Consider the following 72,089-nt stretch of genomic DNA (forward strand, 5'->3'; position numbering starts at 1 on the left):
ACTAAATAACTGAATAGGTAAAAGGTTTAAACACAGGCCATCTTTAGAGTAAGTTCGCCAAAGTTTAATTCTTTCTTCATCCTCCTTCCCTGCTTCCAGGACTAGGAACCCAACGGTTCTTATTTCACCCTCACCTCGTGTACAACTTCAATGACCTGGATGATTTTTATCTTTTTTGTACTTTAACACTTTGAAAACATTTCATGGCTGTACTAATCAAAATTGAGAAAATTATACCTTGAGGGGCAGGCATCCTCCTGAGGTGTCTGAGTCAAAACAGGACGATATAAGAACGAAGGATATTGAGGAGGAATTGGCTTGGGCCCCCCGGGCAGCAGCAAGTAGGGAAACAGAAGCAGAGGGACGAAGTTTCCACCCAGTCCCCACCGTGACACACCTGTCCCTCTTTGTACTGAACTAGCCTGATTTTGATTACCTGGAGGTGGACGTGTCTCCTGGCAGACGGTGTGGCCTTAAGGGACAGCCTTAGAGTTCGCTAGACTTTAGTTCGAAGCCCTCTGCCTGACCTAGGACAAGTCTTCGGTGCCTTGGATCCCCTGTTTGTAATCTTAAGGAATGTGATAGCGAGGCTGCGTACATGAGCGTCCAGAGGTGGTGGAGGCCGGGTGCCTGGCGTTGGTCACTGAGGGATGCTGCTGCCCTGTTAGTGCTGCCCCTGGAATCCCAGCCTGCAAGACGGCTGCGTGTGTGGAATATCCAGATGGAGCCATAAAGGCATCAGAGAGACACTGTCAGTCGATGTCAGGGCAGCATTGAATTACAGAAGACTGGGCTTTCCTCCAGTCACTTCCAGCTGCTCAGGCCCTGTTGCCACTGGCCACATACCCTGAGTGAAAACAATCTCCTGGGAAGTCAGATCACAGCCTGGTGGCCTGGCCACCAGATGGCTGAGGGTGTGTCGGGAGCAGTTTGCCCACAGGAGGCTGGGGTCACAAGGCTCTGACATGGGCTGGGGAGTGGAGCTGACATGGCAAGGCTGCACAGCATGGGGTATTGGGTGCCTGGTCTGGGCTGCCATCATCCAGGTCCGCATCACTGTGAAGTCACCTGCCAGCTTCTGAACTCAGAAGCTGAGCAGGGTTGAGCCTGGTTAGTACTTGATGGTGAGACCGACTGGGATACCCGATGCTGTAGGCTTTGCCACTTGTCTCTCCTTTCATCCTTGTCTCCCTTTGCTACTGCTGCCGCCCTCCCTTTGCACGGATGGTCACCTCTTTGGCCACTGGGTGGTGGCACAAATTGGTGGAGTCTTGGAAAGGGTGGGTGGTGTGGAGAGTTCTGAGAAAGGGCAGCACGGCTGGGCTGGTGTTCTCTGTGCTTGCTGGCAGCTCTGGGTTGGTGGGGCAATTTGGGGCCCTGGAACTGTCTGCAGAAAATGGTCATAATAGAAATTTTGGTACTCTATTTTCCACATTAAAAACAATAGTAGCACGTGTCTATGTGTGTGTGTATATTTTTTTCTTTTTGACGCATTGTGCAGCTTGTAGGATTTTAGTTTCCCCACCAGGGATCGAACCCGGGCCCTTGACAGAGAGAGGGTGGTGGAGTCCTAACCATTGGACCACAAGGTAATTCCCTTTGTGTGTATCTTAAGGACTTACAAAGGAAAGTTCTGAGGCCAAAGAGACGAATTAATCGCGTAATAAAACATGGATGAGCCTCAAAACCATGACACTGTATAAGAAGCCAGACATAAAGGCCAGAGTTGTACAAATCCATGTACTGGAAATATACAGATAAAGCAAATCCACAGGAATGAAAAGCACACATTTAGTTGCCTATGGCTATGGGGAAGGGGAACAGGAAGTGGCTGGTTAAGGGGCACTAGATGTCATTGTAGGGAGATAAAATATTCTGGATCAGATAGTGATGATGGCTGCACAACTCTGTAAATAGACAATAAATCACTAAATTGTAGAGTGTTCAAAGAGAATTTTATGATATATGATTTCTATCTCAACTTAAAAACCAGTGATTAATGAAAGGTTTTTGAAAAATAATTGGAAACACATATTATCCTCATTGCTTGATTTGGTTCCCACTCTAAGCTCTGTACACATGAACAAAGACCCGCCACCCCCAAAATGAGAACAAGCTCTATTTACTCAGAACTTGTCTATAGAGCATGGGAGTCAGCCACCACCAGTCACATTCGGCTGAGACTCAGGGCAGGCATAGGGGTGGGGAAGCCTTCTGGTGGAAAACAAGGGAGGCTTGCCATGCTCACAGCTTGTGAAGTGGGGAAGCTGGAGGTGGGCTGACTGGAGGATGGGTATCCCACGTGATTGCTTAGGGGAACATATTGATATTTGTACCACTTTCCCCCATTTGGTTCTCAATGGAAAGGATGAAAAATGAGGAAGCTGTGAATCACTGACCAAACACTGACACTTGAGTCCTATTGCTGCCGAGGTTGAGGTCTGGTTTTCCACGTTGGTTGCTGCAAGGTGTGGCGCAGGGCCTTGTGGCTGGAGGGAGAGGTTCCCCGACTTCCAGGAAGATTTAGAAAATTCTGCATTCCAAAACCCCTCTTTTATCATCTTCAATCACATACTCTGTGCCTACAGAAATTTGAATCACTGTTCTCAAAATTAACTGCAAACAATGGTAATAATTACTGTAATTTTGAGTAACATTGACAATGGTAATTTTCATTACTATAAATCGAAAGATTTCTCATTTCACTAATGCCCACATTATAGTGACTCTAGGCTGTAAAAGAAAAAAAAAAAACATTACGTTGTTTTGTTTTATTCCCAATATCGCCTTCGGGCCATCTGGTCGACCTCTCCTCGGCAGCCATCTGCTGAAGCGTCACGGGTGGGAACTTCAACCAGACGGATCCGTTTCGCATACCGACGAAAGCACTCCGCCGCCACCTTCACACCCCGGCTCGACCCAATCCACCATCCGTCCCATTTCTCGACCCGGGGCAAATAGAAGAGGGGACGCCGGGCGCTCCCCGCGTAGGTGCAACCCGACCTGCGGAAGATCTGCTGTGCGGAGCCCCGTGACGTCTTCCCGTGGAACCTGAAGAAATGAAAGTGGCCGCCGGGGAGCAGCCCCACCGCCGCGACGGCACTGGTACCGAACCGGGCCCAAAGCGGCGAGGCCGCACCTCCAGGGGGCCTCTGGGCCGGGGTTTCGTGGCTCCATGAAAGGAGGACAGGTACGCCCGGGGTCGCCCTCCCAAGACCTCCTTGTTTCAGCCACCCGGGTCAATCCCCTACAGGGAGAAAAGTAAACATTTGGGTGTTAGTGTGATCGGGATCCACGGGGGAGGCCGTTGAAAACTGGGCGATGTCTGCTTACATCCGTGTGGTTCCCAACCTCCAGGCGAGTTGGAAAATTTGAGAAAGTACGACCACCGGGACACACGGAGGACGACGTCGGGCACGGACACACTCTCCTGGTCACACACAGCAGCAAGAGCGGTCCCCGCGGCCCAAAGAGCACCATGGAGTGCTGGTCGACATGGCCAGTATACCCAACCACTTCCAGAGCTCAGCGCCAGCCTCAGAAGCTATAGACCTGCTCGGCCAATCTCCGGCGACAACATCAAGCGCCCATGCCTCGGCGCCACCGGGACCGTCGCCGCTAGCGTCGTCGGCTTCTTGGAACTCCACGTCGTACTCGGCGGCTGAGTCTCAGTCCTCGCGAAGTTCACTGAAACTCCGGATGGAAGGGACGGTCTCAAAGCGGCTGCCACTTGGCGCCCGACAAGCAGCGGGAAAGTCCGAGGGACGGATCCCGATTGCCGGCCAGCGAGGGTACAGGGCGGGCCGCCCAAACGCCCGAGCTCGTCCCGTGGCGTCCGCCTCGGAGCTAGCTCCTGGATCGGCATCGCGGGAAGCGACCCCGGCAACAGAAGAAGGCGTGGGACTGGGAAGAGGTCGCGGGGAGGCTGCCGCGGAGAAGCGCTCCCCACGCGATTCCAGGCGGGGCGGGCGCAGTAGCGCCCCAGAGCGCTCGGGCGGATCCCTGCTCCTGGGAGCACTTAGGGCTTTTGCGGGGACTTGGGCTGCGTGGACTGTAAAACAGAAACCATGAAAGTACACGTAGAAAACATGTATGAATGATTTTTATTCGGTGGTTTCAAAATGGAGTACTTGAAAAGCATTTTTTTAAAAAGTTCAGAAACCATCAAAGAAATGAATGATAAACGTGACCACAAATTCATCTTCACATATTCCACAAGCAAAGTCCAATGATAAGAAACCGGTGTGTGAGGAACATTTGTGCAAATACACGTGTAATATGATTACTGATATCAGAATTACTTAATATATAAACAGGACATTCAGAAAGCATAGCCGTTAAGAGGGACCAGGTAAGGAAATTGTAGTATGTCTACACAATGCAATATTATCAATTTGTGTTTTAGTTATTGATATTTTTAAATGAGGTAAATCTATAGGTGGAAAGATGTTGACTTGGAAAGATGTTGATGATGGACTGTTCAATGGAAATAGCAAGTTGTAGGACTTCCACTGGTGCTAAAAATAAAAACTAAAACATACACACACAAACACACAGTAGAGACTATAGCATCCATGTGATCTTACGGGAAAATGTGACTCTGGAATCAACCACATAAATGTGTCATTCAGGAGGAAAATCATCTAAATCACCTTATTCAGTCATTAATCAAATTTTCATTTTTTTAACAACTATTTTCTGGGAACCTCCAATATTTCAGAATTTGAACTGTTATGAGGACTGAGAGGTAAATAATACTATGTCCTTACCTTCATAGACTTCTACTTCTTAATAAGTAAATTAAATTACCCTGCAAAATAAAACTTCTGATATTAAAAATTAAATGTAAATAAGGGTTTACACATTGTATAATTCCAAAATTTTGCTACTAGTTTACAAAGAAGAGTTGGCACTTTATAAAGTTGACATTTCAAACATTGTCAATTCTGGATCCTTGATTAAGCTGTATATTTTCAGAAAGGCTGGGTTATTAAAAATACTGTCTAAAGTTATGATCTTTTGTAAAGTTGCTCTGCAAGATTTAGGAAGAGTAAAGGTAGATTTCTTTTCCTAAGAGCCAGGTTTTCTGTTTACTGTATCATGAAATAAGTATTTTTAAAATTCATTGTTTGCATTCGAAAATAAACATTTGAAAATCAATAATGGTGTTTATTAGAATAGAAAATCTGCTGCACATGCCCCTGAAAATTCCATTTATCTGCCATTTTATTTGAACATCCATGGGGCACCATTTTCAAGAATACTGTACAAGAGGATGTCTATTGTAATCATTACTTGGGACTCTTAATTTTCTCTTAACTTAATTTTCGATAATCCAAAACACCCCAAATAACACAATATTGCCATATAGACATTTCCTGAAATGTGCTATAAGCTATATACATTATTGATAAATTTGAAATGAAATGTATTTATAAATACATAAGAAAAAATCAAAATGTATTTTGTTTGTGTTATTATTATGCAAGAATGCACTTTTAAGAAAGAAAGGTTATACCAGATGCAAGAATCTCTGGAAGTTGCATGCAAATGCTTTTGTATTTAATAACCGAAAATTATGTAGTTCTAGACGTTGGTTATTTTTGTTAAGTTTTCAGAAGCATATTAAATTATGTATTCATTATTTCATCAATGTGACCATTTTAGAATTTGCTTTACTCCCAAGTGTAAATTAGAACTCATTAACTCCTGATAGTTTTCTATCAATAAATTATTCTTCTTTTTAAAATAAATAAAATAAATAAATTTATTTATTTAAAAAAAATGGTCCTATAATGAAAGAAGCTTCTTTTTAAAAAGCAGTGATGCACAGGGATAACAGTTCTTGTGCCATGTGCAGATAAAATAAAAATGAAGTTGGTTGCTATTGTCATCCTTAGTGCAATTTCACTACCCTGGTTTTTTTCAGTATACCTGGAAAATTAAATCTGTGATCACTCTTAAAGTCATATCTTTTTTTAAAATACATCTTTATTAGAGTATACTTACTTCACAATACTGTGTTAGTTTCTGTTGCACAACAAAGCGAATCAACCATATGCATACACATGTCCTCATATCACCTTCCTCTTAAGCCCCCCTCCCATCTTCCCTATCCCCCCCCTCTAGGTCATCGCAAAGCATCGAGCTGATCTCCCTGTGCTATGGTGCTGCTTCCCACCAGCCAACTGTTTTACATTCGGTAGTGTAAATACCTCGTTGCTACGCTCACTTCACCCCAGCTTCATCCTCCCACCCCGTGTCATCAAGTCCATTCTCTATGTCTACCTCTTTATTCCTACCCTGCAACTAGGTTCATCAGTACCTTTTTTATTTTTTTTAGATTCCATATATATGCGTTAGCATAGTGTATTTTTTTTTTTTCTCTTTCTGGCTTACTTCACTCTGTATGACAGACTCTATGTCCATCCACCTCACTACAAATAACTCAATTTCGTTTCTTTTTATGGCTGAGTAATATTCCATTGTATATATGTGTCACATCTTCCTAATCCATTCATCTGTCGATGGACATTTAGGTTCCTTCCACGTCCTGGCTATTGTAAATAGTGCTGCAATGAACATTGTGGTGCATGTCTTTTTTTGAATTATGGTTTTCTCAGAGTATATGTCCAGTAGTGGGATTGCTAGGTCATATGGTAGTTCTCTTTTTATTTTTTTAAGGAACCTTCATACAGTTTTCCATAGTGATTATATGAATTTACATTCTCACCAACAGTGTGGGAAGGTTCCCTTTGCACCACACTCTTTCCAGAATTTATTGTTTCTAGTTTTTTGATAATGGCCATTCTGATTGACGTGAGGTGATACCACTTTGTAGTTTTGATTTGCATATCTCTAATAATTAGTGATGCTGAACATCTTTTCATGTGCCTCTTTGCCATCTGTATGTCTTCTTTGGAGAAATGTCTATTTAGGTGTTCTGCCCATCTTTTCATAAGTTTGTTTATTTGTTTGATATAGAGCTGCATGAGCCGTTTATAAATTTTGGAGGCTAATCCCTCGTCAGTTGCATCATTTGAAAATATTTTCTCCCATTCTCTGGGTTGTCTTTTCATTTTGTTGATGGTTTCCTTTGCTGGGCAAAAACTTTTCTGTTTAATTAGTTTCCTTTTGTTTATTTTTGTTTTTACTTCCATTACACTAGGAGATGCATAGTAAAAGCTATTGCTTTGATTTATGTCAAAGAGTGTTCTGTCTATATTTTCCTCTAAGAGTTTTACAGTATCCAGTCTTACATTTAGGTCTTTAATCCATTTTTTGTTTATTTTTGTTTATGGTGTATGAGAAAGTTCTAATTTCATATTTTTTTACATGTAGCTATTCAGTTTTCCCAGCACCGATTTATTGAAGAGACTGTCTTTCCTTCTTCGTATAGTCTTGCTTCCTTTGTCATAGATTAATTGACAATAGGTGGGTGGGTTTATTTCTGGGCTTTCTATCCTGTTCCACTGATCTATATTTCTGTTTTTGTGCCAGTACCATACTATTTTGATGACTGTAGCTTTTTAGCATAGAGTGAAGTCAGGGAGCCTGATTCCTCCAGCTCTGTTTTTCTTTCTCAAGATTGCTTTGGCTATTCAGGGTTTTTTCTATTTCCATACAAATTTTAAGATTTTTTGTTCTAGTTCTGTGAAAAATGCCACTGATAACTTGATAAGGATTGTATTGAAGCTGTAGAATGCCTTGGGTAGTATAATCATTTTAACAATGTTGATTCTTCTAATCCAAGAACATGGTATATCTTTCCATCTGTTTGTGTCACCTTTGATTTCTTTCATCAGTGTCTTAGAGTTTTTGGAGTACAGGATTTTTGTCTCCTTAGGTAGGTTTATTCCTAGAAAATCTTAAAGACGCTACAAGAAAACTACTAGAGCTCATCAATGAATTCTGTAAAGTTACAGGATACAAAATTGAAACACGGAAATCTGTTGCATTTCTATACACTAACAATGAAAGGTCAGAAAGGGAAATGAAAGAAACAAATCCATTTACCATCACATCAAAATATATATATATATAATTCTTGACAATCAACTTACGTCATTTTGAGGTTTTTGCCTTTATAAGCCTCCCCAATCTTGAATTGTGTAACTGTTAATCCCATACTATATGTGACATTTGTTCATCAGAGCTTCAGAAGTCAGGCTATCTCTGGTTTATGATTCTCAGGCCAGGTGGTCCCCGGCTCAGGGATCTTTGAACTCATCCTGCCCTAGAGAAACAACCTGAATTTGGAGTGAACGATGATATCTACAACAGCAACTGGTACATTGCTGGTGTTAACAACAGAAGTGTAGTCACCTGACTCTCCTTGATGAGTGTTCAGTTAGCACAGGATTGAGGTCAGAAGTGACAAAGAAAAGGAAGAAAGTTTTGGATAGAGAGATCATCTGTAAACTCAGTGAGGGATCTGTGTTTTAGGGGGACTTGGATTCACCCTGCAGGACGTGGGAGGACAGCACCTCACTCCTGGTGCCCAGCCCCCATCAGCTCCTGGATAGACCACTGTCCCTGAAGAGGCCACTCTGGGGGAAGGAGGAGCTGCTGGGACAGCGGCCCCTGAACCCCTCTCTCCTCTGGTCCATCTCAGGGTTCCGAGTTCCTGCGGGAGCGGAGGCAGAGGCCCAGGGGGGAGCAAGTGGCCAGCGGGAGGAAGAGGCGCCCAGCCCAGCAGCGGCCCGAGTGCAGGAAGCCGGGGCGGTTCTGGTCCCGTGGGGGACAAGCCTGGGGCCGGAAGGCCTTCTGCAAGGAGCGCGGTGCCGCCCGCCGGCTCCCCACCTCTGCCGCCTTCCCTGTGGGCGGAGGCCTCTGGGCGGCTCTGGACAGGGAGTTGGCCGCCTTTCCCTCCTCTCTTCCAGCTCTTGGCCGGGCCCCTGCAGCGGAGCTCCTTGTACCTGCAGCGCTTGCCCCGCCTGGAAGTACGGGGCGCGGAGCAGAGAGGCCATGGCCCGGGGCCCTGAGCTCCGCCCGCACCGAGGGGCTCCTCTCAGACACGCCGGCCCAGCTGCAGGAAGAGCCGGTGGATCCACAGCCGCCTCCTCATCAGAGAGGAGGTTCTCATCTTGTCGCAGGAAGAATGCAGAGACAACAGGGAGAAGGAGAAGGCACAACGAGGACTTCTGGGGCACAGAGGGCCGACGGGGGTGAGCAGCGGCGCTGAGCTGCTTGGACAGGCTGCTTACATGGGGCGTGAAAATGAAGGGGCGGAGTATTCATTGGGAAGGGTGGGGCTTGGGGTCGCACTTCCTGATTTTCACCCCAGCTCCACCTTTCTGAGCAGAGGGGGGAGTTTCGTCCTTATTTAGCCTTGCTGGGAAGTGTCCCGGCCCCGGTGCATGATGGGAACTTCTCATCTGCAAGGCTAATTTTATTGTAATGAGGGCATAATGAGGAAAAGGTTACATTTAGAGGCCTTAGATTCCCGTTTTCCCACCTTCCTTTGCCTCCAGGACACTTGTCACCCCAAAATGTATGGTTTTCTGTTCCTCCAGAAGTTCCTGCTTTTCTTTGTCTGCCTACAGAACCCCGTTGTTTACAAGGTATATGGTTTCCTGCCATCTGGCCCTACTCCCTTTCTCTGCTCACATCTAGCTGTTTGCCTGCTGGAGCAGCCAGAGGTGCCGCCCTGGGCTCCGGGCCATTTGGGGGCAGGGGCGCTTAGACTTCTCACTCTGCTGGCTTCCAGACTGAGGCCAAAGAACTGGAGCGGGATGTGCTGGGCCCCTGTGTTGTCTGTCCTGAGCCCAGGGCTGGCACTGGACAACAAGGCAGGAGCCAACTATACATGCCCAGGCAGGTCCCTTCTTTAATCCTTCATCTCTGGTGTGAAAGAGCCCAGAGTTCCCATCCTGGGCAAAAATTATTCTTTAAAAATATTTTGCAGAAGGCGTTCTATTCTCTGCCAAAATAAGATGTCGGTTGAATTAACATCACCAGAGTCATCTGTAGGCATTTGCTGTGAGCAGCAAGGGAAGCTCGTAGCCCCAAACCCTTTAGGCGCTGGGAGCAGAACACAGCTGTTCGACTCCCCTGGGTCATTAGCTGTCAGAGAAGCTGGAGCCTTACAGGCCATAGCATCCTACAACCCATGGGCCAAATTATGCCCCCAGCCTGTGCTGTAGGACCTGCAAGATAAAAATGATTTTTGTATTTTTAAATGTTGAAAAAAAATTGAAATATTTTGCAACATATGAGAATTATATGACATTCGCATTTTAGTGTCTATAAATAATATTTCATTGGAGCACAGCTCCTTTGTTTACCTTTTATCTGTGGCTGCTTTCTTGCTACAATGGCAGAGTTGATGGATAAAGCAGAGGTCATATGGCAAAGTTTAAGATATTCACTCTCTGGCCCTTCAGAAAAGTCTGCAAGCTCCTTCTCTAGAAAAGTATTCTTTTCTTACCACTATATGCGGAGGGTTACACTTAATAAGCAGGTAAACTTTTGGTGAATTTTGCCCTCGGAAATAAACCTTGGGTAGCTGTAAAACTGATTACATTACTCTAAGGAATCTCATAATAAACCTAGACACCAAATGGGCAATTATTACTAGGCTGAGAAAGGAATTCATGTGCTGACTTCTTTCATCCAAGAAATCACCACAATTTAGCATAACTGGAATACAGCTCCTATCTGAATTAGCATCAACTACAGAAACTGCCAAGTATTTCCAATCCTACAAATGGGGCAGAGTAAACCATAAAACTAGTTTGACCTTTGCTTTAGAGACATCTCTCTTAACTGTAGCAGTGTTTGCCAAATTTATTGAACATGAAAATCAAAAAATAATAATAATTTATTGATAGAAAACTATCAGGATTTAATAAGTTCTATTTACACTCAGAGGAAAGAAAGCTATAAAAATGGTCACATTGATGACACAATTACTATATATTTTACATATGCTTATGAAAATTTTATAAAAGCCAAAATAACTAATTAGAATCATACTATTTTTTGGTCATTAAATAAAAAGCATTTTCATGCAACTTCCTGGTATACTCTTGCATCTGTTGCACCGTTTCTTTCTTAAAATGCATTCCTGCATAATGAGAACACATAGATAAAGACAGTTTGTATTTTTCTTTTGTATTTATAAGTATATTTTAGTTGAAATTTATCAATAGTGTATATAGCCTATAATACATTCTGAGAAATGCTGATTTATCTGGTGATAACGTGTTATTTTAGATTGTTATGAATTATCTAAAATTAAATTAGAATAAAATTAGGACCCCAATAAAATAATCAAAATAGATATCATTTCGTCTAATATCATTTAAAATGGAAACTCATTAAATCTCAAATAAAATAGTTGGTAAATGGAATTTTAAGAGGCTTGTAGAGAAAATTTTCTATGCTTATAAAGCATACTGATTTTCAAAAACATACTTTAGAATTCAAACAATTAAATTTAAAAGTACTTATTTTATAATGTAGTGAACAGCAAGCCTTACTCTTAGGAAAGGAAATCTAGCTTTCCTCTCCTTGCATCTTGCAGAATAGCTTTCCAAGGGTTCAGAATTCTGTAAAATATTTGTACTAACCCAATCATTCTGAAAATATATAATCTTTCAGAGTCCTATAATTGACAATGTTTTAAACATGGATTTTATTTTATCAAGTGCCAACTTATCATTGTAGACTAGTTGCAAACATCTTATAATTGTACAATATATGAACACTTGTCAGAAACCTCTGGAGGGTAGACATACACATGGATCTCTGGGGGGCTGGGCGTTGTGTCTCTGTGAATGAGTGTATGCGCCCCTGGTGTTTGAACACATTCTGAAAATGGGACACTTACCATGTCTGCAATCATCTTCCACCTTCGTAGTCATGCAGATATCGACCTGTTTTTGGTGGGAAAACAAAACAAAACAAAACAAACCCTTGGCTACAAAGTCTAAGGTAAGTGATGAACCTATGCCTGACTCTGAATTCTTGGAATGTTCCTGTCCAGGTGCACACAGTTCTTCAGGACTAACACTCTTGTTAAGATTAAATTAATTCTCTTTTCAGTTATGAGGAAAATATTAAATAAAATTTAAAAGCAATAGAATTAATCGAAGCACCAGAGTTTAATCACAAATCATGTGTTTATTCTCGTGGCCATTCATCCTTGACATGTGCATACATATTTGAACACTAATATAACAGTTAACATCATTTGTGTTCTACTTTTTAGTTATCATTAAAAGTTAGTTCCTGAGGGCTTCCCAGGTGGGGCAGTGGTTAAGAATCTGCCTGCTAGTGCAGGGGACACGGGTTCGAGCCCTGGCCTGGGAGGATCCCACATGCCACGGAGCGACTAAGCCCGTGAGCCACAACTACTGAGCCTGCGCGTCTGGAGCCTGTGTTCCGCAACGGGAGAGGCCACGACAGTGAGAGGCCCGCGCACCGTGATGAAGAGTGGCCCCCGCTCGCCGCAACTGGAGAAAGCCCCCTCACAGGAACAAAGACCCAACACAGCCAAAAATAAATGTAAATTAATTAATTTTTTAAAAAAAGTTAGTTCCTGATTAACCCTAGTGTTTCTAAGTATATTCACAACTTCATAAAAATAGAAAGTCACTAACTGATCAATAATGACTGCATTGAAGGAAAACAGGCCCATTCTTACTGAGCACAAGGTTTCATTGTTTTGAGAGACACACGCTCGCTCAGTAGTGCTTACATATGTCCAAGCGCTGATCCACTGAAGTGGGGATGCTTTATTTCTTGTTACTTGTTACCAAATTTTGCATTCAACATTTACCAAGATACTTCCCGTCTACACATTTCTGCTGTCCATTTGTAATACACTTTCCCACAGTTGATATTGTAGAGAATAGTTTTTCCTGGAACTCAGCACTCATGTTTTTGCGTAGTCATTAGCAGTTGTTTCTGTTCTGAAGTGTGCAGTGAGCATCTCTGGATTGGCCTGAGGTGACCAGCTGAGTGACTATAGCAGCTCACTTAACTCCTCCGTCACTGAGGGGCCTGGACGAATGTGACCTTAAGGTCCCTTGTGTTTATTCTTCAGCATATTTCCTGAGGATTGTACACACTGGGGACACATTAGTGAACGAAACACAAGGGACCCTGCTCTCACGTTGCTGGGGGGAGTACACAGACACCTGTAAATGAAAGTCTAAGAAAAATAACTTTGAAGAGCGCTACCAAGACAACAAAGCTGGCGACGACCGAAGCCCAGAGTGCCCGGGACAGCCGGCCAGTCTCACCACAGTGGGGCGTTCTCTGCTGCTGACTCAGCCTCCTTCATTACAGATGGCATTTGAGATGTGACGGGAAAAGAGAAAGCTCTAATGTGCAATGGGCTGGGGAGGGGCCAGCGTCAGACGAGGGGGTTCCTGAGGCTTTTCTGAGGAGGTAACATCTGAGCCGGCATCCAGGTGAGCAGAAACCACCAGCCCTTTGAAGGTCTAGGGCAAGGGCATCCTAGGCAGAGGGAAGAGCAAGGTCGGAAAGTTGGAGATGGGTCCAAAGCCCGATGGTGAGAAAACACTGCGGCTCCATTGTCCTGAGTGAGGGGCCTAAATGATGGGGTGGAGGGGGAAGGGGAAGGATGGGCGAGTCAGGGCCTGGCTCAGGCTGGGAGTCTGTGGTCTGAGATTTGTTCCTGCTGTGAACGCTGCTCTATGTTCCTAGTGCACATTAGATGTCCTGTGCCCACACGGGGGAAGACAGAGGGTCTAGCAGTCATATTGGGCTGGATGCAGTAGGCGAGGCACCAGCAAGATCACAGGGTCTGAAATCAGCAGGGACTTTCGTGACATCAATGAGCCAATTTCTAACACAGGAGGCTGAAGGCCAAGTTGAGCAGTCTTGCTCAGCATGAGCCTAAATGAATTCATTTATAAATTTGCAGAACTATTGTCTCAAAGAAAAAGTTCATCTTTCTGAAGGTCACATAGAAAGGCTACAAGGGAACCAGACCTTAGAAATCCTACTTCTGTGGAAGAAAGTCACCAGGAAATTGCTTGGAGAGTTTAAGGAACGTGTAGCTTTAAAATAAAGAAAGAAAAGATGGAAAAATAAGAGGAGTTCAGGGGTGAAGGGGCTCATTCTAAGCCAGCAGGCTGTGTCTGGTGGTAGGCAGCCGCTCAGTGCTGCACACTCCTTCCCCTGTTGCCAGGATCATTCGTATTGTGCTTTATCTGCACCACTTACAAACGCAATTCAGCTGAAGTAACTCTTACTGACTCAGCTAGCTCCCACTTGACGTTCTCAGCTCACGGGCATGTGGAGTCTGCAGGAACCCCCTCCTCCAGAGAAGGCGCAGGGTCTCCACCTGACACATGTGTCCCATGTCCCATCATTTCACCAGTGTCACGTGGCCTCCCTGCTTGCCTCTGCACAGCATTTGTTCCTGACGGGATCTCTTTTTAGGCGGGAGAATCATTCTTGTCAGCCGTCACCTCAGCATCAATGTCCTCTTACCTGCAATTTTACTTCTATATTCTTTGAAAGAGCATTTCAACAAATTCTCGATTTGAACATGTATGTTTTGTATTTATTGATTTTTATGCATCCTTCAGTGTATGCTATGCTCTGTCTTCTGCCCTTAGCTTGTCGCGAAACCCCTGTCTGAGTTTATCAATGACATCTAATCTCCCTTCCTGTTACCTCTTTTCCATTCTTCTCCACCCTTCTGTGACACATGTCACTACAGACACATCCTCATTGCCATGACATTCCGTCCTTCCTTTGGGATGCTTATTAAGCCTTCCTGCTTCTCTGCTGCGTCGTGGACCCGTTTGTGCTCTGCCCGCCACTCCCAGCAGCCTCCCCCCTCACTCTTCCCTTTGGAGCCCCTGCCTCCCAGCTCAGCCGTCATTACTGGGCACCGACTCCCAAGGATTTATCTCCAACCTGACTTCCCCGTGCCCGCCTCTGGGCTCTGTAACATGTTCCCCTGAATAATTACCATGCATGAAACCTCATTCCTCTCCCTCTTCCTCTCCTCTGCTACATCCCCTGTGGATGCCCCCTCTCTCCTGGGCCCCCAGGCTCCATGGTTCAGAATCATCCATGATCCATTTCTCTATACACGGGAGGTTATCTGGCCATGTTGGGTCCAGCTGTAATGGAGTGAGATGAGCAATGATGGGCAGAGGGCAAGGTAGAGACAGCAGGTATGTACCAGGCCAAGCTGCGATTGGGTGAGAATACAGGTCAGTGCTCAGAAGAAGAGCGGATTATGGACGGTTTCTGAAGGCAGAACAGATTGGGGAATATTTTTAAACACAGGTGGAGAAGAGGTCTGATAGAGAGGTTACAGTTTAAAGAAAGCAGAAGTCTCATTGCTAGTTTCCTCAGAAGGATTCAGCAACTCACTATCTTTACATAGTAACATCTTATCAAGTGTTCTTTCAGTTAGAGAAACTCCAGGTTACACATCCCTTGGAAACTTATCCTATAAATTTTCTAGCAGTGGAAAACCATAGGCCAAGGTTATGCATGGCAGCGTTGTTTGGAATACCAAAAGATCAGTAAATATTGGTGTTTATTCCCATGTGTATTGGTGAAGTGAGCTGGTGCTCTTCTTTGTGTTTTGTCTAAATCTCCTTCTGGGCCATCGCAGAAAGCCCAGCAGAATGTATGAAGCAGAGGTGCAGTGTGACAAGTGTGCTCCTGTTACCGAACACAAGTTCCTGTGCTCGATGGCCAGTGAGGCCAAGCAAAGTGGAATGTCAGAGTTTGGAGCAGAGAAAGGTGTATTGCAGGGCCACGCAAGGAGATGGGTGGCCTGTGCCCAACAAAAGCACAAACTCCCCAAAGGCTTTCAGCAAAGCGTTTTGAAAGGCCAGGTGAGGGGGTCGACGTTGGTTGTTGCAAACTTCTTGGCGCAGGAAAATCCTTTGTCCAGTAAGGTCAGGTCGCGGTGTTCCTGTAACCTCCAGCAAAAAAAATGTTGTTCTCTGTTCCACAACTTTTATCTCTATATGGATGAAAAGTGTTATCCCCTTAAAGGTCAGAGCCTTGAGAATGGACTATCTTGCCTATTTCAGGCTAGAGGCAACATTCTTAACTCAAAGGGAAGGCAATAGAACACAGAGGTTAAAGTAAAGAAACATCCACTGTGGAGTGAAATTCGTTCTTCCCTATGATGACACTCCTTACAACGTGTCTGATCGCCGTGCAGCTGGGACACTGTGTGCCCGAGCGTCCACTTTCCTCCCCACGAGTGTGGCTGTGATGGGACCAGAGGTCTGAATGGGGAGGTAAGTAGGGGTGCTTTAGTCCTCTTTTAACTCCCAGCCAACTAGCTCTTAATCTGAGGGGATTAGGGAGCCCAGGGAGCCTGGGGCCTCCCTGAAATCACGTATAAAATGTGTTTGTGCCCAGGTTTTTGTTCATATAAGATTAAATGCTCTGGGTCCAGCCTCTCCAGAATATTTTATCAACATTTCTAGTCTTTAGTTCTTCCTGTGAATTGTACCAGAACACACAGCTACAGTAATTTCAACACATATTAATTGTTAACTGTACTGAGTAAAAATAAGCTTTCGAGGATTGGGGGAGACTTGTCGTTGAAAAGATGCAAAAACATTTTGTGGAATACAACGAATTGAGAGCATTCGAGCCTGCACTATGAGTGTTACCAAATATTTTAATCAAGAGTAGTTTGTTTCCCACTTGTGAGGTGCTAGGTTAAGTCTTTTGTTTGTTTCTCTGTTAATTTGTTTTTCTACCTAAGAAAACCTAACTTATCAAGCCTGTCTGTCTGAACAGGATCACAGGACAAAAAATTCAGGGCTGGTCCCAAGTACATTTTTAGATGGCAGAGCCATCTGTGGTTAATTGTAAAAGTTTCATAGACATCATTTCAGATGGCTTTGTGCTCTTCTACAACTACCCTTCCAGGCTAATGTGGTTGTACTTAGTACACTAATACATATAAATATTTATGCTTCTGTGGAAAGTGTGGCAAGCTGCTTAAAAACCAAACAAACAAAACACCAGGGAACTGAAGGTTATTTTTTGTTTGTTTTATTGGTTGTCTGGTTTTTTGTTTTTTGTTGTTGTTTTTTTTTATAATGGACTAAAATTGCCCCTTGCTGTCCAATCTGTAGAAATGCCCAGTGTATATAATCTGAGCCTTCTCTACTAAGAGCCACAGTAACTAAGATGTCAAAGTAAGTTAGACACACATGTCTTTCTAACTATACTCTATTTACAATGAGTTATGTAGTTATATTTATACTCTGTCTCCAGAATTCCCAACCTCTGGTTGCAGAAAATAAGAAATTTGCATATTATTTTAAATTGTGGGAGATGTAGAAAACAGTATCAGACCATCCCATGCTTCTGTAGATCCAGATTATCCAGGAATAAAATGTCTTTAGGGACCCGGAGCGGAAATGCTCCTTGGCTCTCTCACGCTTGGTCAGGACCGAAGCCAGGGCGCCCTGAGCTGCTGCTGCCAGCACGGATGCCCGGCTGCTCAGCACTGGGGGGGCATGGCCTGCTGCCCACTCGACCTCCTTTATTTTATATGGCATTGGACACATGGCAGAAAAAGAGAAATCTCTAAATTGGCAGAAGCCACCAGGTATGCAAAAACGGTGTTTTTTAATGTTGGTTTGGGTTGTTTGTTTTTCATGTAGCAATCCCTGACAGAACAGGCCCAAACAAGTTTTGAGACTAAAATTTACCTTTTCTTCCACTGAGAGACCCCAGTAGCCAAACTAATAAACTCGTCCGTCTTTTCTATGAGCCTACAAAAATTCTGACTTGCCTTGGGCACGTAACTGAGTTCCAGGCTGTCTTAAGCCCAGCGAGTGCTCAAGAAATGTTCTAGTGACTAGAGTAGAAGACAGTGTGCAGCCAGGGTTTCATTAATTGTGCTTCGTGTGTGTTCTGTTTTTAATCCTTTCATAAAGATCCATTCTCTCCCACAGAATAAACCTACCTGTTACTTGACTCCGAAATGCATTGGCGAGGCTTTACGACAAGCTAGTTTTATAACACCACATGCACAGTTACTGTTATTGTTGTTTTTTAATACAAGCAGTGCACATTTTATTTCAAATTTACGTTACTTCAGGGAAGTAATTCCCTTGAGGTCCCGTGGTTAGGACTCGTGCTTTCACTGCCAAGGGCGTTGGGGGAGTAAGACCTCAGCGTTTAGCCATGCTGCAGGGCCCAGAAAACCCCAAACCAAAAACCAAACACATTTCCCTTTCATCCCTGTCAAGGTGTGTGATGTTTATTTATATAATTTCCCCAATCTTTAAAAAATTTTTTTCATATCTACATTTACACACAAATAGTGTAGATTCATTTTCAGTTCTGTTAAATAAATAATTCGTGTTGCTTTGCAACTTGCTTTTCTCATGTAACAGTAAGATTTTGAATTACCACCATTTCCTTTTTTTTTTCTTTTGGTTTTTCCATTGCTGTATAATAACAGTGCAAAAAGCTTTCCAGAACCACGTAACTCTGTTGTAAGCATATCCAGGTTCATATTTTATTTCTATCCCTCACTTATTATGCTGATCACTATGTAAATAATTGTGTCTAATTTTTCCTGTATAAGTTTTATTTAAAGTGAATAAAGCCCAGTCACCAAGCATTTTTTGTGGTGCCTTTACACAGTCTAGTCTTGTTTCAAATTCCTTACAACTTTCAGGCAAAAATTAGGTTAAACTTTAGGCTGTATCTAGTGCACCTAATTCTGTTATTAAAATTGGTGTTGATGGGAGTTCCTTGGTGGCCTAGGGGTTAGGGTTCCAGGCTTTCACTGTGGTGACTGAGTTCAACCCCTGGTTGGGACCCCACAAGCCATGCAGCGTGGCCAAAATTAAAATTTTTGTGGTGATAACCAGTTTTCAGATGAAATATCCAGGACATTAATGATAAGACACAGTATTACAAATGGGTTCATAACATGGGGCATTTGAAGACGTAGGACCAGTGGCTGCTGCTCTGTGTCTGACAACAAGGAGCCTCCCCTCCCCCCAGAAGGAGGCATCTTCCAACTGACACCATGAAGGGGTGACAGGGGCTGTGGCTCAGCAGGGATGAGGGGAGAGAACCAAGTCAGCCAGTAAACATGCCCCTGAAACTGACCCTTTCCCGACTCAGTCCTGTTCCAGACGCTCACACGCAGGGCAACCTCAGCTGAGATGGGCCCTGAACTGGCTCTTAAAGCTTCAGACCCTTGTTGCTTCATCTTCCCAAACAATCCCCAAACCGTAAGGGATTTGCTAACTTTAGGGCAATGCCTGTAAATTAGTAAATGTTTTCCCAAAGATTGGAGAGGTTTTTTATTTAGTTTGATTACAAGTCTTTTAGAACGAATTTTATGGCCAATATCCTCTCTTTCCTTTGCTGCCATCCCCAACACAGCTTTTAACTCAGTTCACAAATAATTCACAGGAAACTTAAGTTGACATTGAAAAAGTTACGTTGTGCACATTTGGGGGCTTGTGCGTTTTCATTGTAGGTTTTAAAATACATTGGTTTGGTCACTGGGTTCCTTAGAGGTTGGGCCCAGGCCTGAAGGCAGGTCCCAGTCCCCATCCCTGGATGCATCATTCCTTGAGCTGCGGCCCATGTGGCTCAGCCTCTGTGGCCTGGGGAAAATTCTACTACACAGAACAGTATTTCTCGGAAGGCTTGCTGTTGCTGTTATTTTAAACAAAATGTTTCTCTGAGGCCTTGTTTTGGCCCCTCTAGGTTCACACATCACAATGGCCAGTTTAAGTCTTCTGAGAGGGAAGAGGATCCTCACTCGAGAACGAGCTGGTTAATTCATACCTTCCCAGGAATAGCCAGTGGTGAAGTTTTTCCAGGCAAAAATGAAAGCAAAATAATTTTTTAGAAAACAAAATCCGGTTCCAAAAATTTCTTTCAGCCTGGTAAAATCCAAGTTTGATTTTCAATATTTATTCTAGAAGAAGATGTTTTTTTTTTTGAATACAAACATATAAGCTGAGAGGGTGGAACACTGCTACATGGAATTGCTTTCTTTTACTGTTACTCTCTAGAACTGTTTAATTATGTCACTGATTTTGGCCACTCCCCCTGCTCTCCAGACTTTGTGGGCACGGGAACAATCTCTGCTTTGCACCTGTTCACATGAAGCCCTTATCTGAGGAGACACTTTTTTTTTTTTTTTTTGTACAGCAGGTTCTTCTTAGTTATCTATTTTATACATATTAGTGTATATATCTGTCAATCCCAATCTCCCAGTTCATTCCACCACCATCCCCCCCATCCCGCTTTCCCCCGCTTGGTGTCCATACATTTGTTCTTACATCTGTGTCTCTATTTCTGCCTTGCAAACTGGTTCATCTGTACGATTTTTCTAGATTCCACATATATGCCTTAATATATGACTTTTTTTCTCTTTCTGACTTACTTGACTCTGTATGACAGTCTCTAGATCCATCCACATCTCTACAAATGACACAATTCGCTCCTTTTTATGACTGAGTAATATTCCATTGTATATATGTACCACACCTTCTTTATCCATTCATCTGTTCATGGGCATTTAGGTTGCTACCATGACCTGGTTATTGTCAATAGTGCTGCAATGAACATTGGGGGGCATGCTGAGGAGACATCTTTTGAAAACACCTCCTCTATAGCATGGAGAAAATTCAGAAGTTATATTTTCAAGAGTTCAGTAACTGAGCATAGAAATTATATTTCCATCATATGTTACTGACCCCTGATCCTTGAAACGTGGCAGAACTTTATAGCTTCATGGAAGCCATCTCCTCTTATTTCAAGAGCCTGTTTAAAAGGTGTCTGTCTCTGTATCATTAAACCCCAGTGTGGTCTTTCTAAGAATCCTCCGGCTCCCTCACTGAGAAAGTCTTAGTGCAACTCACTCATATAAATGTGTTAATCTTCATCGTGAAAACCTTGAGCCTTGCGGGGTCCCTGTGCTGGGGGCGTCATTGAGGACAGTAGCTGGAGCTGTCCCATCACTGTGAGCTTCCAGCACCAGGACGGCCACCCAGGCTGGGCACTATGGGGGCTCCTCCTGGCCCACGAGGGCGTCCTTGCTGGCTCCCAAGTCCCTCTCACCATTGTCTCTCCCACTCCCCCATCACAAGTTAGTTTCTCTGAAGGCAGATGTTGGGATGGATCTGGACAAGCAGGACTGTGTAATAAGTGTCAGCCTTTGTGGCAGGGCCGGGCGGAAGCAGGATCAGGCAGATGGCAAAGTTGAGCTGTGATGCAGCCCTGGCGAAGCCTTGCCCAGATCCCGGGCGGGGTGGGCTCTGAAGCATGTGTGACCCTCACAGTTGTTCCAGGACCTGCACTGTAGTTGGCCAGCCTGAGTGCAGTGGAGAACCAGCAGGTGAGAACCCACATATGGCAGGCGCTGGGGCTCCTCCAGCCACCACGATCCACTCGAACCACCAGTCTGAGTGACACAGGCTCTAATTTGTACACCTCCCAACTCTCAGGGTTCTGCTCATGTGTGATGTTAAAGAAGTGGCCAGTGAACAGCTGATCACCATACCCTGAGTTTACCGACACCAGCTGCCCGTCTGGGGGGCTGAGAGACCAGCCCGGGGAGGACGTGGCAGAACTGCCGCCACAGCCGCCTCCATAACATCTGAACTGCCTGGTCCCACCCCTCACGCTGGGCCGGCTTCCTCACCTCACCTCTTACTATCACCTTTTCACTTAACAAAATGAGGTCTCTATTTGAATTTCTTCTGGCGTTTCTCATTGGCCTGGAAGGTTATACAGTAACATTTCTAAAGCACTTGGACAGCTTTGACCAAATTATATTATTTTGCATGTTTGTCTACATTTAGTCCTTGTTCAGTCTGCCATCTTGAAACCAAATGGCAACTACTAAATTTCCCAGTGGCCAATGTTTGAAAATCTGAGTGAGAATTCGTAACTTCTCATTGTAAAAATATAGAAGATTGAGTGTATGGGAATATGCGCACTCAAATTATGTACATATTTAGTCCTGCTAATTGATTGTTTTGTGGGCTATGACTTAATCCAACTCACTGCCTGTGCTTAAGTGACAAACGATTAACAACCTGCAGTCAGTGCCAGCACCCACACTCGGGGAAAGTCAGAAGTGCCTTTTGCTGTCCTGCACATCCGACCATCTGGAGGGGAGGAAACTGAGAGCAGGGAAAGAGAAGAAATACCGGGAGGATGCTTCCTCACCCTCCACTCCAGACGGGGTGCACGGGGTGGGAGAGCAGGTTGGCATGCACTCCCCTCACTAAGACTGTGCGGCTCATGCTGGTCTTGAGAACACACTTCACGCTTCACTTGAGGGATTCGGTTGTGGTGCCTTCACTGTGATTGCATGCTGGGTGTTCTCTGCCCGCCTCCCCCTCACATTTCACTTTGCCCTCAAGTCTTCATTTTTTCAGGCAAACAATGTGGCTCAGTGGGCACAGCTGAGCACGCAGTAGGCAAAGGCTTGACTCCCAGGTGTAACATATATTCATATTATTATATTACTCATTTATATTTATTAATTTACTTTATTAGAACTATATTAACATAACATATACATAATATATAATATTGCAATATTAATATAATAATATTTATATTCCAATAATGTATGTTAATATTGATAATGTATAGGCTAATTTAGTTAGTGACATCACTGGCAAGAAGACTAATGAAGACTAAAGAAATCAGAAGAGCCCAGAACTTTGAAGATCTTTGAGGGAACTCCATGCCCATGATGTAAATGGAGAGAAGTATATGGAAGGTGTTTGCTGGGGCTGCCTGGACTGCTCCTTTTGACCTCTGTTACTGGGTCAAGAGTGAATCAGGGCACCCCAAGTGTGTGGGCAAAGCAGGAGCCCAGAGGCCAGGGCCCAGCCACCCTGGCCAAGTCCCTTCCTTCTTTCACCACATCGCAGTGCCCAAGTCCGACCGCGCCTCACCTTCTCATTTACACTCCTGTGGATCAAATGTTATCACTTCTCCTACAGAACGAAGTGTACATGGTGCATGAGAAATGGCACCTACCAAATGGTGACACACATCTTAAAGCTGGAGAGAGGGAGAGGGAGAAAGAGAGAAAGAGAGAGAGAGAGAGAGAAACACCAGTTTTATACTATAATATAAAATATAGGAAAATACAAATTGATGTTAAAACTGTTTATAACAATTTAGCTTTTTTTTAAATAAATTTATTTACTTATTTATTATTTATTGTGTCTTTGTTGCGGCATGCGGACTTTCTCTAGTCGTGGTAAGCGGGGGCTACTCTTCGTTGCGGTGTGCGGGCTTCTCATTGCGGTGGCTTCTCTTGTTGCGGAGCACGGGCTCTAGGCACGCGAGCTTCAGTAGTTGCAGCACATGGACTTAGTAGTTGTGGTGCACGGGTTTAGTTGCTCAGTGGCATGTAGGATCTTCCTGGACCAGGGATCAAACCCGTGTCCCCTGCACTGGCAGGCAGATTCTTAACCACTGCGCCAGCAGGGAAGTCCCAACAACTTAGCTTTTATTTTCACCAATGCCTGCACTATACAATTTAGTAGTCATCTAAGTAATCTGGTTCTAAAATCATAACGTAGGCTTTTAATTTTGAAATAATACAGTTTTCTACATTACCAAAAATGTACCTTTGAAGACAATGTTCAAATCCTCCAGTGTCTTCTTAGCCAAAGCAGACCTTTTTAGCATCTTCAGAGACCCTGTCAGAATGTGCCCCTGAGGTTAGGGGGAGTTTCCTGGATCACAGTCAGCCCTTCCCCTGTTGCCAATCAGCACGGGTGTTTATTGAAACTGCTGGTTCTGAGAGAGCTCTGTGAGTGGCTCTGGCACCTACAGACGCAGGAGCACTTTGTCACCATCAACATCTTTGGCAGGTGCAGCCGCAGCTTGTAAGCAGCCTTACTTCCCGGCAAGAAAGCAGGCCAAGCCGCCCCGCTGTCCCTCTTCCCCCGCTGATTCCCCTCACCGGGATCAGAGTGCACTGGAGTCTCTTGTCCCCTCCTACCCTTCCCCACTCACAGGCACGGCCAGTCTCCTGGTTCTGGTTCTGGTTTGGGGAGGAAGGAGGTCCAGGCCCAGCCTGGGGGAGGCCCGCAGGGGTGACCCCATCTGCTCACACAGCCTGTGGACACGCCATGGAGGTTCGGGTGCATCGTGGTGGCTGGAGGAGCCTCAGCGACTGCCATGTGCAGGTTCTCACGTGCTGAACAAAGACTCAGAATCCCTCCGGGCGCGGGGGTGGCCGAGGGGAAGGTGAGACTCGGATGGGCCAAGAGTGGAGGAGAGAGATTTCTAAGTTCCACAGCGCAGACTAAACTCTTTCTGAGCTGGAAACATTGATGGCTCAGCACCGGCCCCACCAAGTGGAACGATTGGTGGATGTCCTGAGCCGGGGTTTCTCAGGGAAATGTGAGGAGATGGTGGGAGGAGGGGAGATGCCGGTGAGAGCCTGGGACCTGACGTCCACCCGTCTGACCTCAGCGCGGGAGGTGCGGGTTATAATTGATTTTCCCCAAGTCAGAGCAGCTGCTTTCCCTGGGCCTGATGTTGACTCTTTATTATAATAGTGAGATACATGCAGAACAAGAGACCAAGACCTGCAGCAGAGTGTCCTCAAACCCCTTCATTCTCGATCTGGCATAGTGCTCGCTTATACCCAGCTGTCTGTCCCCACTACATACTCACTCCTCTCTCACCCAGAGCACATTCGTGGAGGCCCCACTGAGTTCCAGGCCTGTTCCAGACACTGAGGTGCAGCAGTGGGTGATGAAAAAGGAGGGAGTGCCCATTCTCATGCAGGCAACACACTTGTGGGGGAGATAGAAAACAATAAAATGGACACAACGTCCAATGGTGATATATATCTTGGAGAAAAATAGTCAGGAAGGAAAGTTGAGCAAATTTCTGTGTGTGTTTAGTGAGCAAGCAATGGAGAGGGCAGAGTGTTCCAGGCTGAGAGAACAGCAAGTGCAAAGGCCCTGAGGTCACAGTGCACTGCATGTTCAGTGTCTTAGTTCCTACTGTGAATTCTTAGATTTCTCTTGAGTCTGCATTTTACTTTTATTTGTATTCTTCGTTTCACTTTCTAAGCTTATTGACATAAAAACCTCACTACCAATGTGTTGAATTCAGCATATTCTATTCCAGTGATTCAAAGTGAAAACTTTGGTGACTTTGGGTCAACTCAGTGCATGTTTACTGAGTGGCCGCCCTGGGCCCAGCACTCTGTGAGAAGTTAGGAGGCTGTGGAATGAACGTGAGGGGTCTCCACCTTGATGACCCCAGTTCATGAACTTCCTCTGTGTCCTCAGTCTCCTTCCACTCCACCTCCTCCCATCTCGTCTGGGTCATGAGTTCTGATCTTGACACTCTCTCACACTTTCATTTTCTATGTACAGCTCCTTCCAGAGGTCTCTGCCCAAAGGTCCGCCAAGCTTCTCAAAGTCAGTGCAGCCCAAACCGAGTTGCATTTTTATTTTGGAAGTCCCTGTGGTAAGGAAAGCCATTAATGCGACCCCCAACCTCCAGCAATGGCTTTTGCCTCAGCTCACCCCAACCCAGCATCCCGCACCATGATCCCACTGTTGCAGGACTCCCCACCATCCTCTCTTTCTTTTCAATCCTGGGATGCACACCAAAATTTCCCTCCTCGAAAAGGCCCCTCATGTGGCAGACAAATACACATGGGTCACCACATGTGGTCATTGCTGGTAAAGAGCAACAGGATCCCAGAGCAGAGGACAGACAAGTCTCCCTGAGCAGGTAGAGCACAGGCCACTGTGGCAGCAAAGACCATAAAGGGAGTGAGGCAGGCATCACGCGGCAGCCTCTCCCCACTGTTCCCCCTGTGCACCCTGTGTTCCCAAGCCACCATCTTGGTGGACTGCCGTCCTTGTGTAGTGTTAGGGGGATGCCATTTATTTCTTCATTCCTTATTCATTCATCTTGTGTGTTTCCTGCTCAGTGCCACTTTGGCTAGAGGAGAACTCATCCTTGGAGACCCAGCTCAGATGTTGCCTCATCCATGAAGACATGCTGATGGCCACCCATTCTTGCTGCCTTTGGCCCTATGTGGAACACCCCAAGGCTGTGATCATGATTTGATTACCTCTCCAGCCTGTGAACTCTGTGAGGACATTGGACCAGACTCAGAGAGGAGCTCGTAAATGTGTGATGAGAGCTAAATGACTGAATAGTGAAAGGATTAAACACAGGCCATGTGTAAGTCAAGTTCACCAAAGGTCAGTTTCCTCCTCCTCTTCCTCCCTCATTCCAGGACCAGGAGCCCGAGGGGCGTTATCTCACCCTCACCTCATCTGCCACTTCAGTAGTCTGGAAGACTGTTGTCTTTCATTTCATTTTGTTTACACTTTGAAGACATTTCATGGCTGTACCTCTCAGTATTGAGAACCTTAAAGGCAGGAGCCCTTCTGTGGTGCCCGAGCCAGGAGAAGACATTATGTGAGCACAGGGTGTTGAGGAGGACGTGACCTGGTGTCTGAGCCCGTGGGCAGTGGGAAGTGGGGCAGCAGAAACAGAGGAAGTTTTCACCCCTCCCCCACAAGGACACATCCATCCTTCTTTGCCCTTAACCAACCTGATTATGATTACCTGGGGTTCAATGTTTCTCCGTGATAGATTTACCAGTCAACAGACCTCAGTTCTAAGCCTTCTTCATGGCCTACATCAAGTCAATACTGCCTTTGTAACCTCTGTTCGTAACTTTAGGTAAATCTGACAGTTATGTCGGCCGAGGTGGTGCCTGGGTGAGTTCCTGGCATCTCACTGTGAGATGCTCAGCTCTTGCTGTCCCCTGTCACTGCTGTCCCCGAAACCGCAGCTTGCAACATGGTGGTGGAATGTGTTGATAGAGGAATGTAAGAGTGAGTAGGAGAAGGGCGGGTGGTGTCAGGGAGGCATTGAAATATAGGGGGCAGGACTTTGCTCTTGGCTGGTCCTGACCTTTTGCAACTGGCCACACCCCCTGAGTGTGCACAGTCTCCTGGGAACTCCAAAGTCCCAGCCTGAGGGTGTGGTCCACAGAGGGCTGAAGGGTGTGACAGAAGCAGCCTACCCACAGGAGCCTGGGGAGCCCAGGGCTCAGAGCACACTGGGGAGTGGAGCCTGGCTGGCAGTGTGCCCCCCTGGATGCCATCATCGACGGCCACACCACTCTGAGGATACGTGGGTTGTACTTGATTGGGACACTGTGGGTTCCGGGAGATCAGGCTTTTGCCACCTCTCTCTCCTTCCGTCTTTCTCTCTATTTGTCACACCTGCACCCACCCCCTGCTCTCTTCTTTGGCCGCCAGCACTAGGCATCCATTGGTGGAGTCCTGGTCGGTGTGGGTGGTTTGTGGTGTTGTGAGAAAAGACAACAAGACTTCGCTCATGTCCGGTGGGCTTGGTGGCAGCTGTAGGTCGTTGGTGCAAGTTGAGGATCTGTAGGAAAACATGACGTAATACCACGGACCTGTGTGCATAAAATGGTTATGATGGAATGTATATATTCTGTATATTTCACATTTCAAAAAATGATAGAAAGTATCTGTGTACGTGTGTATATCTTAATGATCTAGAAGGGCAAATTCTTATTTATTTATTTATTTATTTATTTATTTATTTATTTATTTATTTTTGGCCGCATTGGGTCTTCGTTGCTGTGTGCAGGCTTTCTCTAGTAGCAGCGAGTAGGGGTTACTCTTCATTGTGGTGCATGGGATTCTCATTTCGGTGGCTTCTCTTACTGCAGAGCATGGGCTCTAGGCTTGTGGGCTTCAGTAGTTGTGCCTCGCTGGTTCTAGAGTGCAGGCTCAGTAATTGTGGTGCATGGGCTTAGGTGCTCAGCACCATGTGGGATCTTCCCGGACCAGGGCTCGAACATGTGTCCCCTGCATTGGCAGGCGGATTCTTAACAACTGTTCCACCAGGGAAGCCCTAGAATGGCAAATTCTTAAGTGAAACAGAGGAATCAACCACAGGTTAAAATATGGATGAGCCTCGACAACATGACACTAAGTGTGAGAAGCCAGACAGAGATGTCCAGAATTGTGCAATTCCAATTACTTGAAATATACAGAACAGGCAAATCCATAGACAAAAAGCACACAAGGGGTTGCTGCGGGCTAGTGGGGAGGAGGGGGAAGGGGAAGTGGCTGTAAAATGAGATCTGGATTTCTTTCTGAGGTGATGGAATGTTCTCGATTAGTACTGATGACGGTTGTACAACTTTCTATGTCGACTCTAAATCACTGAATTGTACACTTATGAAAGGATGAATTTTATGTTATGTGTATCTATCTCACTTTAAAAATCGTTATGAGTAAATGTGATTTTTATAAAAGAACATCAAAAATACATATAATCCTGAGTTGTTTGTTTATTGGTTGGTTCTCACTCTCACTCTACTAAGCTCTGTAGACATGAGGAAAGACCTCCCAAGCGAGACAAGCACTATTTGTTTAGAGCTGGCGCTACAGACTGAGGGACACAGACACTGCCTCTCACGTTACACTGACTCAAGCACACGCAGAAGTGCTTTCTGGTGGCAAAAAAGAAGGTTGTGATGTGAGGAAGCTGGAGGCGGCGGACAGGAAGAGGGGCGGCCCACATGACTGCCTCGGGCAACATATTTGGCTTTCTTACATTCGGTTCTGAATGCCAAGGATGAAAAATGAGGAAGTTGTCAGTCACTGAGCAAGCACTGACGCTTGGGATCTGTTGCTGCACAGATTTGGGTATGGCTTTCCAGGTTGCTTGCTGCAGGGGGTGGGGCAGGACCTCGTGATTAGAGGGAGGAGTTCCCTGACTCCCAGGCGTATATAGAAAATTCTGTATTCTGGAAACCCTCTTTCAACATCTTCAAATACTCTGTGGATAAAGAAACTTTAGTCAGTGTTTTTAAAATTAACTGCAAACAATGGTAATAATTACACTAGTGTTGAGTAACAAAAACAATGGTAATTTTCATTACCAAAATCTCAGGATTTCTTATTTCATTAATGCCTACATTGTGGTGAGTCTACTGTGAGTATTAAAATGAAATAAAAACATAAAAAATCATTAACCCAATACATAGTTTTCGCTTCCCCAATATCGCTGCCAAGCCACCTGGTCGACCTTGCTGCAGGAGCCACCAGCTGAAGCTCCACTGGTGCGAAGCTCAGCGGGACGAATCCGGGGCGTGCAAGGGCGCAGGCGTACAGCCGCCGCCCTAACTCCTGGGGTCGACCCAGACCGCCATCCGTCGTGTTGCTCGGTCCGGGGTGTCCGCTCGCGGGTCCAGAGACCATTCCCAGGATCCAGAGAGAGAGCTTATTCCCTGTGGGAGCCTCAGACAACCGCTCCCAACCAGGATTGCGCCCGGGCTCGGGGCTCTTCCCGAACACCAGCGGACGGTCCAGGCCGCGCCCCGTTTACCAAACGTTTGCTAGGGGTTCCGACCACTGAGACCCAGGTGGGACGGGTGCCGTGCCTGGAGCGTCCTCCCCACTTGCCCGCGACACTCCGTGTCGTTTCCCGCGGTGAGGGGACCTGCGTGTGCTGTCGACACAAGCGCTGCGCCGAGGCAAACAGGAGACTGGACGACTGGTGCTGTCAGTGTAGAGGCAGCATGACCTGTAGGGGAATTCCATCTACGGAACCCAGTGACCGCTTCGCATGGAACCTGGAGAAACGAAAGTGGCCGCCGGGGAGCAGCCCCACTGCCGCTACGGCAGCTGGACGGACCCAGTCCCCCAAGGCGGCGAGGACGCACTGCCGGATGGCCTGTGGGTGGGGGCGTCTTGTCCCGTGGGAAGGAGGAAGGGGAGGGCCGCCGTCACCCTCCCAGTGCCTCCTCGTTTCGCCATCCGGCCCGGGCCCCACTCCGGCGAGAGACGTAAAAAATTGGTGAATAATTTCGGTATCCAGCGGGGAGGCCGGGGAAGGTCACGCGCCGTCCGTGTACATCCGTGTCGTTCCCCACCTCCCGATGACTCGGAAAAATTGAGAAAGTACGACCACCAGGACTTGGAGGACGACGTCGGGAACGGACACCGTGTCCTATAACCACGCTCAGTCTTGCGGGCGGAGGGGCACCAAGGCATGCTGGTTGACCCGCCAGGACCATCCCAACCACAGCCCCGAAGCGCAAGGCCGGCCTCACACCACATGAATCTGCTCGGCCAATCTCCGGCTACAGCAGGAAGCGCCCAAGACTCAGCGCCACCGGGACAGTCGCCGCCAGCATCCCGCCTCCCGGAACTCTGCCTCGTGCCCGGCGGCCGAGTCACAGCCCTCGCCTAGTCGCCGAAGCTCCGGAGGGAAGGGACGATCTCAAAGCGGTCGCTGTGTAGCGCCCGGCAACCGATAGAACGTACCCGGGACGACCCCCGATCGCCGGCCGGCGAGGGTGCAGCGCGGGGCGCCCAAGCACCCGAGCTCGTCCCTGGTCGTCCGCCTCGGAGCTAGCTCCCGGCTCGGCAAGACGCGGCGCAACCCTGGCAGCAGAGAGGAAGGGGGAGGGAGCTGGGAAGATGTCTCCGCGAGGCTGCAGCGAAGGATCCCCGAGCACACGGGCGGGTCCCTGATCCCGTGGCGGACTTAGGCGTTTTGCGGGGACTCGGGTTGTGCGGAGTGAAAAACTGAAACCATGAGAGTACTCGGTAAAAACATGTATGAATAATTTTTATTTGTGATTTCATAGTGGAGTCCTTGTGAAGCATTTCTTTAAAAAGTCCAGAAGCCATCAAAGAAATGAATGGTAAACTTGACCACAAATTGATCTTTACATATTCCACAAGCAAAGTCAAATAACAAACGGCTGTGTGGTGAACATTTGTGCAAATTACGTATGTAATAAGAATATTGATATCAGCATTACTTAATATAAAAACAGAGTACTTCAAAAACATAGCCATTAAGTGGAATTAGGTAAATAAATTCTAGTTAGTGCATCCCCACAATGCATTATTATCAATTTGTATTTGGGTTACTGATATTTTTTTTTAAATGAAGAAGATCTATAGGTACTGACTTAGATGTTGATAATGAACTATTCAATGAAAATAGCCATTTGTAGAAATTCCAGGGTGGTTAAAAAAAAAAAAAAAGCCAGCACCAACAACAGGATATGCATTTATCTTTTAAAGAATGTGAGTTGGAAAGGCTAAGGAATTAGAATAGCTAAAGCAATTCTGAACAACAAGAATCAACTCTTCCCTATAGCCTGGTGTCTGGAGCCAGAAAGATGAGTGTTTTCAGAAACAAAGATGGGCCGCACCTCCTGCTTTTCTGCCCCATCCTACTACAGCTTCCAGGCAGGAGCTGGCATCCCAGCACCTAAATGTCTCTGCTCCACCCAGGCCCAGATGCAAGTGGGGACCTTGTGTAAACTTGACTCTGCAGACCTGGGCTCCTCAGCCTGTTCCCTCATCCTGGGAGCCCCTAGACATTCACTCAGGCGCCCCAATCATCCCCACCAGGGGCTGCTGGCTCAATTCTGCATGGTTTCAGCCCTTCACTCCATGAGCCTTGAGTTGCTTTCCCAAGGGAAAGAATTCCCCTTACACAGCAGATGCGAACCAAGGGGACACCTGAACTTTTGCACCTGGACTCATCATACACACTTTGTCCTCACATCTGGTGATGAACACCTGATGAGAGTGGAGATGATACAGGCAGCACCTCCTGACCCCAAGTTTAGTATAAAACTTGTCCAGTCATGCAGAGGGGTGGACATTGCCTAAAGACTCTCTGACTTTTTAATGATAGTATTGCTGAACAAATAATAAATAACATATAATAATATATAGCTTTTATTTATTGGGTTTTGTTATGTGAGAAGCACTTACCTATTAGATCATGTAATCACTCAACTCTCTCAAGACGTTATGAAACTTATTCACACCTGAAAATTGTGAAGTTCAAAATGGGAAATAATTTGCCCACAATCAAAGCTGATTAGTGGCAGAACATGGATATTTCTTGCCTTGTATTGTCTGTAGATTTAATAAGAATTGGTGGAACACAGGGTTTATTTATTAATTCCCAAGTACAAATATTATAATTGCTAACCCAGAACTCAGAACTTACATTCTGTCATAGAATGTGCTGGTTATTTCAAACCACTTATGTGATATTCCTTAATTATGAAAGCTATTGTGTATTCAGAGTGTGCACATCTCTGTGATGCATTTGAAAGACATATGCCAAGTCAGCCCAGAGAAGTATTGGACTTGACCTCAAGAAGGGTTTGAGCTTTTGATACCCACAGCTGCCTTTTCCCAGTGCAGTCACCCTCAACCATCACCTCTGGATACTCTTGGGGATGGAGAAGCGTGAACCAGAAAGTCCAGCATGTTTTTAGGAATCAGCCACCTTCCAGTTGTGGCTATAAACTTCATCAAAAAAGGGAGGCCCTGTCAGAACCAACACAGAGGAACCTGCACAGGGATGTGACGCTGGAGAAAAACAGTCATCTGTTCTCTGAAGGTGACACTGTCAGTATTTACTTATTTAATAAAAATCATCCAGAACAGCTTCCCCAGAGTTCACTCCCCTCCCCACCCTGACACATATACACTCATACAGCCCTTAATAAAACCTGGATGAAATGATCTTGTTCATATTTTTACTTCATGTTTGTCATGTCAAAAGGTAGTAGACTTTCGGAGAACTGTAGTATGTCTTTCTTGTGGCTCCATATCTAACACTCAGACCAGTGCTGGGCACTCACTGCATGGAGGCCTTAAATGGATAAATAAATGCATTAAATATTTTCCAAAAACCATTCTGCTGTGCAAATTCTGGTGGAGTTTAACCCTACAAAGTTACACAGAACAGATATTGTCCCTTTAAGATACAAATCATAGGGTTGGCATTGGGTTATGCTATTGGATTTTCCTTTTTAATAAAGTTTAATCCACTATAAAACAATTGATTCACACTGGTCAGAGGAAAGGCGGGAAAAAAAGGATCCTGCAGTCTGTCAAAGTCCTGGGACCTAAGCATCAACAGACAGTTCCTTAACATCTGAAGCAATGACCAGCGTCTTTCTGCTCTGGGGAAGGGCCGGTGGTGCCTCCAGTGCTCAGGACCCCCTTCCCCGTGCTGCCCTTTACTGTTCGGCTTGCTCCTCCTCCTGACGTGAACCTGAAGACCACAGGCAGATCCTACAGCAGGACTCCAAATCCACATACATTTTTCCACAAATGGTTTTTTCCTCTACAAGTAGATGTGATTTCCCAGCTGTAGCAGGAGAAGAGGTGTGGAGGAAGAAAGAGGATTCCCAGAGTCCCAGCTCAAGTTGGGCTCCAGGCTCCTGGGATTCTATGTGGAGAGGGGCCTGGTCAATGAGAGAACAGGACCTGTAATGTCAACTGCAGATTTCCTTGAGGAAGAAGTCTTATGACATCTTGTAAGGCCAATGCAGAAATATCGCTCCGATAGTGTCCTAATTCTTTGAGCATATTAATCTCTACTCATCTAACTTTATGTACATTCCTTGGATTCTGAGAAAGTGCTCTTTCTGTTACTATTATTCATGTAGCAACATTTGTTTGTCCCTCCCTTTTGTTGATTTACTGTGTCTTAATCTCCCCGACATCCCACCTTCATTTTATTTTTCAGTCATTTTACTCTTAAAAATAGTATACATCATCAGTGTTCTATATCGTGTATCTAATTGTGGCTATATTCCTCCATTTCACATCTTTTCTCTGTGTTAAAGCCAATACTTGACACATACTTACATTAGCCTTGTGAGCATTTGCATAATTCTCCTTCTCCTAAATCACTGTAGCTATTTCTTTTCTCTTTTTTTCAGACATGGAAGGTGACCTTGAAAACCATTAAATGATACCCACACAGCATGCGTTCAGGAAGGACCCATTTATCTGCAGGTCAACGGTATGTTTCTTGTGGATGAACTCAGTCGTCACATTAGAGACCTGGTAATGGGATAAATTAGGAGTTCATGAGAATCTTGATGGAAAAAAAGCCTGAGCATAAATTCTGTCCCAGTAGAAATTTTTGAATACTTTAAATTTTGGAATAACATTTCCCTGAAGACAAACTGGAACTTCAGTTTCAATAAAAGGACAATTGCCTCAATGTAGCTCATGTATATAATGTGTGAAAAATAAAGACTTAAAATTTAATCAGAAAGTTATGGAGGTGAGAGGCTACAAAATAGAAAATCAGTGTGAATTCAGCAAAGTAACACTGCATGTGACTAGAACAAACATGGGGAGTTCTTTAAAAAAGAAAAAAGTCCACCAGTGAGAGAGCAGACTAGAGTCAGCACGTAAAGAAATGAGTACATGGACGTGCATGGGCATCTGTAACAGCCTCTCCTTTCCTTGCACATAGCAGAGACTTCACTCTGGAGGAGAGTCCATCGAATGTAATGCATGTGAGGAGATTTCACATGCAACAACGTGAACTCCGCATGTATTAACTCAAACAGGAGGGAATCCTTATAAATGCTATGAATGTGAGAAAGAATTCAACTAGAGCCCTCACCTTTATATACACCAAAAATTCACACAGGAGAAAAATTCTATACTTGTCACTAATCTGGAAGAGCCTTTGGCCAATATTCCTTTTTTAAGTATCAATAACAGAAGGTGAATTATACTGTAGAGAAACCATATAGATCCCACCAATGTGGGAAAGCTTCAGTCAATGCTCTAAACTTAGATGGCATGAGAGAACTCACCCTGGAGGGACCCCTACAAATGTTATGAAAGTGGGAAATAGCTCAGCTGGAGCTTTGCCTTTATACACTAGAAAAATCACACTGGAGAGAAACGTAAAAATGTAGTGAATGTGGGAGACCCTTCATCAGAGGCCAACTTTCATTCACATATATGAGCTCAGATAACAGAGAAGTCCTATGTCTGGAATAACTATGGAAGAGGTTTCAGTTGAAACTATGTTACTTCAAAGTCGTGGACTCATTCACACTGGAGAGGAAACCTTGTGAGTGTCACCTATGTGGGAAAACATAAGACAAAACGATGACCTTAGACATCATGTGAGAAGTCACATTGGGAAGAAGCCCTATAAATATAATAAATGTGGAAGAACCCTTAGATGCTGCTCTCACATTTGTATGCACCAGAGAACTCAGGAAGAGACACCCTATATCTGCAAAAAATGAGGTAGAGCCTTCAGCTAGAATTTCTCTTTCTTAAACCACCAGGACACTCAAATGAAGAGAAATCCTAGACCTGTACTCATGGTGGAAGAGTCCTCAGTTGGAGCTCCAGCCTCAGCACACACAGAGAACTCAGAGTCACCATAAATTCAATTAATCCTGTTACTTAAATTGTTTTTTTTTAAATCAGTCATCAATTTTCTACACATCAGTGTGTACATGTCGATTACAATCACCCAATTCAGCACACCACCATCCCCACCCTACCGCGGTTTTCCCCCCCTTGGTGTCCATACGTTTGTTCTCTACATCTGTGTCTCAATTTCTGCCCTGCACACCTGTTCATCTGTACCATTTTTCTAGGTTCCACATCCATGCGTTAATATACGATATTTGTTTTTCTCTTTCTGACTTACTTCACTCTGTATGACAGTCTCTAGATCCATCCACGTCTCAACAAATGACTCAATTTCATTCCTTTTTGTGGCTGAGTAATATTCCATTGTATATATGTACCACTACTTCTTTATCCATTCATCTGTCGATGGGCATTTAGGTTGCTTCCATGACCTGGCTATTGTAAATACTGCTGCAATGAACATTGGGGTGCATGTGTCTTTTTGAATTATGGTTTTCTCTGGGTATATGCCCAGTAGTGGGATTGCTGGATCATATGGTAATTCTATTTTTAGTTTTTCAAGGAACCTCCATAGTGGCTGTATCAATTTACATTCCCACCAACAGTGTAAGAGGGTTCCCTTTTCTCCACACCCTCTCCAGCATTTGTTGTTTGTAGATTTTCTGATGATGCCCATTCTAACTGGTGTGAGGTGATACCTCATTGGAGTTTTGATTTGCATTTCTCTAATAATTAGGGACGTTGAGCATCTTTTCATGTGCTTCTTGGCCATTTGTATGCCATCTTTGGAGAAATGTCTATTTAGGTCTTCTGCCCATTTTTGGATTGGGTTTTTTGTTTCTTTAATATTGCGCTGAATGAGCTGTTTATATATTTTGGAGATTAATCCTTTGTCCGTTGATTCATTTGCAAATATTTTCTCCCATTCTGAGGGTTGTCTTTTCGTCTCGTTTATGGTTTCCTTTGCTGTGCAAAAGCTTTGAAGTTTCATTAGGTCCTATTTGTCTATTTTTGTTTTTATTTCCATTACTCTAGGAGGTGGATCAAAAAAGATCTTGCTGTGACTTATGTCAAAGAGTGTTCTTCCTATGTTTTCCTCTAAGAGTTTTATAGTGTCCGGTCTTACATTTAGGTCTCAAATCCATTTTGAGTTTATTTTTGTGTATGGTGTTAGGGAGTATTCTAATTTCATTCTTTTACATGCAGCTGTCCAGTTTTCCAAGCACCACTTATTGAAAAGACTGTCTTTTCTCCATTGTATATCTTTGCCTCCTTTGTCATAGATTAGTTGACCATAGGTGCGTGGGTTAATCTCTGGGCTTTCTATCTTGTTCCATTGATCTATGTTTCTGTTTTTGTGCCAGTACCATATTGTCTTGATTACTGTAGCTTTGTAGTATAGTCTGAAGTCAGGGAGTCTGATTCCTCCAGCTCCGTTTTTTTCCCTCAAGACTGCTTTGGCTATTCGGGGTCTTTTGTGTCTCCATACAAATTTTAAGATGATTTGTCTAGTTCCGTAAAAAATGCCATTGGTAATTTGACAGGAATTGCATTGAATCTGTAGATTGCTTTGGGTAGTAGAGTCATTTTCACAATATTGATTCTTCCAATCCAAGAACATGGTATATCTCTCCATCTGTTGGTATCATCTTTAATTTCTTTCATCAGTGTCTTATAGTTTTCTGCATACAGGTCTTTTGTCTCCCTAGGTAGGTTTATTCCTAGGTATTTTATTCTTTTTTTGCAATGGTTAATGGGAGTGTTTCCATAATTTCTCTTTCAGATTTTTCATTATTAGTGTATAGAAATATAAGAGATTTCTGTGCATTAATTTTGTATCCTGCAACTTTACCAAATTCATTGATTAGCTCTAGTAGTTTTCTGGTGGCATTTTTAGGATTCTCTATGTATAGTATCATGTCATTTGCAAACAGTGAGAGTTTTACTTCCTCTTTTCCAATTTGTATTCCTTTTATTTCTTTTTCTTCTCTGATTGCCGTGGCTAGGACTTCCAAAACTATGTTGAATAATAGTGGTGAGAGTGGACATCCTTGTCTCGTTCCTGATCTTAGAGGAAATTCTTTCAGTTTTTCACCATTGAGAATGATGATTGCTGTGGGTTTGTCATATATGGCCTTTATTATGTTGAGGTAGGTTCCCTCTATGCCCACTTTCTGGAGAGTTTTTATCATAAATGGGTGTTGAGTTTTGTCTAAAGCTTTTTCTGCATCTATTGAGATGATCATATGGTTTTTATTCTTCAATTTGTTAATATGGTGTATCACATTGATTGATTTGCGTATATTGAAGAATCCTTGCATCCCTGGGATAAATCCCACTTGATTGTAGTGTATGATCCTTTTAATGTGTTGTTGGATTCTGTTTGCTAGTATTTTGTTGAGGATTTTTGCATCTATATTCATCAGTGATATTGGTCTGTAATTTTCTTTTTTTGTAGTATCTTTGTCTGGTTTTGGTATCAGGGTGATGGTGGCCTCATAGAATGAGTTTGGGAGTGTTCCTTCCTCTGTAAGTTTTTGGAAGAGTTTGAGAAGGATGGGTGTTAGCTCTTCTCTAAATGTTTGATAGAATTCACGTGTGAAGCCATCTGGTCCTGGACTTTTGTTTGTTGGAAGATTTTTAATCCCAGTTTCAATTTCATTACTTGTGATTGGTCTGTTTATATTTTCTGTTTCTTCCTGGTTCAGTCTTGGAAGGTTATACCTTTCTAAGAATTTGTCCGTTTCTTTCAGGTTGTCCATTTTATTTGCATAGAGTTGCTTGTAGTAGTCTCTTAGGATGCTTTGTATTTCTGCAGTGTCTGTTGTAACTTCTCCTTTTTCATTTCTAATTTTATTGATTTGAGTCCTCTCCCTCTTTTTCTTGATGAGTCTGGCTAATAGCTTATCAATTTTGTTTATCTTCTCAAAGAACCAGCTTTTAGTTTTATTGAGAGTTGCGATTGTTTTCTTTGTTTCTATTTCATTTATTTCCACTCTGATCTTTATGATTTCTTTCCTTCTGCTAACTTTGGGTTTTGTTTGTTCTTCTTTCTCTAGTTCCTTTAGGTGTAAGGTTAGATTGTTTACTTGAGATTTTTCTCGTTTCTTTAGGTAGGCTTGTATAGCTATAAACTTCCCTCTTAGAACTGCTTTTGCTGCATCCCATAGGTTTTGGATCATTGTGTTTTCATTGTCATTTGTCTCTAGGTAGTTTTTGATTTCCTCTTTGATTTCTTCTTGGTTATTTAATAGCGTATTGTTTAGCCTCCATGTGTTTGTGCTTTTCACGTTTTTTTCCCTGTAATTGATTTCTAATCTCATAGCGTTGTGGTCAGAAAAGATGCTTGATATGATTTCAATTTTCTTAAATTTACTGAGGCTTGATTTGTGACCCAAGATGTGATCTATCCTGGAGAATGTTCCATGCACACTTGAGAAGAACGTGTAATCTGCTGTTTTTGGATGGAATGTCCTATAAATATCAATTAAATCTATCTGGTCTATTGTGTCATTTAAAGCTTCTGTTTCCTTATTTATTTTCATTTTGGATGATCTGTCCATTGGCGTAAGTGAGGTGTTAAAGTCCCCCACTATTATTGTGTTACTGTCGATTTCCTCTTTTATAGCTGTTAGCAGTTGCCTTATGTATTGAGGTGCTCGTATGTTGGGTGCATATATATTTATAATTGTTATATCTTCTTCTTGGATTGATCCCTTGATCATTATGTAGTGTCCTTCCTTGTCTCTTGTAACATTCTTTATTTTAAAGTCTATTTTATCTGATATGAGTATAGCTACTCCAGCTTTCTTTTGATTTCCATTTGCATGGAATATCTTTTTCCATCCCCTCACTTTCAGTCTGTATGTGTCCCTAGGTCTAAAGTTGGTCTCTTGTAGACAGCATATATATGGGTCTTCTTTTTGTATCCATTCAGCAAGCCTGTGTCTTTTGGTTGGAGCATTTAATCCATTCACGTTTAAGGTAATTATCGATATGTATGTTCCTATGACCATTTTCTTAATTGTTTTGGGTTTGTTTTTGTAGGTCCTTTTCTTCTCTTGTGTTTCCCACTTAGAGAAGTTCCTTTAGCATTTGTTGTAGAGCTGGTTTGGTGGTGCTGAATTCTCTTAGCTTTTGCTTGTCTGTAAAGCTTTTGATTTCTCCATCAAATCTAAATGAGATCCTTGCCAGGTAGAGTAATCTTGGTTGTAGGTTCTTCCCTTTCATCACTTTAAGTATATCATGCCACTCCCTTCTGGCTTGTAGAGTTTCTGCTGAGAAATCAGCTGTTAACCTTATGGGAGTTCCCTTGTGTGTTATTTGTCATTTTTCCCTTGCTGCTTTCAATAATTTTTCTTTGTCTTTAATTTTTGCCAATTTGATTACTATGTGTCTTGGCGTGTTTCTCCTTGGGTTTATGCTGTATGGGACTCTCTGTGCTTCCTGGACTTGGGTGGCTATTTCCTTTCCCATGTTAGGGAAGTTTTCAACTATAATCTCTTCAAATATTTTCTCTGGTCCTTTCTCTCTTCTCCTTCTGGGACCCCTATAATGCGAATGTTGTTGCATTTAATGTTGTCCCAGAGGTCTCTTAGGCTGTCTTCATTTCTTTTCATTCTTTTTTCTTTATTCTGTTCTGCAGCAGTGAATTCTACCATTCTGTCTTCCAAGTCACTTATCCGTTCTTCTGCCTCAGTTATTCTGCTATTGATTCCTTGTAGTGTATTTTTCATTTCAGTTATTGTATTGGTCATCTCTGTTTGTTTGTTCTTTAATTCTTCTAGGTCTTTGTTAATCATTTCTTGCATCTTCTCGATCTTTGCCTCCATTCTTATTCCGAGGTCCTAGATCATCTTCACTATCATTATTCTGAATTCTTTTTCTGGAATGTTGCCTATCTCCACTTCATTTAGTTGTTTTTCTGGGTTTTTTTCTTGTTCCTTCATCTGGTATATAGCCCTCTGCCTTTTCATCTTGTCTACCTTTCTGTTAATGTGGTTTTTGTTCCACAGGCTGCAGGATTGTAGTTTTTCTTGCTTCCGCTGTCTGCCCTCTGGTGGTTGAGGTTATCTAAGAGGCTTGATGGGAGGCTCTGGTGGTGGGTAGAGCTGACTGTTGCTGTGGCAGTCAGAGCTCAGTAAAACTTTAATCCACTTGACTGTTGATGGGTGTGGCTGTTTCCCTCCCTGTTGGTTGTTTGGCCTGAGGCAACCCAACACTGGAGCCTACCTGGGCTCTTTGGTGGGGCCAATGATGGACTCTGGGAGGGCTCACGCCAAGGAGTACTTCCCAGAACTTCTGCTGCCAGTGTCCTTGTCCCCACGGTGAAACAGAGCCACCCTCCCCTGCAGAAGACCTTCCAACACTAGCAGGTAGGTCTGGTTCAGCCTCCCGCAGGGTCACTGCTCCTTCCCTTGGGTCCCGATGGGCACACTATTTTGTGTGCACCCTCCAAGAGTGGGATCTCTGTTTCCCCCAGTCCTGTTGAAGTCCTGCAATCAGTTCCCACTAGGCTTCAAAGTCTGATTCTCTATGAATTCCTCCTCCCGTTGTCGGAACCCCAGGTTGGGAAGCCTGACGTGGGACTCAGAATCTTCACTCCAGTGGGTGGACTTCTGTGGTATAAGTGTTCGCCAGTCTGTGAGTCACCCACCCAGCAGTTATGGGATTTGATTTTACTGTGATTGCGCCCCTCCTACCATCTCATTGTGGCTTCTCCTTTGTCTTTGGATGTGAGGTATCTTTTTGGTGAGTTCCAGTGTCTTCCTATCGATGATTGTCCAGCAGCTAGTTGTGATTCTGGTGTTCTCAATAGATCAGCTCAAGAAGAACTTCAGTTTTGTCTTACAGAAGGTGGGCAGATATCTCTTCAAGTCCTCTGGGGGTCAGAGAAGGCTGGTTTTGATGTAAGATGGTGGGAGAGAATGCCCGCGGAGAAAAACTCAGGCCTGCCTCCACTTTTGAACATACATCCCACGACGAAGCACGTTGCTCAGATATATCTCTGCAGAACACTAATTACCTCACCTTTCCCTACTTCCCGTCACGTTTCTCCAGGCCTATGGTCACCCTGCTTCTTTATCCCGCAAATATCTCAAGCCTCTGGACTTCAAGGAGGGGGATCTAAGACTTGTTCTCCCGTTGCCTCTCTTGGCTGCTTTGTGAACAAACCCTTTCATTGCTTCAAACCTCAGTGTCTCAGGGTTTGGTTTGCTGTGCATCAGATGCACAAACTTTTTTTGGTAAAGGAACAACAGTGTTCTTGTCGTGATTTTGATCAAAACATCTTTAATCTGGGAGTGGATTGGAGAGAGGTAGCTCTTAACTTCCCTTTTGGATTAGGCTGTTCCACTGATGTTGATTTACATTGAAGAAGTCTGAAATTCTGTATATGAAGATGTATAGTGGCTAGTTGAATTAGAATCTCTCCATATTACATTTTTTTTAATCCAAAAGTGAAGCATATACCCTCCCAGAATCTATGCACAAACAGTGCACTCCCCTGCTCGACATCCATGTAAGAGTCAGCCCCAGAGCCCCCAGCAGATCTGAGTGTCAGGTAGAGACCGGAAGGAAAGGAAGCCAGTGTGCTGGGTCCTGGTGGTGGTTATTGACAGACACCATCAGAGGGCTTCCCACTCAGAAGCTGTAGGCTGCCATGAGTGGGAAATAGTGAGAAGAGGTCTCATATGTGATGGTCAGGGAATTAGCCATGAGAGAGTGAGAAAAAGTGACATTTGCAGGTCTGAGCATTAACTGTGAAAGCGCCAAAAGGAAAGAGCTTGGAAAGGGCTATGGGGCAGGGGACAGTCTCAGAGCAACAGCAATGGTGTAGAAACAGGAGGTTCCTCTGAAGGAGGTGATCTTTGGAGGCTTGCGGTAAAACACAGTATGCTGCGAAATATGAGGCTTGTGGAAACCAGTATAGTAAAAGGAAATCAGAAGACATATCAGGAAGAAAAAGGATCTGTACTCCGTAGCTACACGTAACCATGGCAGCCATAGAGGGCGATCTCTAAATAACAATTGAAGTCACCACCCACATGCCTCTCACCACCTCCTCACTTATAAACGCCAAGATATGAGGGTGGGTGAGGCTGGGTTTAAAGTCAGGGGAGCAGCAGTGACATATCAGGCATCCAAGTGGCTAATACAGGCTTCTGAAAGAGCCCAAAATATCTGGTTTCTTTCCTGGATCTGTACATAAATGATACTTCTGGTAGAGTTGGCCTTGAACTTGTCTTTCACATGTCCACTCACCCATCCATAAGCTACAGTTCACACTATCTCTCAGGCCAGCAATGACAATTAAAGTGGAACCTATTCACAAAGTCCTCGGAAGTTCATGGAGTTGGAACAAAAAGACCCACATGGTCATCCACTCTCATGATTCCATTCCTGCTCCTCCCGTTGCTCTTACCTGGGTCCCACATGAGCAAGACCACCTGCCTTAACGTGCACATGTGGGATGGAGGTCCCTTTCAGTTCACGGACGCTAGATATTTAATGATGGTTATAACAGGTATTCCAAATGTCATCTCAGGCACTGGCCTGGTTTGATTTCTTTTTCAGAAAGTGGAGCATGGGCCAAGTGTACCTACCCCACTTATCCCTGATTTTTCTTCAATCTCCATATTTCCTTTTAACAAAAAATGAAATCTAAAGAAAGAAGTTAAGATAGAGTACAGTACAGTGAAGCGGCACCAAAGTACAGTGTCACAGGATGTAGGTATTTGCACTTGGATGAGTGTCACCACTGTCCTCTCTCAGCCAAAGACAGGCAACGGGGGCTCTTCCTGCCATAACCTGATGCCTCCTGAGTGTCGTGTCCCCTCGCCTGTTTGCAGGGACATTGCAGGTGTTGTGCCGGGTTAATAAGGAATTGTCCACACAGGGCGGTCCCCACCAGCTCTGCAACATCTCAAGCACAAACCTGGACCCCACGTGACTCATATCTGGGGCTCCATCTCAGGCCCAATAACCCAGATGCCCCGGTTTAGATTAAAGACTAAACATAAAAATTGTTCCCATGACATCCTTCCCGAGTAAACTTGTGAGCCCATCCAGATGCATTCTGTCCTTTAGGTGACCCTCTCCCGCTCCCAAAGAGTGTGGAATACAATCATTTCTTCACCCCCCACCCGCCCCCAATTTTCTTAGTTTCCCAGAAGGGTCTGCTTCTTCCCAGCACAGATCCGCCCTCTCCCGTGTCTCCGTAAGAGAGCTCAGGCCTCAGCCATCAGTCCAGGCAGAACGTCCCTCCAGCGGAAGCACCTCAGGTGACCTGACAGGCCCAGAACACGAGCAGGTGCCACTAATGCGGGGAGAAACCCGTGGGCTCCCTCCCCGGCTACACCTCCTGCCAAGCCTCGCTCCCCCGAGAGTCATTATCCTGAATCCTGACGTCTGTGCACAGCAGCTGCCTGGAAGGGAAGAGGTGCCCAGAGGGGAGCAGAGCCCCATCCTGTCCCAGCAGCTCTCGGTTCTCGCTGTCACTTCCTACCGCAGCCATGGCCTCTCTTTCCAGCCTTCCTATGGATCCCAGGCCCTCCTTCAGAGAGTCCTTCTGCTGAGTCCCCAGCCGCAATTGGGCCTCACCTGCCACAGCTGGACTTCCCGTCCCCTCAGAAAACAGGTTCAGTTCTTTTAAGAATTTTGAGTTAAAAAAATTGGGAATGATATTTTATTCCCTTTTTTCCCCTTCTTCCTCTATCTTGTGTCTGACTTTCCAAACCATTGGAATGTTTACAACACTCCAGGTCACTGAAAAGGGAGGATTTTCAGTTAGTTTTCAAAGAGGATGAGGGAAGGGATGGTGAGGGCTTCTGCTGGATGGTTCATGAGACACGAGCACAGCAGTTACCCAGGACCACCAGAAACCTCAAAGACCAGGACAGCCAATGTGCCCCTGAGCAGTGGTGGCTGGTGCTCACTCATTGACAGCAGAGGGTCTACGGGTCTCAGTGGGGTTTCCTGATGCCCACACCCTGCTGCTGAGGGATAATTTCTCTCCACGATGATTCTCATCCCCCATCAGTAAACCCAGCCATGTCCCCTCATCCCTGAAGCCACAAACCCTCCAAGATCAGCCCTCTGTCCACCCTTGTCTACTCTCTCAGCCAGAGTGAAACTTGTCTCCTTTCCTGAGACAGGGTGGTCTGTGTTATTCTCTTCCTCTTTCCTCCTATTGCTGGGCAGGTTATCACTGTGCTGCTCTCTATCAGAGTGTCCTCATTCTTATTTTCTAGAACCTTGTCTTCATTCAGTGAATTTCACCTCTTCCAAATGAAAGGGATTGCTTTTTAAAACAACTATTTCCAGTTTGGACTTAAATAGCTTATTTTGAAAATATAAAAGCACAACATACGACTATTCTTCCTATTTGAAATCTTGTGATAACAAACTAATTCTCTTTGAGGCAGCATAGATGCCTCTTACTAACTAGAGAAAGGGTCATATTGAAGAAAATAATAAAAAGAAAAATAGAGAAAATTATTTCATGATATCTCCCTATGTCTGTTTACAATCTAATATATAAAAAAATCAAAGGAGTCCCCACAAAGGGTAATCTTCAAATGCAGCATTTTACTTTGGGAGAATAGAATCAAACACTCTAGAAAGTTTCCAGTATGCATCTCTTTGTAAATCATGCATTAAGCCAACAATGCAGGTAAACATGCTAATTCAGAAATGAGTAATAACTAAAGCTTGCTCAGATACTCTCAGCCAGGGGGAATTTTTGGATCCTGTGATGTTTGACTCAGTTCCTATAATCCTAAGTGTTATGGAGCTACACACTATCACCCTTCCATTTTTCATGGATGTAATACTGAAACCATGTCCCTTTCTGGGTTAACAGAAAGTAGTGACTAACAGAAATCCTTCAGCTTGCATTACAGAGCATCAGATAAGGGCATAGTGTGTTGAAAACCTGCCTCTGATGATTGAACTCACTTTAGTTATTTTTCCCTGTCTTTCTTTAATTCCATACACTCCAAGCTTCACGTAACCTAGGGAATATATAACAAAACACTTTAACCACCCCTCTAGATAACGTCCCCGACTATGGGTCAGCATAGTAACAGGGAGGTTTAAGTTGTTTTCCAGGAACTTCGAGTTGGTTCCTGTTCAGTTCAATCCAAATTAGACTGGTTTGGACCCACCACCTCTAAAACTGGGTCTGCCCAGTGGTCTGATGAGTGACCATTTGGTGTCAGAGGGCCCAAACCTCCAATCTCAGAACATGCTGAGTGCCTCCATTTATGAACATGCATCTCATAGAAGCCTGTGATCCAGATACACCTGGGAAGAACACTGATGACATCTTTCCCCCACCGCCAATCCCCTTTCCTCATGCTTAAGGCCGCCCAGGTTGTTTATACTGTAAATGTACTCGGGCCCTCACTTTCGGGTAGGTGGATCTGACATTTGTTCTCCTATCTCCTCACTTGCCTGCTTCATGAATAAACCCTTCTCTGTTGCAAAGTTGGCGTCTCAGTGTTTGGCTTGCTGTGCATTAAGCAAGTGTACCTGGTTCGGCAACAATATCTGTTGTTAAATTTCAGATTTATTGAGGTAGAATTGACATAAAATTGTAAGATATTCAAACTGTACCTCACGTTGATCTAAAATATGTATAAATGTGAAAAGATGCCCCCCGCCTAGTGAATTAACACATCCATCTCCTCACATATTTATCATTGTGTGTGTGTCAGAGAACATTTAGGTTTCACCCTCTTAGCAAATTTCAGTTACAAAAACAGCGTTATCAACCATAGTCACCGTGGGTTACATTAGATCCTCAGACCTTATCCATCTTATAGTTGAATGCTTGTTCCCTTTTACCAACCCCTCCCTCTTTACCCCAACCTGGAAACTACCATTCTTTTCTCTATTTCTATGAGTTTGGCTTCTCATGGCTGTAATATCTGTGGGATGTAAGCAAATACAAAGTTGCTTTCTCAAGGTCATCCCTCCAATTGTGCGTTATCTTCCATATTATGTAAAAACACTCTCAACCAACAATGGATCAGGTCATGTCCTGAGAGGAATTACAGGGTGGAAAGCATTATTTTGGGAATTGATGATGGGATTAATCAGTTTCACAACTTAGAGCAACCTAATTTGACATCACACAAAAATGGATTTATTTATTGTTAGAAGGTGAATGATAAACCAAATCCATACGACTGGTGTTTAAAACTAGTCACCAAGGGAAATTAGGTATTTCCAGGGACAGATGGGATATACATTTGTATGATAACATGAGTTTCTTTCGAGCCTGTGTTCAAAAAGACTAGCCTCCAGCCATGACCCTTCTGGTATAAACAGCCAAAGCAGCCCATCACCATGGTAATAAACATTCGAATTAAGGCAACTATGGCTGCGAAGAAGCTCTGGTGACAAGATTTATTTTTAATGTATAGAACTACACAAAACAGTGATTCCAGAGCTGCGGTTTTATTTCCCCGTGTTTGCTATTAGTTATGTGGCTCAGATTTAATGAGAAAACTTGTATAGAATCAATCTTTAATAAATCAGGCAGGCTTGTTTAATCTTCTTCTCTCTTGATCATTAGAACAAGACCAAAGTGAAAATCCTGCACACGATAAAGTATATGGAACACTTAGTAATCAATTCATCACAGAAAAAAACACTTTAAACCAGGAAGCAGAAATGTTCAAGATCGACAATAGTAAGCAGTTTTAGCCAAGGATGGCTTTGTTTGAGACTACCAAGGATTCACCATCAGTAAGTGGATGAGCTTTTTATTCTGATCTCTCTGGTGAGAATATGATTCCTCCTCCAAATGTCTGGCTGTTGTGCAAGAGGTGGGGTCAACCTAGGCATGACACTCACGCTGCTGAATGGGTGGAGATCACCAATTTCAGAGAACTTATGATTGGAAGCAGGGGCACTGCATTGCAACGAGAAGACAGAGAGAGAATATGTGTTTCAATGATGTGACTTATAGGTCAACCAGGAAGAGATTTTTGATCTCCCAGAAATGGAATCTTGAACCATCCAATTAGGAATCTCCTGATCAGGACTAGTTGGGTCATCTGCCCGCAATGCCCCTCCCATCCCCTAAAGGAAAGGAACCTTGCAATTAGCAACCAGCCTGCTGCCTAGTGTAACTTTCTTGTCTCTGCTCCCTTCCACATGTAAAACCTCTTCCTTCTTTAGCTCTTGGAGCTCCTTTCTGTCTGCTAGACGGGATAGTGCCAGATTCAAGAATCACTGAATAAAGCCAATAGGATATTTAACATTTACTCAGTTGAATTTTGATTTTTAACACTTTGAAAAATTTTCAACTGATTTGCCAAGATATAGAGCATCAAGTTACCTAAGTATTAATATGTGTAAGAAAAGATCTGTAAAATAACTTCATGTTAAGGGTAAATTGATCTGCTGAGGCACTTTTTCATCAATGAAGGGTCAGCACAGGTCCTGGGAAGAAACGGAATGTGAACTTTGGCCTCGTGGGGAATGATGACAAAGACACAGGAAAAAGACAGAAAAGCAATCCTGTGTTGACCGCACATTCCCAGAACAAAGTCCTACTTGAAACAAAGAGGGTTTTATTTGGGGTTTGTTAGGACTGCAGCCCAGAAGACACACATCCAAGAAGCACTTGAACTGTCTTCCGCAGACTACAAAATGGGGAAAGTGTATAAAGCCAAAAACCTGCAAGGTTACATAAATTGTTTGTCAAGAAGTAGGATTGAAGTTGGCAAGAAGTAAGAGGCTTGTTAAGCAAGCATTGGTTTGGGTTCAAAATAAATATATAGTCTTGAAGGAGGGTGATTTTGAAATTCCAGGGTTGCAGCTGGCAGCTGCTGGCAGACATTGTTTGGAAAATGGCTAGTGGTGTCCTTGAGTTTGATACAGCTCCAAAAATTCAAGTTCTCAGTGATGCAGGGATGTATGTAAAACCACATCGACAATGCCCACTCGACTCTATATGGATGCCTGAAGCATAATTACTCCATTTGGATTTTTAAATGGTCTTAGACATGTCATCAACCACAAATGAGCTCTGAAACCTCCCTGTTTACAAGACAGCTAGCACCCATCTGTGTTCATCTTGGTCAGGTGTTCCCCTGGTGGATGACTGCCATTTCACTCTGGCCACAACTGGAGACAAAACTCAACACTGGAGAGAGACCAACATTGACAGCATCTGAAAGAGGGAAGGAGAGGGGAACTAGGCAGGACCAAGAGTGCAGGCCAAGATGGAGAAGAATGAAGACCCAGTGAAGCTAACTGTTGTAGGGATTCATCTCTTGAGGCAAAGAAAATCCACCTCTGTACCCAGTCCAGTCATCAGGATGCCCTTTGTAAAGTGTCTCTAATTTCACAGTGGAAATATAAAATACATAATAAGATGACACTGTATGCCTATCATGTCCCAGACACTGTGGAATTTTACAGGCAATTTCTTATTTCATCATCAAGACAATATTATCATGTCCATTTTACACATAAGGGCACTGAGGCTTGGGGGTGGTGGTGAGGGACATGCCCTGAGTCACAGCTCCCATGAGGCAGAGCTGAGAGGCCCCTCAGGTCTGTCTGTAATTCTAAGCTGAGTTACCAGGTGGAGCACGAGGTCAGTCAAACCTCAGGTCTTTATACAAAAAAAAATCAAAAACAAAAGTAAAAGCAATTATTTATGTGAGATTTTTGAAGCAATGGCATTAGTTGAGGATTTCATTAACCAGGCGTGTAGTATTACTAAGTTATACGCTGTCCTGCTGCACACGTGCTTTCCCCTCCGTGATTGGCAGGCGGCAGGTGAGCTGAGGCTGCGGCGTCCCCTGCGGGACCCTGGCCTGACCTCTGCTGTCCGAGGGCCCCTCTCCTGTCCTAGGGCCCCTCTCCTGTCCTCTCCACTTCTCGCCTCTTCTGCTGTGACTCCTTCCACCCCCTCCCCAGGGGTTCTGTACTCCGCCCCTTCTGCCTGTCGCTTCTCTTACTTCACTCGCTTTCCTCTTGCGGTGCTGTGGTTGCATTTCTTTCCCACTCGTGACCCAGTTTTCACATTTTCTCTCCATCTGCTTTGAAGGCTCTGCTTCTCCTGGGGTCTGGTCTGCTCTCGGGGTCCTTCGCCTCTAGGGAACCTCACTCCATCCTCATCCTCAGGTCGTGTTGTGTGTGACTTCCCTGGTCACAAGAACTTTTGTCCCCTCTGTCCACACTGACAATATGGCCATGTTGACCAGGTCACTCTTCATCACCGTGGCCTTGAGGTCAGAGCTGGACACATAACTCACCGCCTCAGGGATGTTCAGTGTCAGGAAGAACTTATCTACTTCCTGATGTAGGCCGAGGAACAGCAGTGGCTGTGACATGTAGGACGTCCCCATGAGGCAAGGGAACAGGCAGAGTCAAGGTGGAATGACAGGAGGCTGTCTGTGAGGGGAAGGTGACAGGGTGGCCGGGCCAGCCCTCTGTCCAGGGACAGGCTGACACCCTTGTTGACTGAAGCAAATGCAAATTAACCAGCGGCCCGAGTTCGAACCCCCAGGAGGTAATGGCTTCAGATCTTTGTCCCCTGTAGCAGGTGGGCGCCTGTGAGTCTGGGACAGCCAACGGGGGACACAGGAGAGCCGAGCCAGGCAGGAGGTCACAGCCCACCGAGCCTGCAGCCACCAGCACCCGCTGGGGAAGCAGAGACAGACAGAGGGCTGCCAGTCACCAATTCTCACTAAGGGAACACGGCAGGAGGCTGATGCCTGAGACTCATTCCCGAGACCCTTCGTCATGGTAAAAATCAGAAGTAGCCATTTCTAGAGTCTGTTTAGCAGCAGCTCTAATCCTACTACACCGGGTTCCTACCAGGACAAGTTGAGGCCAGAAGAAATTGTTGCCATCACCCCTTTGCAGTCATTTGTTCATTATTCAATATTTACTGAGGACTGGCCATTCCTGTCACTAAGAATACCAAACCAAACCAAACCAACCAACAAGCAAACACCCCTCGCCCCCAAATCTTCTCTGTAAGAAACTCATCCTTTCATGGTGTGATAGAAAGTAAAAGAACATCACATCACAATGCAGTGGAGGTCGCTTGCTTTGGGTAGGAGTCACAAGGACATTACAGTTTTTTCCTGAAATACAAGAAGGTTCCCCATCAGGTAGGGGATAGGGCTAACCTGAAGGGCAGAGATTGTGAAAATGAACCAGGATCCTGGCGTCCTCTCCTCCTCATGCACACACACACGCTCTGACCACACCGGCAGCCGCACCATCTTAGAAATCTCTGAGCACCCTCTGGCCCAGAGAGTTTTCCATCTTCTTCTGTGGCTTGATGAAACTTGCTACTACTCCAGCAATAAATCGCTCTTTCCTTCTCTGTCTTCATGGCCTTTACTCAAATGCCCCCTCCTTAGAGAAAGATTCCACACCACCCATGGAAAATATCAGCGCCGGTCTCTCTGTCCCCTTGTCCTGTTCTACCTTTTCTTGTAGCTCCTACAGTCTCCGCAGATGGGATCTTAATCCCAAGTGCGGGCTGTGGGTGAAGGGAGATGGGAAGAGTGAGTGGGGTGGCATCTTCTCCCCACAGGCTTTGCTGCAGGACGAGCTACTTTCCTTCAGAAACAATGCAGACATATCAACTCCAGGTAAATTGAAATTCAAAGTGAAAGGCAAAAACCAAAATCTTTAGACATCTACATAAGGAATGTTCTTATGATATCAGGGAAACGAAGAACTTCTTAAAAGTTCACACAAAGTGGAAAACATTAAAGAAGAAGATTGATAAATACTATCATGTTATGATTAAGAACTGCTCATTAAAAAGCAACATAAAAAGAAGGAAGACATGAATTAAGTGATAGGTGCAATCATTATAAACAACTTTCAAATATCGACAATAAATGATGTCAAAAAGACATCAACAGGCATTTCATGGAAGGTAAAATACGGAAGCCCAGTGAAGATTTTCAGAGATGGTCACTCTCATTGGTCATAAATTATATGCAAATTAAAATCACAGTCAAACAATTTTCCACATTCTACAGTTGGGCAAATGTTTAAAAATGGCAATAAAAACATTGGCTCACATGCGGCATAAGAGGAACTGTCATTCTAGTTTAATAGGAATATCAGCTGTGATTATATTGTACAGCTAGTTGAGTACATTCCTGAGGTCTTATCAATTGTTACCAAGACACAGAGCAGACACATGTGAACCAGTTCCATAATAGTAATGTTAAGAAATATTCAAATATTCATTGCAAGTAGATAGGATAGGTTTTGGTATATTTAAAATATAGACTACTAAATAGCAAAAATAAATCACCTGCATGCAGCAACATGGATAAATCTCAGAAAAAAATACTGGAAACAAAAGAAAAATTACATCTCAAACAGATAATGATTATGTGATTTTACTTATATAAAGGACCAAAAGAGGAAAAGCCAAAGTGTTGTTTAGGAATTCATATCTGTGTGGGACTCTCTAATGAAAGCCAGGGAATGTCAGAGAGTTGAGAGGCACAGAAGAATTAGAATGTTCTATTTCTGAAGGTGGATGGGGAGAATATGAGTATTTTTTACTATACACTTATATTACCTATGCAGTTTCTTTACATATTTCTCAATAAATAATGTATCACACGACAAAATAAATTACAAGTGGCATTTATATATAAAATATGATATAGTACACTTCAAGAAGAAAATAAAAATATTCCTATGATCTTGAGGCAAGGAAGACCTTTATAAACTGTTATGAACTGCATTGTGTCCCCCAAAATCATAGGTTGAAGCTCTAACCCCCAGTAGGTCAGAATGTGGATGGACTTGCAGATGGGCATTTAAAGAGGTAAACCAATTAAAATGAGGCTGTTAGGGTGACCCTAATCCAATCAGACTTCATCCCTGTAAGAAGAGGAAATTCGTCCCAACAAAGGACACAGGGCTGTGTGCAGAGCGGGAAGACAATGTGAGGACACACTGCGGAGGCCGCCATCTGCAAAGCCAGGGGAGAGGCCTCAGGAGAAACCACACCGCATGACATTTTGACCTTGGACTTCCAGCCTCCAGAACTGTGAGGAAATAAATTTCTGTTGTTTAAGTGTCCCCGCCCCCAGCCGGCTGTGGTATCTGATATGTCAGCTGGAAGAAAATGATACATAAGCATTATCCTGAATGCCAAACTACATAGAAAAACCTTAAAGGGTTTTACTACACAACATTGTTAAAGTCTTATAGGTCAAGAAATAAGAGGAGAACTACAAAGTCAAAAAGTTATTTATAACATGATTCACGGAAGTGTGATATTCCTAATAAATAATTCCTACAAATATATAATAGTATAAACATTGTAGCAGAAAAATTGGCAAGATACATAAGTGGGAAAATTCAAATGAAGAAATACAGATGGTTACTAGAAAACAGGAAAGGAAATCAGCCTATCTGTATAAATTTAGACTGAAATAATATTTTCCTTTCTATGAAGAGAAAAGAATCTTTTTACATAATATCTTACCTGCTAACAAAGACTCTAGCTTTCATCCATGAAGATCTGCATGCTCTTCAATTTTTTTCTTCTTGCCCATTTTCCGGTAAATGCAAATCAAAAGCCTTTAAAATGGTTTCTGTTTGACCTAGAAATTTCTGTTGTCATTTCTGGGAAAATATACCACACAAATAATTAAGTATAATATTTTAACTATCAGAATGCTTACTCAAAAATGAGAAATAATCTTAAATGCTCAACAATAAGAATTTGGTGAAACAAAACTACTACCTTCAATATCAGGCAAATATTTAAAATGGAAAGGAAATAAAACAAGAGAGATCCTCTCTTACAGGTAGATTTTTTGGGTTGTGAGTTATAGGTGAATTTAAATATCTCGTTTCGTGATTATCAATATTTTTAAAGCTTGCTATAATAAATATAAAGTATTTTGGTAATAAGAGAAATCTGTTAGTAGAACTTGAAGACTACTTCAAAAGAAACACCAGTACAATCACTGAACTCTGAGTAGCACAGGAGGTGAACTTTCTGTGGGTGTGAGGGCCCAGGAATCAGACTAGCCTGGATTTAAATCTTGGTCACTCACTCATTCACTCTGTGTTCCTGACCAAGTTACTAAAGCACCAAATTTCAGCTCTGTGTTCTCAAAAATAAGGAGAATATTTGTGCTGCCTCAGTGCTTTGTTATGAGGATTAAATAAGATCCTGAAATTAAGGGCTCAGGTGGGCACAGAAAAAGGCTGCTTCCTGCCCACCCTCAAACCGCATACAAGGGAAAATGAAGTTTCAGCTGGAAGTCATTAGGTCCCTGTGGATCAAGGGGGATGGAGAAGTAGAAACAAGTCAGGAGCGATGAGAAGGGTCCAAAGCAGGCCCAGAATCCAGGGCTAAGACTGACCACCCTGTGGCCCATTTAGACAAGTAACACATAATTATCTCAAATCATTCATAGGGTTTATCGGGGATTGCTACGTGCCCGAGATATGTGCTAATACACACATTACCTCATGTAATTCTCCACACAGCTCTATGATATGATAGTATTGTCATCTCTGCTTTAGAAGTAAGGAAAGTGAGGCATCGTCCCTGCTTCCACCTGGACGCCGGGTGCTCAGCTGCTGGTTAGGTGCAGATGCAGAGACCTCAGGAAAGCCTCTCAGCATCTCCCTTTCCCACTCAGAGGCTCTCAGAACTCCTCAGTCAGGTGCTGGGCACACAGCTGCTCCCCTTGGTGCCCTGAGGCTCCTCTGCCCATGATGCGCTCTTTCCTCGCAGGAGAGGGGCTTCTGAAATGATTTTCTTGAGGAAACATTATCAGTGTCACCCCTCCTCATTCTAACTCGCAATACAAGGAAATTTCACTTACCAGTGTTAAAATAAACCTGTTAAAAAAAAAATACACTTCCCTGCCTCTATTTGTTTCCTATTGCTGGTATAACAAATTACACAAGTTCCTTCTCTTACAGTCCTGGAGTCAGAAGTCCAAAATGGGTCTCACTGTGTGGACATCAGGTGTGAACGGCGCTGTGTTCCTTGGAGGCTCTGGGGGAAGGTCTGTTCCTTCACCAGCTTCTAGAGGCCGCCACACTCCTTGCTTGTGGCCCCAGCACCCACTGCACTCCCGCCTCGGTCACGTCCTCACATCTCCTCCACCTGTGACCCTCTTAACTGTCTCTTTCACTTCCCAGGACCTGTGTGATCACAGCACACCACCGCAAATAACCCAGGAGAGTCTCCCCAGCTCAAGATCCTTAACTTAATCACCCTACACAAGTCCCTTTTGCCAGATGACTTTACATCTTCATACTGGGGGTTAGGGCCTGGATAACTTGAGGGGCCATGTTTCTGCTGGCCACACTACCTTTCTGCGTCAGTTGAAAGGACGTTATTTTACATAATTGAAAATTTTCTTCACGACACTTTAGCATACAACTGAGTACTAAAATATGAGTTACAGATAATCAAACAATGGGTGTAATCAACGTGGGTCATAATAGATGGTTACAGAATAATGTTTTGTTAGTTTATTACCAGCAAGAAGCAAGGCGTGCACACTATATGGGTGACAGCCTGTCAGGGCAGCTTCGTGGAGGACGAGGTGGGGAGGGCAGGTGGGGTGTGCACAGACAGGAATGAGCCAGGAGGGGACCCCGGGAAACACAGGCACAGAATCCAATGGACAGCTAGGCCTGCTGCGGGGATTAGGCAGGAGGAGCCGAAGACATTAGGGTGGCGGCTGGGTGGGCAGGACGCATCTGTGGGTGTGGGTGCCCCTGAGATGCTGACGCGGCTCACTTCAGTTATTTGCGCAAGTACCCTGCCCTCTTTAACACCTAGTCTCACCCTCGTGTCCTGATGTAGAGTCCATTCAACACAAAACACAACGCAGCAGTGTGTTCAGACCACAGAGTGAGGTCCCGACCATTGAGGTCAAGGAGAAGCACAGGGAAAAACAAAGGCCTTGAGTGAAGAACGGTGAACCCCACTTTGATTTGAGGGCACGCAGGGTGCAGCAAGGGCAGCGAGCAGGGACGCACTCCTGGCAGGTGCCCATGGCCTGGAGCAGGTGTCTCCAGGTGGCCTCCACTTCTCTGCCCAGAACTCGCCCAGACCTGCCAGAGCTCACGTCTCTGCCCCTGCGGGTGGCGGACAGCGCGGGCCGCCTCCTTTCAGAAGCGTCTCAGGGCCCGCGCACGAGGTCGGGTCGGGTTCCTGGGACGGGAGTCCGGGCGTCCCGAGGTTGGGGAAAGAAGGAAGGACGAGAGGGAGGGCTCCGCGCTCCGGGGCCACGGGGCGGGCAGTTTGACTGCTTCTTCGGGTGGAGAAACAGCCGGCGTCGCGCGGGGCCTCTTCAACGCCCGAGCAGCTCAGACCCAGAGGAGTCGGAGTCGGGCTGCGCTGTCCCCGCGTGTCCAGGGGCGGGGGCGTCAGGGGACCCTGGGGGCGCAGCCGCGAGTCTGGAAGCGCCGGGCCCTGCCCTTCAAAGACTCCGCGGACACCTGACACCGCGCTCCCTGGAGCTGCCGCCCCGGGTCCCCTGCGTGGAGGGCGGCGAGGCCGGCGAAGCACGTCCGAGGCCCGGAACCCCCGGTATCTCCCCGTCCTGGGAAGGCGCGACCGCATCCAGGGCGGGAGGAGATGCTTCCCCGGCTCCTCCCGCGTTCCTTCCCATGACCTGCTGGCCCAGCGGCAACCCGAGCCTTTGAGCACGGCCTCCCGTCTAAGTCTGGGAGCGCAGGGACGCTGCCATTTCCCGCTCCGCCTGCCTGCGGGCCTGCCGCCCAGGGAGCAGGAGGACGGGACGCTCCGGCCCCTCCGTTGTCTGCGTGCTGTGCGCGGGGCCGCCGGTGGGACACCAAGTCCACGCCGCACCGCGCGCGTCCCTTCTTTGATCCTTGTCTCTGGTGTGAACGGGCCCAGGTTTCCATCCTGCTAAAAGTAGTTCTATAAAATTATTTTGCAGAAGGCGTTCTGTCCCCTGCCAAATCAAGACGGTTCATGAATCGAAATGCCAGTCATCCTTAAGCTTTGGCTGTGAGTCTCAAGAGCTGGTCACAGCCTCAACCACCTTTGGGTGCACAGAGCACAAAACAGCTGCCACGCTCCACTGGCCATTAGCCGTCAGAGAAGCAGGACTCAGGGGCCGGACTCCACGTGCAGGGGTGGGGCTGGAAAGGCAGCTTTATGTCCCTCTGGGAGACACTGTATGTACTGGTGACTTGACGGATGAGGAACTGTACCCAGCACCTAGCTGCTGCTCAGAACTAATGGGAGCCCTGCACACGGCAGGCGAGGGAGAACAGGGACAGGACAGCTTTCACTCACTGCCGGTGGCTGGGGATGCCAAGATGAGGAAGCCGTTCATGGGGGGCTGGGGCATCTTTGGGGAGGACTTGATGGGAGCTTTTGGTAATTTGGTATTTGTTTTGTTTTTTATATTTTCTGGCATGTGTCTAATGCAATCAGTTTATTTTGGAAGGCTGATCTCTAAAAAGTGTCGGTTCCACTGTGGCTCTATAGATCAGCCCATGGCATCCTGCATCCCGTGGACCAAATTCTGTCCCAGCCTGTGCTGGTAGGACCTGCAAGCTAAGAATGGTTTTTATAATTTTAAATGTTAAGAAATTTTTTTAAAGTTTTGTGAGAAATGAGAATTATATGACCGTCAAATTTCAGTGTCTATAAATAAATAAAGTTTTATTGGAGCACAGCCATGCTCATTCATTTAACTCATCTGCGGCTGCTTTCCTGCTGCAATAACAGAATTGAGTAGATGCAATACAGGTCATGTGACAAAGCCTAAAAGATTTACTATCTGCCCTTTAGAACATTGTGCCAGACCTGGGTTAGGAAAGTAGTATTTTTTAACACTACATGTTTGAGTTTTACCTAAAGAGCAGGTATACTTAGGAAATTTTGCCATGTGAAATAAACCTTTTTTTGGTAAATATAAAACTGGTTACATTACTCTCAGTAATCTTGGTTAGAATAATCACTAAGACACAAAAGTCACAATTTTTAATGCTCTAGGGAGGGAATCCACCTGCTGCCTTCTCTCATCTAAGAAAAAAATCACAAATCCCTGTTACTGAAATATAGCTCCCATCTGGATGAGCTTCAACTATAAAAACTACCAGGTATTTTCTTAGTATCAAAAGGGGGCATCATAAACCAGAAAACTATTTAGTTTGAACTTTGGTTTGGAGACATCTCTTTTGACTGTGGCCGTGTTTGCCAGAGTTCATTGAATATGTAAAATTTTTAAAAGAATAGCGGGAGGAGTCAAGATGGCAGTGTGGGAAGATGCGGAGTTAGCGTCTCCCCACAACTAGGGCGGCTGCCGGCCGCTGGTGGGGAACTCTGACCCCCAAGGAGACGGTAGGAACCACAGAGTGAACTGGTAGGACATAGAGTGAACTGGTAGGACATTCGGGGACTGAAGGGGGAGGAGAAGTGGAAGCCAGACAAGATCGGCGCCCCTGAGGCTGGGGAGATCAGGAGAGGCAGGTGGGAGGGACTCTCCGGGAAGAGCAGGAGAGGAGTGGAGGGCAATCGATCGCCTGACCCACTTGGGCCGGAGAGCTTGCTGAGCTCCTAAGCCTGTTCCCCCCCTTCCAAAGCCCCATCCAGGCTGTGTGGGTCCTGGGGGCATAGGGGGGAGGCGGGGGAGATCAGGAGAGGTAGGCGGGAGGTGCCCTCCCAGACCGGAGGAGGAGAGGCGAGCAGAGGAGGGCATTTGCCTTACCCACCCGAGACCAGGAAGTCTGATGGGCTCCCAGGGGAGGTCCCCTGACCGCTGAGACCAGGGATGGGGGACACGTGTGGGCCCCTTCTGTTCCTTGAACCTAAGCCCCACCCCCACAGAACCCAGAGCCCTTTCCAGCCCTGTGGGTCCTGAGCATTGGCCTTACCCACTACCCAAAGCTCACCATTGCTTAGGTCTCGCTCTCCACAGCCAAGTCCTCCCCCACCAACCCCTCCATTTTTGTTCTTTCCCCCCCCCCCGCCTCTTTTTTACTATTGTGGTACTGTTGTACGTTCCAGTTGTTGATTCATCTATATATTTATTTTTATATTCTTTCTAACATATCTGTTAATTTCCTAGTCTAATTTTATTTTTACTTTGTTATAGTTCTTTTCTCTCTCTCTCTCTCTCTCTTTTTTTTTTTTTTTTTGCTACCCCACGTGGCTTGCAGGATATTGATTCTCGAGCTTGGGTTTGGGCAGAAACTCCTGCAGTGGGAGATCCAAGTCCAAACCACTGGACTAACAGAGAACCTCAGACCCCAGAGAATATTCATCAGAGTGAGATCTCACAGAGTTCCTCATCTCAGCAGGAAGACCCAGCTCTAGCCAAGAGCCTACAGACTCCAGGGTTGGAAGCCTCAGGCCAAACAACCAGTATAACAGGAACACAATCCCAATCATAAAAAAAAAAAAAGTCACAGCAAAAAACTATGTCATAGTTGAAGGAGGAAGGTAAAAACCTACAAGACCAAATAAATGAAGAGGAAATAGGCAACCTACCTGAAAAATAATTCAGAGTTATGATAGTAAAGATGATCCAGAATCTTGGAAATAGAATGGAAGCACGGATTGAGAAAATACAAAAAATGTTTAACAAAGATCTAGAAGAACTAAAGAACAAACAAACAGAGATGAGCAACACAATAACTGAAATGAAAAATACACTAGAAGGAATCAATAACAGAATAACAGAGGCAGAAGACAGATTAAGTGAGGTGGAAGGCAAAATGTTGGAAATAACTGCTGAGGAGCAGAATAAAGAAAAAAGAATGAAAAGAATTGAAGACAATCTCAGAGACATCTGGGACATCACTAATGCACCAACATTCGAATAATAGGGGTCCCAGAAGAAGAAGAGAAAAAGAAAGTGTCTGAGGAGATATTTGAAGAGATTATAGTGGAAAACTTCCTTAACATGGCAAAGGAAATAGTCACCCAAGTGCAGGAAGCACAGACAGTTCCATATAGGATAAACCCAAGGAAAAACACACCAAGACACATATTAATCAAACTAACAAAAATTAAATTCAAAGAAAAAATATTAAAAGCAGCAAGGGAAAAACAAAAGTAACATACAAAGGAATCCCATACAGTTATCAGCTAATTTTTCAGTGGAAACTTGGCAGGCCAGGAGGGAGTGGCAGGTTATATTTAAAATGATGAAAGAGAAAAACCTGCCACCAAAATTACTCTACCCAGCAAGGATCTCATTCAGATTCGATGGCCAAGTCATTGTTTTAGATTTATAGAAAATTTGCAAGAATAGTGCAGGATTTCACATGTAGCCCAGATTCAGTTTCCTATCTTATTACAGTTTCATGTCATTAGGGTACATTTTTACAGTTAATGAACTAGTGTTGACACCTGATTTTTAACTACAACCCACTCTGTTTTCAAATTTTCTTAGACTTCCCTTTTTCTCTTCTAGGATTGCATTCAGGATATCTCACCCTCATTCCATTTAGCTGCCATTTCTCTTTAGGACACTGTTAGTTGTTAGAATTTCTGAGACATTTCTTGTTTTTGATGACCTTGACAGTCTCCAATTGGGGTTTAACCTGTTGTTTCCCTCGTGATTAGCCTGGGGTTATGTGTTTCTGGAGAAGAACAAATGAAGTTCACACTTCATATCAAGGGCACATGCTCTGCAGATGACTTATTGTCCTTGATCCCCTGGCTGAGGTGGGGTTTGTCAAGTTCCTCACTGTAACATCCATCTTTCCCCCGGTCCATTCAGTGTGTACCTTGTGGAAGGATGTCACTGTGTGCAGGACACATGTAAGGAGTTGGGAAGTTATGCTCCACCTTTCTGATAGTTAAACATCTGTATCTATTATTTGGGATTGTGCCTGAGCGATTCCTACATTCCCATATTTATGTATCTGTGTTTTCCAGAAAAAATAGTCAGTAAGTTTATGAAATGAGGCTCCACCTCTGTAAGATCAGATAGATGCTGCGTCCAAACATCTGTGCCTTAAATAGTGTCTGGCACATACTCTTGCTCAGTAAATACCTGTGAATAAGACTTAAAAGATATGAGGGAGGGCATACATAGTGTGCATAGGTGGCAAAAACAGATTCCAGGCAGAGGGGAGAGCAAGGTAAAATGCTGTAAAGAAGGAACATGGCTGGCTTGTTTGAGGAAAGTTGGGAATGCTGGGTGGTTGGAGTTAAGTGAACAAGGGATAGAGCCCTTGGGGGTGTCAACAGATTGTCGGCCATTTAAAGGATATTGGCTTTTACTCTGAGTGAAATAAAGGACCAGTGAATGGTTTTAAGCAGAGGAGGGCTATCATCTGACTTCCTCTGGCTGCTGTCCTACCAACTGACTGAGGGGGCAAAAGTAGAATTGGGGCGTGAATTAGGAGACTGCTGCAGTAAGCAAGGTGGGAGCTCAGGCAGGTTGTTAGCCCTGGTGATGGGGACCAGTGCTCAGATTTTCGTTGTGGTTTTGCAGGTAGAACTGGGGACAGCTACATGGCTATGACACAAGGTTCTTCACTCAAAAATGCCCATGCTTGGTTTCATGCTCTTCTATCCATGTTGAAATTCTTTTTTTTTTTTTCCTCCAGACTTATTGAGACATATTTGATATACAGCATTGTGTAAGTTTAAGATGCACAGTGTGGTGATTTGATACAGATATATAGTATGAAATGATTACCACAATAAGGATTCTTCCATAAACTCACGTCATTAACTTTTTTTTGTGGTAAAATGTTTGAGATCTGCTCTCTTAGCAAATTTCAAATATATAATACAGAATTGTTAGCTATAGTCACCATGCTGTACATTAAAGTTCCCAGAACTTACTCATCTTAACACTGAAAGTTTATACTCTTTGATGCAACATAGGATTTGCAGATATTCTCTCCTACTCTGTATATAGACTTTATATTTTTTAAATATATAAAAAGCTTTTTAGTCTGATATAATCCCATCTGTTGGTTTTTACTTTTCTGGCTTATGCTTTTGGGATCATATCTAAAAATTATTGCCCAAACCAGTGTTAAGTAGATTCTTCTTTATGTTGTCTTCTAGTAGTTTTATAGTATCTGGTCTTATGTTTCAGTCTTCAATCCACTTCAAATTAATATTTGTGAGTGGTATAAGATAAGTGTCCAGTTTCATGTTTCTGCATGTGGTTTTCCAGTTTTCCCAACAGCATTTGTTGAAGACACTATCCTTTCCCCATTCAAAATTACATTAAAACCAATAAATATTTAGGAATAAATTTAACGAAGGAAGTGAAAATTTTGTACTTTGAAAACTACAAGACTTTGATCAAAAAAATTGAAGAAGACAAAAGAAGTGGAAAGATATACAGTACTGTGTTCATGGATCAGAAGAATTATTGTTGTTAAAATGTCCATACTACCCAAAGGCATCTATAGGTTCAATATAATCTCTATCAAATTTCCAACAGCATCTTTTAAAGATACAGAGAAATCAATTTTAAAATTTTGTACGTGACCACAGGAGACCCCAAATAGCCAAAGCAATCCTGAGAAAGAACAAATTGGGAGTCATCACACTTCCTGATTTAAAACTATATTACAGGGTTTTCCCTGGTGGTGCAGTGGTTAGGAATCCGCCTGCCAATGCAGGGGACACGAGTTCAAGCCCTGGTCTGGGAGGATCCCACATGCCACAGAGCAACTAAGCCAGTGTACCACAACTACTGAGACTGCACTCTAGACACCGTGAACCACAACTACTGAACCCACGTGCCACAACTATTGAAGCCCCCATGCCTAGAGCCCGTGCTCTGCAACAAGAGAAGCCACCACAATGAGAAGCCCGTACACTGCAATGAAGAGTAGCCACCGCTCGAAAAAACTAGAGAAAGCTCGCATGCAACAATGAAGACCCAGCACAGCCAAAAATAAGTAAATAAATAAATAAATTTATTTTAAACACCAAAAAAACTATATTACAATTCTGTAGTTATGCCACACTATGATACTGGCACTAAAATACACACATAGACTAAAGGAACAGAATAGAGAGCCCAGAAGTAAACCCCTGTGTATAAGCAATTAAAATTTGAGACGGGAATAAAGCACACTCAGTGGGCAAGATAGTCTCTTCAACAAATGGTACTGGGACAACTGGATATTACTTATAATTTTGGGGGGAACCTCCATACTGTTTTTCATAGTGCTTGTAGTAATTTACATCTTTACCAACAATGTACAAGGATTTACTTTTCTCCATGTTCTTTCAAACCTTTGTAATCTTTTGTCTTTTGGCTGTAGCCATTCTAACAGGAGTGACATGATCTCGTGGTTTTGATTTTCATTTCCCTGATGATTAAAGACGTTGAACATTTTTTTCATATATCTGTTGGACATTTGTATGTCTTCTTTGGAAAAAATATCTATTCAGATCCTTTATCCATTTTTAATTAGTTTTGTTTTTTGTTTTGTTTTGCGTTTGTGTGTTTTTTTGTGTGTGTGGTTTTTTTCCGTGCAGAAGGTTTTTTAGGTTGACTTAGTCCCACTTGTTTATTTTTGCTTTTGCTTTGTTGCCTGTCCTTTGGGGTCATAACCAAAAAATCACTATTCGCAAGACAGAGGTCAAGGAGATTTTCCCCCAGGACTTTTTTAAAGGAGTTTTATGGTTTCAAGTCATACATTTGTGTCTTTAATCTCTTTTGAGTTAATTTTTGTGAATAGTGTGAGATAGGGGTCCAATTTAATTCTTTTATATTCATTAGACTGTACCAGTTTACATTTCCACCAAAAAAGCACACGAGTTGCCTTTTCATCACATTCTCACAAACATTTGTTTTTTCTTGTCATTTTTATAATAGCCATTCTAACAGGTGTGAGTTGATGTATCATTGTGGTTTTGATTTGCATTTCTCTGATGATTAGTGATGTTGAGCATCTGTTCATGTACCTGTTGGCCATCTGTATGCCTTTTGGGGGGAAAAATGTCTTTTCAAGTCCTTTAGCCCATTTTTTATTTAATTTTTGACTGCTATTATTTTACGTTACTTATATATTTTGAATATTAAACCCTTATCCAAAAAAAATGGTTTGCACATATGTTCTCCTGTTCTATAGTTGCTTTTTAGTTTGCTAATTGTTCATTTTGCTATGCAAAGTTTTTCCTTTGTTTGTTTGTTTTGTTTTGTGTGCTTTTGTGGCTTCCACATTTGGTGTTATAGGTGAAAAATATTTGCCAAAACTATATTGAGGAACTTGTTCTTTATGCTTTCTTCAAGTAGTTTTACAGCTTTAGGTCTTATATTTAAGCCTTCAGTCCACTTTGAGTTAATTTTTGTGAGTGGTACAAGAAAGGGGTCCAATTGTATTCTTCTGTAGGTTGTTATCCAGTTTTATTCCAGCACCATTATTGAAGAGACTGTATTTCCCCTACTGCATCTCCTTGGCTCCCTTGTCAAATATTTGTTAACAGTAAATGACTGGTTTTATTTCTGTGCTCTTGATTCTGTTTCATTGGACTAGGTCTCTATTTTTTTGCCAGAATCTAGTGTTTTGATTACTATAGCTTTGTAATAAAGTTTGAAGTTCGGAATTGTGATGTCCCTGGATTTCTTCTTCTTTGACCAGGTTGATTTGGCTATTAGTGGTGTTTTGTGGTTCCATACAAATTTTAGGGTTGCTTTCTCTTTCTGTGTAAAAATCATTGGAATATTGATAGGGATTGCACTGAATTTATAGACAGCTTTGGGTAGTATAGATATTTTTACAATATTCTTCTGGTTCATAACCATGGAAACTTTTTTCATTTATTTGTATCTTCAGTTTTTTCATCACTGTTTTGTCATTTTCCGTGTGTGGATATTTTACCTGCTTGGTTTAATTTATTCCTAAATGTTTTATTTATTTCTGATGCCATTTTAAATATGATTGCTTTTTACATTTCTTTTTCAAATTGTTAGTATATAGAAGTACAATTGCTCTTCACATGTTGATTTTGTATCTTGCAACTTGACTGAATTTGTCTATAACTTGTAATACATTTTTTTGTGGAATCTTTGGGATTTTTCTCTATATAAGATTATATTAAATGCAAACAGAAATAGCTTTACATCGTCCTTTTCAATTTGAATTTCTTCTATTTCTTTTTCTTGCCTAATTGCTCTGGCTATGACTTTCAGTATTATGCTGAAAAGGAGTGGTGAGAGTGCACAAACTTATTTTGTTTATATTTTTAGCAGAAAAACTTTCAAACTTTCACCATTGAGTATGATGTCTGCTGTGAATTTGTTCAATATGACCTTTAGTGTGTTGAGGTACATTCTATGTATAGCAATTTTTTTAGTATATTTATCATGGAAGGTTCTTTAATTATTTCACATGCTCTTTCTGTATCTGTTGAGATAACCATATGATTTTCATATTTCATTCTCTTAATGTGGTGCACCACATGTTTGATTTACATAAGTTGAATTACCCTTGCATTCTAGGGATAAATTCCACTTGATCATGGTGTATGATCTTTTCAATATACTGTTGAATTTTGTTTGCTAGTATTTCACTGAGAATTTTTGCATCTATATCAGTAATACTTGACATTTTTTTTTTCTTGTAGTGTTCTTATCTAGCTTTGGTATCAGGATAATGCTGGACTCATCAAATGAGTTTGGAAATGTACCTCAAAGTTTTTTAGAAAAGTTTGACATGGATTTGTTTAAATTCGATTTAAATGTTTGGTTGAATTTCCCAGTGAAACTATATGGTCCTAGGCATGTTGTGTTTTTTTTTTTTTTTTTTGTAAATTTTTTATTACTGATACAATCTTTTCACTCATTGTTGGTCTGTTCAGGTTGTGTATTTCCTCATGATTCAGTTTTGGTAGTTTTTATGTTGCTAGGAATTCATTTCTTCTAGGGTATCAAATTTGATGGTATATATTTGTTGATGGTCACCTCTCATGAGCTGTTGTATTCTTGTTGTATCAGTTGTAATGTCTCCTTTTTCATTTCTGATTTTACTTGAGTATTCTCGTTTATTCTTCATTAGTAGAGCTAAAAGGTTAATTTTGTTTTCATTTCAAAAACCACCTCTTGCATTGATGTTTTCTATTGTTTGCATGGTCTCTGTTTTATTTCTGTTCTCATATTTCTTATTTCATTGCTTTGCTACTTGTGAGCTTAGTGCTTGTTTTCGTTTGTTTGCTAGTCCCTTGAGAAGTAAGGTTGTTTATTCGTGATCTTTCTTTTTGCTTATTGTAGGCACTTGTTGCAATAAACTCTCTTATAGCTGTTTTTCTTGCAGCCCATAAGTTTTAGCAAGTTGTGTTTCCATTTCTTTTTAAGATTTTCTTAAATTTCAAAGACATTATTGTAAAGCTGTTGTAATTTCCCCCCAGTTTTTTTTTTAAAGGTTGTTGACCAAATTGTTTTTTAAATTTTTATTTATTTATTTATTTATTTATTTTTTTATTTATTTATTGCTGTGTTGGGTCTTCGTTTCTGTGCGAGGGCTTTCTCCAGTTGCAGCAAGTGGGGGCCACTCTTCATCGCGGTGTGCGGGCCTCTCTCTATCGTGGCCTCTGTTGTTGCAGAGCATGGGCTCCAGACGCGCAGGCTCAGTAGTTGTGGCTCACGGGCCCAGTTACTCCTCGGCATGTGGGATCTTCCCAGACCAGGGCTCGAATCCGTGTGCCCTGCATTGGCAGGCAGATTCTCAACAACTGCACCACCAGGGAAGCCCTCCTCCCAGTTTTATTGAGATATAATTGAACACAGTACTATTTAAGTTTAAAATGCACATTATAATGATTTGACTTCCATATATTGTGGAAGTGTTATTGCAGTAAGATTAGTTAACATACATCATCTTATATAGATGCAAGAAAAGAAAAAGAAAAAAGAAAAAGAAAATATAGTTTCCTGTGATGAGAACTCTTAAGATCTACTTGCTTAACAGCTTTCAAATATACCATATGGCCGTGTTAACTCTATTCATCATTTTGTGTATAACATTCTCAATACTTATTTTTCCTATACCTGCAAGTTGGTACTTTTGGACTTCATCAATTCTCCCTCTTCCCACCTCTCTCCTCTGGTAACCAAAAATCTGATCTTTTTCTCTGAGATTTTTGTGAGTTTTTTTTTTTTCACATATAAACTTGGTCTGACTTCTCTCACTTAGCATAATGCCCTCAAGGTCCATCTATATTGTCACCAATGGCAGGATTTCATTCTTTCTTATGGCTGAATAATACTCCATTTTCTAAATATACCACAAGGTTTATATCCACTCATCTGTTGATAGACACACGTTTTTTCCATGTCTTGGCTATTGTAAATACTGCTGCTATAAACACGGAGGTGCAGATATCTCTTCAACATAGTGTTTTTAATTCTTTCAATATATTCCCATAGATGAAAATGCTGGACCATATGGTAGCCCTATTAAATTTTGAGGGCCTTCTCTAGTGTTTTCCATAGACGTTGAACCAATTTATAAGACAACCAAAAGCACACAAATCATCCCTTTTCTCCACATCTTTGCTAGCATTTGCTAGCAAATCTCTTGTCTCTTTGATGAGTTCCATTCTAACAGTCCTGAGTTGATATCTCATTTTGGTTTTGATTTAATTTCCCTGATGTGTAGTGACGTTGAACACATTTTCATGTATTTCTTGTACATTCACATATCTTCTTTGGAAAAATGTCTATTGCGGTCTTTGGCACAGTTTTTAATTGGCTTAATTTTTTTGGTGCTATTGAGTTCTATGATGTATTTTGGATATCAACCTCTTATTAGTTATAAGGTTTGCAAATATTATTTTTGATTACAAAGCCTCTTTTCATCTTGTTGATTATTTATTTTGCTGTGTTGCTGATTTTTAGTTTGATATAGTTCCACTTATTAATTTTTTAAATTGTTGCTTGTGCTTAAGGTATCATCAAAAATAATATTTAAGACCTGTGTTAAAAAGATTTTTACTGTTTTCTTCTAGGAGTTTTATGGCCTCCCATCTTACAGTTGTCTTTACCTTATCTTATTTTTATTTAACTGCCATGAGTGGTGTTAGACAGGAGTATAGTTTTATTCTTTTGCATGTAACTATGCAGTTTTCCAAGCACTGTTTAATGAAGAGACTGTCTCTCCACCGAGTGTTCCTGACTGCCTTATCAAATATTAATTAACTTTATATGCATGGGTTTATATCAGGATTCTCAGTTCTATTCCATTGTTGTGTATGCCTTCTTACATGACATGGCAGTACCATACTACTTACATTATTATAGCTTTATAATACAGTTTGATATCATGGAATGTGATACCTCCAGGTTTGTTGTTCTTTCTCATGGTTGCATTGCATATTGAAGTTTTATTGTGGTTCCTCATACATTTCTGTGTTGTTTTTTTCTACTTAAAAAATGCCATTGGATTTTGATAGGAATTGCATTCAATCCATAGATGACTTTGGGTAGTACGGACATTTTAAAAGTATTAATTCTTCCAATCATGAACAAGGGATAAGTTTACGTTTATTTCTGTCTTTTCCAATTTTGTTCATCAGTGTATTGTAGCTTGTATTGTACCTATCTTTCATCTCCTTAGATAAATTTATTCCTTATTATTTTATTAGTTTTGATGCTGTTATAAATAGAATGGTTTTCTTTTTTCAGATCATTGTTAGTATATAGAAATATGACTGATTTTTGCATTTTAAATTTTTATTCTGCAACTTTACTGATTATGTTGATTAGTTTTAACAGGTTTTTGGTGAAGTTTTTCAGAGTTTCTATATATAAAATCATGTTATCTTAAAATAGACACATTTTTACTTCTTAATTTCCAATTTTGATGCCTTTTATTTCTCTTCCTTGACTGATTGCCCTGGCTAGGACTTCCATTAGTATGCTGAATGAGTGGTGATGGTGGACCCCCTTGTGTTGTTTCTGATATTAGAGAAAAATTTCACACTTTCACTCTTGAGTGTGCTTTGAAATGTGACCTTGTCATATTTGGCCTTTCTTTTTTTTTTAATTTATTTATTTTTTATTCATTTTTATGGCTGTGTTGGGTCCTCGTCTCTGCATGAGGCCCTCTCTAGCTGCGCCAAGCGGGGGCCACTCTTCATCGCGGTGCACGGACCTCTCACCACCACGGCTGGCCTTTTTTAAAAAACTTTATTTTTGGCTGCATTGGGTCTTTGTTGCTGCACGTGGGCTTTCTCTAGTTGTGGTGAGCGGGGGCTACTCTTTGTTGTGGTGCATGGGCTTCTCATTGCAGTGGCTTCTCTTGTTGCAGAGCATGGGCTCTAGGCATGTGGGCTTCAGTAGGTGTGGCACACAGGCTCAGTAGTCGTGGCTCACGGGCTTAGTTGCTCCTTGGCATGTGGGATCTTTTCCGGACCAGGGATTGAACCCATGTCCCCTGCATTGGCTGGTGGATTCTTAACCACTGTGTCACAAGGGAAGCCCCAATATTTGGCCTTTATTATGTTGAGTTACATTTATTTTATATCTAACTTATTAAATGCTTTTTCTGTGCCTATTGATATTATATTTTTCCTTTGTTCTATTAATATGAAGCATCACAATTATTTGATTTGCTAGTATTTATTCAGAATATTTAAACCTATATTCATCAGTGTTATTGGCCTGTAATTGGCAGTGTCCATTTCAGATTATAATATCAAAGTAATGCTGGCCTTGTAAAATGAGTTTGGGAGTTTTCCCTCCTCATCCATTTGTTCTCTTTCTTTTTTGAAGACTTTGAGGACTGGCATTAATGCATTAAATATTTGGTAAAATTTACCAGTGAAGCCATTTGATCTTGAGTTTTTCTTCATTTGAAGAGTTTTGATTACTGATTTAATTTCCATACTACTAATTGCTTCATTTAGATTTTCTCTTTCTTCCTAATTCACTTTTGGTAGGTTGTATATTTCTAAGAATTTTTCCATTTATCTAGATAGCCCAGTTTGTTGGCATGTAGTTGTTCAAAGTAACATGTTATCCTTCTTATCTCTGTAGTAGAGTTGTAATGTCTTCTCTTTTAATTACAATTTTGTTGATTTGGGTCTTCTCTCCTTTTCCTTGGTTAGTCTAGTTAAAGGTTTGAAATTTTATCTTTTAATGAACCAACTCTTAGTATTGCTCATCTTTTCTGTTGTTTTCCTCTTCTCTATCACATTGATTTCTTCTCTAATCTTTATAATTTTCTTCCTTCTGCTAATTTTGGGCTCAGTTTGGTGTTTTTCCAGGTCCTTGAAGAGAAGAGTTAGGTTTTTTATTTGAGATCTTTCTTAATTCGTAAGGTAGGCATTTATTACAATAAACCTCCCTCTTAACACTCCTTTTGCTGCATCCCATAGCTTTTAGTATACTGTATTTCCATTTCAGCTTGTTTCAAAATACTGTCTTATTTCTAATTAAATTTATTCTTTCATAAATTAGTTGGTCAGGAGAGTGTTGATCATTTTTTTGTATTCATTAGTGTTCCAGGTTTCCTCCTCTTATTGATTTCTAGTTTAATAATATGGTCAGACAATAAACTTGTTATAATTTAAGTCTTCTTGAGTTTACTAAGATTTGATATGTGGTCTATCCTGTGGTCTTTTCTAGAAAATATTTTTTCTGCACTTGAGAAGACAGTGTATTCAGCGTATGTTGGATAGAATGTTCTGTATATGACTCTTGGCATCATTTGCCCTTTAGTGTTGTTCACATCAACTGATTCTTTTTTTTTTTAATTGAAATATAGTTGAGTTACAATGTTGTATTACTTTTTACCGTATAGCAAAGTGTCTCAGTTATACACATATATACATCTGTTTTATATTCTTTTCCATTATGGTTTATCTCAGGATATTGAATATCCTGTTCCCTGGGCTATACATTAGGACATTGTCTTTTATCTATTCTATATGTAATAGTCTGCAACTACTAACCCCAAACTCTCAGTCCATCCTTCTGCAGCCCCCTCACCCTTGGTAACCACAAGTCTGTTCTCTATGTCTGTGAGTCTCTTTTGTTTCATAGATAGGTTCATTTGTGCCATATTTTAGATTTCACATATAAGTAATACCATATAGTATTTGTCTTTCTCTTTATGGCTTACTTCATATAGTATGCTAATCTCTAGTTGCATCCATGTTGCTGCAAATGGCATTATTTCATTCTTTTCATGGCTGGGTAATATTCCATTGTATATATGTACCACATCTTCTATATCCATTCATCTGTTGATGGACATTTAAGTTGCTTCCATGTCTTAGCTATTGTAAATAGTGCTTCTATGAACACTGGGGGCATGTATCTATTCGAAGTACGGTTTTCTCCAGATATATGCCCAGGAGTGGGATTGTAGGATCATATGGCAACTCTATTTTTAGTTTTTTTGAGGAACCTCCATACTGTTCTCCATAGTGGCTGTGTCAATTTACATTCCCACCAACAGTTTAGAAGGGTTCCCTTTTCTCCACACCCCCTCCTGCGTTTGTTATTTGCAGACTTTTTGATGATGTCCATTCTGACTGGTGTGAGGAGGTACCTCATTGTAGTTTTAATTTGCATTTCTCTAATAATTAGTGATGATGGGCATACTTTCATGTGCCTATTGGCCATCTGTATGTCTTCTTTGGAGAAATGTCTGTTTAAGTCTTCTGCCCATCTTTTGATTGGTTTGTTTGGTTTTTTGTTATTGAGTTGTATGAGCTGTTTGTATATTTTGGAAATTAAGTCCTTGTTGGTCGCATCATTTGGAAATATTTTCTCCTAGTCTGTATGTTGTCTTTTCATTTTGTTTATGGTTTCTTTTGCTGTGAGAAAAGTTATAAGTTTGAGTGGGTCCTATTTGTTTGTTTTTGCTTTTATTTCTATTGTCTTGGGAGACTGACCTAAGAAAACACTGGTACAATTTATGTCAGAAAACGTTTTGCCTATGTTCCCTTTTAGGAGTTTTATGGTGTTATGTGTTATATTTAAGTCTTTAAGCCATTTTGAGTTTATTTTTGTGTATGGTGGGAGAGTGTGTTCTCACTTTATTGATTTGCATGAACCAACTTTTCCAACACCTCTTGCTGAACAGATTGTCTTTTCCCCCATTGTCTATTCTTGCCTCCTTCATCAGAGACGAATTGACCAAGGGTCTGTGAGTTTATTTCTTGGCTCTCTATTCTGTTCCCTTGATCCATATGTCTGCTTTTGTTCCAATACCAGGCTGTTTTGATTAGCATTGTAGCATTGTCTGAAGTCTGGGAAGGTTATGCCTCCTGCTTTGTTCTTTTTCCTCAGGATTGCTTTGGCAATTCTGGGTCTTTTATGGTTCCATATACATTTTAGGGTTATTTGTTCTAATTCTGTGAAAAAATGTCATGTGTAATTTGATAGTGATCACATTCAACATGTAGTTGCTTTGGGTAGTATGGACACTGTCGTTTTAAACAACTGCAGCCTGTTCTCACTGTCAGTGGAACCAGCTTCCCTCTGGAAGCAGGTGTCCATGCAGGGCTCTTAGAAATAAGACAGACAATACCACCCACGTGTACTCTTTGAACACACCTCTGACCACTGCCTTTGCTTTCTAGAAGTAACATCCTGAATCAAGTGGGTGGCATCTGGGGATGCGGCAGCCATCACCCTCCAGGAAGAGTCAGTGCCCCTCCTACCCCTGAGGAATGAATGGCCCTGTTCCTCATTCCCACCAAGGGTTCCAGTTTCAGGAGTTTGGGGAGCTTTTGTTTTGCTGTTTTAGTGGATGAGAAATGACACGTAACCCATTTTCTTCTTTCCACTTCTCTTCTGATGATTGAGGTTGGACTTTCATCACTTTCAGTTATTTCCAGAATGCAGCCCCTTTTCC

This window comes from Eschrichtius robustus, unplaced genomic scaffold (assembly GCF_028021215.1).
Source record: "Eschrichtius robustus isolate mEscRob2 unplaced genomic scaffold, mEscRob2.pri scaffold_201, whole genome shotgun sequence".
Lineage (NCBI taxonomy): Eukaryota > Metazoa > Chordata > Mammalia > Artiodactyla > Eschrichtiidae > Eschrichtius > Eschrichtius robustus.